Genomic DNA, 72,089 nt, shown 5'->3' with positions numbered 1-72,089 from the left:
CCATATCTTACTTCTCTAGTACCTAAAATCAAAGAAAGAGAACTAAATCAAATATCAAAAGTAACAACAAACAAAGAAAACAACACTAAGTTAGAAACTAAAACGAAAACAACTAAACCAAAAAAAAAAAAAAAAAAAAAGAAAAGAACCAAGGGATTAGCAAAGTTGCTAATCCCCGGCAACGGCGCCAAAATTTGATGCGAGTTTTATACGCGCACAAATTAAACCCTCTTTTTGTCAAATTGTAGTATAGGTGCAAGTAGGGATCGTTCTGGACCGGGGATTATGAGGGATTGTTAATCTCTTGGAAACTGACTTAAAAACGTAAAAACAATATAAAACACTAAACTAGACTCAAGGAATTCAAAAATACTTTAAAACATAAACTAAACATATTCTAACAAGTTCAAAAGACTCAAAACTCTTAAAAACACAAACTAAATTGATTTCTAACTAATTTGACATTAAAGTAAAGGGGGATTTAGGTTTTGACAAAATTAAACTAAATGAACAAATTGCAATTAAAACAGAATGTAAATATGAATGTGAATAAAATATGGATGATGGAATAGCCAAGGGGTTCTTCTCCACACATGTTACACTTGCATACAAGATTGATTCTCAGTTGGTCTTTCGATAAATTATGAAACTCAACGCCCCGGGTTAATTAGGTCCGCTTAAATTAACCGTCAAGTTTTCCTTAAGTTAATGAATTGGATGGGTTAGCGCAACGCAATTCACCACATTCTCCAAAAGTCCTTTACGTGAACAGCACAATAAAGATACAATCAAAGATCATTAAGCATTATGAAAACTATAAGTGTTGACGAGGCATTCGTTACTATGATGAGCATGAAACTCGTGCCAAGAATTCATTTAACGCGATTGTTTATAAGCAACCTCCACTACTTGTGAATATAAGTTCATAACGATTAGGTGAAATTCACTTATATTCTAGCGTCATATTTATGCATGAAAATTAAGCGCGCATTCTTAATAAACATTCATAAATAAGTTATCAAACAAACGGTTAAACAAATTGAATCCACAACTTATGAAATTCCAACGAAAGTTAATCAATTCATATTGCAAATATAAACATAGTTTCGAATCACCCCCTAGCTAAAGGGGGTTTAGTTCCTCATAACTTTGAAATCAAAGAAACACCTAAACATTCCAACAACTCAAACTTGAATTGTATGAACGTTTAGGCACTCTTCTCTTCCATTCCTCATACGTACAAAACAAAGAGAATTAAATTTAAACTTTGAAATCAAAGAAACACCTAAACATTCCAACAACTCACACTTGAATTGTATGAACGTTTAGGCCCTCTTATCTTCCTCGTTGTTGTAGCACAAGGTCTAAGGTGAGGTTTGGGGGATTATGGAAATGGATGAGGAGTGGTGTTTGGATTATAAGGGAATGGATGGGAAGCTCACGGCTAGGGAAGGGAGAATGTGTTTGTAATGTGTTGTGTATGAAATGAGATGTTTTTGAATGAATGAATGCAAGGGTATTTATAGGAGTAGTGGAGGGAACATATGGCTATGTCATTTGTAGGTGAAGTAGGTGGATGTTGTAGGTGAAGTAGGTGGATGTTGTAGGTGAAGTAGGTGTAGGTGGATGTTGTAGGTGAAGTAGGTGGATGTTGTAGGTGAAGTAGGTGTAGGTTGTAGGTGAAGTAGGTGGATGTTGTAGGTGAAGTACATGTGTTTAAATGGTTGAAATGTGTAGATGATTATGAGTGATAAGTGATAAGTGTATGATATGTTAAGTGATAAGTGAATGATTATGATAAGTGATAAATGAATGTATGATATGATAAGTGGTGAATGATATGTGGTAGTGTTTAAGTATTTAAAATAGGGAACAAAGCCCTTCCTTGCATGGCAAGGAAGGGAGACACAAGGAAACACACGACAATGTCCTAAGGTTGCTAGGAATGTTGTTTTTGTGTTCTAAAATGCGTAGGAGTTTTCAATGATGCTCAAACATGAGGTCTTTTTAGGATTTAACTTTCCTACTTCAAGTCTTCAATTTCGTCCATCCTTTTGGCTCCAAGCATATGATATCCATTCCAATCTCTAATTTGCTCCAAAAGGCTCCAAAAGGCATCCTTTTGCATACTTTGCCCTTAGAACCTGAAAACACACAAAAGAAGCATAAAGAACTAAAATAACTAAAGAAACATAACGTAAATGTACGAGAACAAGCCATTTAGGTATGCCATTCCATCGGGGACAGTGTGAAGCGTGTCAAGGAAGGGATCAATCGTGAGCCATGTAGTAGGGCTCAGAGAACCATCAAGTTTCACCTTCACTACTTTGTGTTGGGATTTACTTTTCCCACACCGCGTTTCTTCGAAGAAGTGCTTTGCTCCATGAAGTGTGCCTCCGCACAATGTTCTCCTCATGCGGCCCATGAGATGGTGGGATTCCTCAATCTTAGCCAATTCTTCAACTTGGATTTGACCGTCAATGAATTTTGGTACTTTTTTTACATAGGCCATATTGAAGGAGTCGGGCAACTGCAATCTCATCATAGGCTCTTCGATCATTTGAGCAAGGGAGATCTTGATTGGGCCAAAAAGACTTTGGAGATAAGCGGAGAGTGAGAGGCTGATTGTTCCCCTAAGTTGTGTGTTCCAACGACTTTCATCACTGGTAAGTAGATTGCTTAGTCTCTAGGCTGCTTTGTACTTTTTCTTATCTACTCTCTAATTTATTGATTGTTCTCTTCTGCTTATGTAGATTTAGAATTTGGCTCAACTCCCAAGACTTATCCAGATACGAAGAAGGTGCATGTTGCACTAGGCATCCCTTTTGAGTACCATGAGTGACGTTGGTTGCTTAGTCATTTTCACTGGGAGAAAGGTGGGTTGGCCCCGAGAGAAGAGATAAAACAAATTAAGACGGAGGCATTGGCTCGTCCGATTTCCATCGTTGAACAAAGGTTGAAAAAAGAGATCTTCCCCACCTGCTCAAGAGATGCCAGCTGAGAAAAAAAATGAAAACTTCCTCCGCTGCTCGTGAGAGTCTGCCTGCCACTAATAAGCTTGTGATTGACGTAACTTATTCCAAGGGGAAGAAAGATGAGGCTGCTAGATCTGAGCCCATGACACCTGTTCTGCCAAAGGTGGCTAGTACGATTACTAATAGGATCGCACAATGTAGAGGTTCCATCGTGCCTTTAGTACCAAAATTTGTGCCAAAACGTCTATTGGGGGTTAAATCTGGTTCACTTTTGGAGAGACTTGCTACTATGAAGAGCAATAAGGTGGACTCTGCTGCTAAAGTAGTGCTAAAACCCATTCCCCTCGCTGTTGAGATTGATTCTTCTGTTGAGAAAGAGAAGAATGCTTGCATGGGCAATTGTGAGAAATCCACCAAACCTGTTTCTAGGGAAGAGAGGCTGTTGAGATTTATGCGCTCTTGAAACCGGATCTTCTTGAAGACATGGATGCGTGTGCGAAGTTTGTTAATGACGTTAAAGGGATTGTCAGCCCGAGTTCCTTTGCGAAACATACGACTGAATATAGGAAGACTGCTCTGGTTGCTATGATGTAGAAAATGACAATTCTGGCAGCTGAGTCTATGCTTCTTGACCAAGAGGATATCAAGGCTACCAAGAGGGTGGCAAAGACTATAACAGCTGAAGCTTATTCCTTAGCCGAGAAGATCAAGAGATCAAGAGGTTGGAATCTGAGCTTGTTGCTTTGAAAGGGTCTAATATTTCTGCCCCGATATCTCTGTTGAGTTGAAGACTAGGCTTGACATGATCCAAGTTAAGTACGAAAATGCAGAGAAAGAGATTGGTTGTTACATACCTCAGATTCAAGATCTTGAGCGTGCCGTCTTAGAATTTCGTTCTACTGCTTATGCAAAGGATGAAGTGTTGATTGCTGCTTATAATCAAGTGATCCACTTCAAGACGATCGTCGGTAGGCTAGATACCCAAGTGTTGAAACTCTAAGGCGCATTGAAGATCAACGAAAGTCTGAAGAAAAAAGTGGATAAGCTACATCGCATCTGTGTTGGTCTGCTCGAGGAGAATGAGCAGGTGAAGGGTGAGAAAGTTGGATTCGAGACTTCACTTGCTTAGAGTCAGGTCGATTTCTACAAGCTGGGTTATGTAAATCATCTATTTGGTAGGCTATCTGATTTCGAGTTTGCTGGAAAAGACTTCGAGACCTTCTTTATTTCTCCAGAAGATTTTCCTGCCTTTACGTTCAAGGCTTTCATTGGTGAAGTAGTCGGAGAAGTTTGTGCTTAGGCTAGGGCAGTCGAGGGTGAAGTGTCGGATAATGTCGCTACTGGAAGCGTTGCGGCTGCTGAAGGCGTGGCGACCGAGTAGTCGTGGGATGTCCAAGCTGCTGAAGAGTGGTCTTCTAGGTAGCCTTTAAGATTTTCTTTGTTTTACTTGTTGCTTTTTGCTTTGCTTGAACTCTTTCGGCCTTTGCTAGTTGTTTATCAATTTTGCTAGAAAATTTAATAAACTTGTTTTCTTCGTTTTTTTTCATCTTCATTTCTTTTATTTACGCCCAACCTTGCTGTGTGGCCTACATCACAATATACTAAAGATTTTTGGGTGATGAAATTTGCTAACCTTTCGTATCAAAAGTACACAATTGTATGGAATTTCATAAGCAAAGGTCTAGGAGAACTCATTGCTTTTTATGTAACCAATTATGTGGGTTGCGTAGTAAGTATCACAACACTTTAGGAATTAGTGTAGATCAAAACGATCATTCCTCGCATTGGTAGAAGTGAAGCTTATCGACTACATAACATGTTGGCAATGGATAAAACTTCGTATATGCACGCCAACTTGTTTAACCTTTCACAAAAATATGCGGTTGTATAAGTTTAGCGTAGCTTATTGCTCTAATGGCAAGCTGTAGACAGTATTTTAGAAACCGTAGGCTACCTTAGTGCACTTGATAACAGCTTTAGGGTTCCAGGGTAGCCGTCCATATGGCGTATTGCGTAATGTGCATCCTCTATTTCTGAGGCCTGGTTCCCCATGGATTAGGCCAAGAGACCCAAAATCCTTCAGTTAGCTAAGCCTTGAAAAAGACCATTGTGGCTACTTCTAGGAATCCCGACGTAAGCCATCGTGCACCTAGTTATACTAGGGCACCCAGACTTATCCACGTCTGGATATTCAGAACGTATAGTTTATCCTCCCACATTGAAGAGTAAACCCATATGGGTTGGGGAATTGGTTTACCCTCTCGCACTGGAGAGCATGGTTGGTCCCTAAGGGGGCATAATTCCTACATTAAGTCCCTAAGAAGAGCGCAGTCTTCTTTTAAAGTGCAGGAATAGTCAGTTGTTGTAAGCATACGGTCGAGCCAAGTTATAAATTACTTATGAATTCCTCATTGAAAAACGAGTGAAACGAACGAAAACTTAGCTGTAAAGTAGGAACTACATAACAATTGGATAATCCTCACCTTTGCGAGGTGGTGCCCGTCGACCTGCTTGAGTCTTCAAGCTTTAATGTAGCGAGAGGTCACGTATGGTACTTGTTCAGATTGTAATCATTCCACTGATTTTTTATCTCTTTGTCATTCATGGTGGCGAGGGTGTAACTACCCTTGCCGCCTACTCAACTAATATTGTACGGACCTTCCCAAATGGGATCCAATTTTTTGGAGCTTTCTCTACGGGTAGTAATGAAGGTTTTTCTTAGAACTAGATCTTCAGGTTGGAACTGTCGGATCTTGGCCCTTTTGTTATAGCTGGAGAGGAGCAGCTGCTGGTAGGTTATGATACGAGTGATGACCTTCTCGTGTTTCTTTTCTACTAGATTTAGATTTCTAACCATCTCTTTTTTATTCTGCTCGATGCTTGGCAGTAGAGTGTTGATACTTGGCACGATGCTATTAGGAGGAATGATTGCTTCTGAACCAAATGCCAAAGGGAAAGAAGTCTCACCGATTGCTCGTCGTTTGGTTATGTGATACGCCCATAGACATCCAAGGAGTTCGTCTGGCCATTTTCCCATCTTGTCAAAGAGGGATTTCTTGAAGCAGTCGAGAATCGTCTTGTTGAATGCTTCAGCCTGCCCATTGCCTTAGGGATACCTTAGAGTGGACATGTGCTGCTTGATGGTATATTTTTTAAAGAACTTTGCCAAATCTGTGCTTACGAATTACAGGCCGTTATCCATGACGATGGATTGAGGGATGCCAAATCGGCAAATGATGTTCCTCCATATGAAGCGTTTTATGTCCATCTGTGTTATGGTTGTCATGGGCTCTACTTCCACCCACTTGGTGAAGTAGTCAGTCGCCACGATCATCATGCCTCTACCCCCAGTAGAGAGCAGCATTGGTCATACCAAGTCGATTACCCACTGTATGAACGGCCAAAAACTTGTCTACGGATGTAGTTCGCTGGCAGGCAGTGTTGGTATCGGCTTATATCGTTGGTAGCTATCGCACTTTTGTACTAATTCCTTAATGTCTTAATGCATAGTAGGCCAGTAATAGCCTACGATAAGAGCCTTCTATGCTAAGGATCGGCCTCCGGAGTGATTTCCACAAACACCTTTGTGGATTGAACTAAAAAGCTTTAGGTCGTCTGGAAACGCTAGGCAGCGGAGATGTGGTCCAGTGTAGGATCTTTGGATGAAAATGTCGTTCCACATTTATTATCGTGATGCATTTGTTTAGAGCTTTCTAGACTACAATCTTTCCATAGGAAGTGTGTCATTGACCAGGTAGTCTATAATGGAATCTTGCCAGTTTGGAGTTGTACTAACCTGTGACATCTCTTCTGCTGGCTCTACCTCTATGCTTGGCTTGTCTAGATAATCCATCGGAATAGAGCGTTTGAATTGATGGTTGAGGGCGGAGCCTAGGCCAGCTAGCATGTCCGTGTGGGCGTTGTCTGCCCGCAGAACTTGAATGAGGGTGTAAGTCTGAAAGGTCTCAAGTTGTTTTCGTACCTTGTCTAGGTATTGCGCCATCTTCAGATGTTTTGTAGTGTACTCCTCAGTAGTCTGGCTAGTGATTAGCTGCGAATCAGAATGAATTGCAAGCTTTTTTACCGCCAACTTTTTTGCCATTCGGAGGCTTTCTATTAGGGCTTTGTACTCTGCTTCATTGTTGTATGCCTTGAAGCTTAGAATGATCGCTTTCTCGAGCATTGAACCGTCTAGGGTGACAAGGACCACGCCTGTTCCCAAGCCGTTGTAGTTAGATGCGCCGTCGACATGCAAATTCCAAAAGTCTCCATCGAGTAGAGCAAGCACGGCTAGGGTGTGCTTGGCTGCCTCTGGGCTGTCGTTTGGCCGTTCCACTACGTTGCCTAGGCTAAGCGTGAATTCTATTATGAAGTCTGCCAAAGCTTAAGCCTTTATCACTGTACGGGGTCAAAAAACTAGGCCATATTGGCCAAGTTCCAACGCCCATTTCACTACTCGCTGAGAAGCATCTAGACCATGTAGGATTGATCATAGAGGATATTAAGTCATAACGATGACTATATGAGCTTAAAAATATAGTCTGAGCTTTTGAGTCGCAACAACTAGCCCCAAAAATAATTTCTCGATCTTCGGATATCTAGTTTCTGCATCAAGAAGAACTTTAGAAGTGTAGAATACTGGCAGTTAGGCCTTCAGCTTTTCTTGTATAAGGGTAGAGCTCACTACTACTTCCGAGACTGCCAAGTAAATGTATAACTCCTCTACTGCTTTTGGCTTGGATAGTAAAGAAGGTAATGTGAGATACTTCTTCAAGTCTTGGAAAGCTCTTTTGCACTCATCATCCCATTTGTCTCGTTGTGCCCTCTTGATAGCCTTTGAAAAAGGCTTGCATCGATTGATAGACCGCGAGAGAAAGCGGTTGAGTGTGGTTGCTCGTCCGGTCAAGCTTTGGATCTCCTTCAAGAAAGTTGGAGATTTCATTTCTAGGATTGCTCAGATCTGTTTGTGATGTACTTCAATTCCTCATTGGGTTACTAGGTACCCTAAGAATCTGCCTGAAGATACTCCAAATGTGCACTTGGTGGGATTGAGCTTCATCTTGTACTTTCTAATGATGTCAAAAGTTTTCGTCAAGTTGCCGATGTGATCTAATCGTTGTTTGCCCTTTACCATGATGTTGTGGACGTAGACCTCTATGGTTACTCCAATTTGCTTCTTAAACATCATGTTTACCAATCATTGGTAAATGGCTCCTGCGTTCTTAAGGCCAAAAGGCATGACCTTGTAGTAGTAAGTGCCTCGCTCAATCATGAACGCGGTTTTCTCCTTGTTGGGCTCGTGCATGGCTATTTGGTTATAGCCGGAGTATACGTTAAAAAAACGAAGTAGCTAGTTCCTAGAAGTTAAATCTACTAGTATATCTATTCGGGGAACTGGATAAGGATCTTTTGGGCATGCTTTGTTGAGGTCGGTGTAGTATACGCAAACCCTCTATTTGCCTTTTTCTTTCTTCATTACTAGGACGATGTTGGCAAGCCGTGCTGAGTATGTTACCTCTTTTATGAATCCGACCTCCAATAACTTGTTGATTTTCACTTCAATGATCGCCACTCGTTCAGGTGCGAAATGTCTTCTTTTTTGGATTATTACTTTGACAGCGGGTCGACGTGCAGCTTGTGGCAAGCTATCTTAGGGTCAATGCTGGGCATGTCAGAAGGTGACCATACGAAGACGTCACGATTTTTCTTAAGGAAAACCGTGAGCTCCTCATTTTCCTTTAAGCTCAAAAGTGAGCCAAGTCTAGCAGTCTTCTCCGGCTACTAGGGATCAAAGATGATGTGTTCGGTGTCCTCTTCGGTTTCCATCCTGTCTCATTTGCTACCGCGTTGATTTGGACACCGTCTTCTTGATTCGTCTGCTGTGATTGCAATTTGGTAGCTTCGTCGTCCCTTTGGACCTCGATAGCCTTTTTGGGGGTAAAGGTCTTCTTTTTTTACTCCTTCAATATTTGCACAGTGCATTGTCGAGATGCAACCTAGTTAGATTTGATTTCTCTAACTCCTCATCCCAGGATGTAAAATCAGATTTTTTTGATACTTGACAGAGGTTACGGCGTCAAGCTTTATCAGCCAAGGTCGCCTTAGAATCTCGTTGTAGGAAGAAGGGTTGTTTACTATCATGAACGTCTACTTTGAAACAACTGGCAGTGTTCTCACATCAAGTGTGATGTTGCCGATGGCAGTCGAGGTGTGTCCGTTGAATCCGGTGAGTACCTCTGCTCGGCGTATGATTGTGCTTTATAGGCTTATCTTTTGAATTACTAAGAGCTGAAGTAGGTTGACCACACTTCCGTTGTCAACCATCATTTTGTTGACTATGGCATGAGCTAGTTGGATGGATACCACTAGTATGTCGTCGTGTGGGAAATCGACACCTTTGGCATCCTGCTTGATAAAGCCAACGATAGGTCCAGGTTGGGTGTTGACTGCCTGGACTTGTGCGACTAGTAGAGCCTGCTGGATCGTACTCTTCTTAGAATTGTTGGGCCCCCAAGTGCTCAGATTCAACAAAGATGCCATTAATCTGAATCATCTTAGTTGGCGGCTCTTCGTCGGAGTCTGCATTCCTTCTAGGCTGTGCAACTGGCTTGTCCAAGTATCTTTCAACCTTGCCTTCTTTCACGAGCTTCTCTAGGTAGTTCTTCCGAGTGTAGCAATCATCAGTTGTGTGACCGGGACCTCAATGGAATGCGTAGTACTTGGTGTGGTCCAACTTGGAAGTATCTCCTTTTGATTGTTTCGGCAGCTTGAACTATGGTCCGCTTTTGATGTCGTGAAGAATTTGGTGGATCAGGATTGAGAACTTAGAGTAGTTATTGGGTGTTGGGCCACCTTTAGTCAGGGATCAATCCCTACGCTTGGCCTCCTGCTTGCCTTTATTGTTGTATTGCATACACCCTTCTCTTTGTTACAAAAGATGACGAGCATCAAAATAGAGTTTCATTAAGAATATTAGTGTTTTGCATCACTTTATATCTATAGAAATTCATGTAGTACATGTATTGTTCCCTTCCTCTTCAGGGTTGGCTATAAGATTTTAGGGGCATGTGCAAAAGATAGGCCCTCCATAAAAAATAAAAATAAAAAAAATAAATAAAAAAATCCTTATATAACAAAGCTAGTTTATATGTCTATAGTTGTATTAATAATGAATCTAAATAGAGCATTAGTACTTGTGAGTTTTAGTTCAAATCAACAATAATCATAAAAACAAAATAAAAAACACAATTTAGAGTAAAGCCAGCACAACAAAACTAAGACACATAAAAGTGATTCCTTATATATGAAGGTCATTATTTCTCTTAGTCATACTCAAATTTTGTAAAATTTTTCTTAAGATGAAGTCCTTTTACATAAACCAAGTTGGTATATGTATATAGATGATATCATTTTTTAGGGCCCCTTAAGATTGGAGATCCTGTGCAAGGTTACCTACTTGCACATTCCAAAAGCTGCCGCTGTTTCTCCTTTTTCTTCCGTACAATATAAGGACCGTTAAACACGGCTTATTGCCAAATTTTTATAATATTACATTTCTCTACCAGACCCAGACGAACATCAGATATATAGGAAGATCACAAAAGGGGACTCATTAATAGAGGCAAGGATCAATTGCGATTTTCGACTGACGAAAAAACAATATATATTACAGGTCATGGATCACCAGGTATGGGAATGGGGGCCATGTTAGCCGGGGGTGCTGCTGCCGCAGCTGCTGGCTACGGAGTTCACCATCTTGTGCATGGGAGCCACCACGGTGGAAGACATGGTCACGGCGGCTATGGGGCCTTTTCAGACATGGGAAACATGGAAAATTTAAGCTCGGTAAAATTGGCAAGCTTGGTAAGTTCAAGAAATGGAAGTAAGAGTTCATCTATTGGATGGTGATTAAAAATTCCAACTTTATATAAGAGTTCACTTTTTTTTTTTTTTTTTTTTTGTTTTAACTCCAACTTTGTATTAGAGTGTTATTATTGGCACTCTAAAATTTTTTTCAAACTTCTATATTTAGAAAGAAAAATACACTTATGATGAGTGTATTGAGTTTTTACCCTTGTTTTTTTTATTGTATCTTCTCTTTCTATTATTTTAGATTTTATTCTTGAAAGCACAATAAACATTAATCTAATATTTTACTGAACCTAGACTTTAATATTGTTTTTGCGTTTTTCATTTTCATAAAACAATTTGATAAACGCATTTTGCGCCTGTTTTTGTATATGCAAAACTAAAAACTGTTTTGGAATTACCGAACGGATCCTAAAATAATATGCAATAGTTTTTTGTTTTTTATTTTTAGTTTTGATTTATTGCGTCAACATTTCTTCTATATCTCTTCCACCATCTTTCCTCCGAGCTTTCCCCCACCCGCCCTACCCAAAAAAAAAAAAAAAATCTTCTTTATATCTAACACAAAAATAAAATAAAACAAAATATGCATCAAACTAGTCCTTAATATACTATAGCTCATTTTAGTCGGACCCGTTTCAGAATAATATAACTATATGAATCGTATAAATCTAGTTAAGCTCTTATTATTTAAATAGTACGCCAGTACTCAGCAGCCAAAGTCTTGGTTGTTGAATGACTTATGCAAATCTTTTTCCTACAAGAAAAAGATCACAAAAATAATTTATCAACAAAATATACAAATAAAAACCAACTCAAGCAGTCAAAGTCAAGAATCAACCACCGTTTGATCACCCACTCTCCAACAGGTTTTGCATGGTTCCTGGTCCCTTGCTAGGTTCTTGTTGCTAGTTTTAATATAATTTTATTTCATTTTTCTTGTTTTCCTTTTAAGTTATCCAAAAGAATGGAAAGCAAACTTGCGCAACTTTTGGGCTTGCAATTTGCATGTTCCTGGGGATTGAGTGGTTTAGATGAGGGTCCACATGCTCCTGCTCTCACATGCACTACAGATGTCCTTACGTGCATGTCCTTTTAAACGATTAAGTGTCGCTTTGTTTTGTTGACTACTTGTGGTATTTGGTGACAATGGCCAGATTATAATGCATCTTTGCTTGTTTACAACGCAGTTAATTAGAGCAGTGTGTTTGTTTATTTGCTTTAGTCTATTCTATATAAGATGTCGCGTTTGCTTGCTTGCATTCATCTACCCTACAATATGATGAGTTTACTTGCTTTCGTCCTTCTAATCATTAAAATAATGCAATTTGTTAGAACAATGTGTTTGCTTCTTTGCCTTAATCTACTCTATTAGATGATGTATTTGCTCGCTTGCATGCATTTGTCTCCTCTTTACAGAGTAGTAGAGTAATTTAAAATGTTATTTTATATCAAGAAAAAAAAAAAAAAAAAAAGGGGCAAGTGATTGGTTTCTACGAATTTCTAGAAGCCATACTGCTATATATGTAATGACATTTTCCTTTAGGAAATGAAAACTTACTTTGGGTTCTTCGAAAATGAATGAGAATTAGAAGGGAGCATGATATCATAGTTAGAACTTAGAATGGAAAGGTTGATCAAGTCAAAGGCGATGCTCGAATGGGTTTTCCTAATTGTCACTGCAGTACCTAATTTTTAGCGCACTTTTGGACTTTAGGTCAAATAATACATCAAAGTAGAGTCGATGACTCTAAAAAATGCATTTGTAAGACTTCGAAATCAAATTAGGAGCTTGAGGCCTTTGTTTGTTTTCTACTAGACCAACCTCTTGGGTTAATTTTGAATCATTTAAAATGCATCTGTCATGCATGCTAATTAAATATTAAGAATGTTTGTTCTAATTTCGAATCTTTTAACAACTTATTAAGTTGTATAAATATGTCGAGTATTTTCTGATAAGACGGGGCAAGTGGACTTGTGGTTTGGGCGAGGAAGATGCATGTTAGCTTGCTGCTGATAATGTGAAGCAGTCACTCTCTTCATTTCTTATTTGTGGGAACCAGTCACTTTCAGCAAGTAGTCAACTGTCTTGCGTTTCCATTGCTGAAAACAATTGGGTTAAATTAGTAATCAACATGATTATAAGCTAAGTTTTATCATTATTAAATTAGATATATACGTCATTATAAGGTATATCATGCATCATCTAGTTATCATTAAAGGAAAATTTTAGGAAATGTACTAAATTTGGGGTGAGCGTAATCCAGTTTGGGTCGATTTCAAAGACAGAAACATATTATAATTTGATAACTATTTTTGTTTTCAAGTTTTAGTTTTTTAATTTTTAGCTTTTTGTTTTTATTTTTTTAACTAAAAGCTTATTTGGCAACTAGATTCAATTTTTAGTTTTGGAAAAATTAAAAACAAAAAATTAAAAGTCGTAGTTTTTGAAAACTAAAAGAGTAGATTTAGATTGAGATTTTCAGCTTTTCTTTTTTTCTCATTCAATATTAAAAGTAGTTATCAAACGAGTTTTCAGTTTTTTATTTAAAAAAATATATATGAAAACAAAAACTACAAACTGGCAAGTGGTGAATTGTTATAGTGGTTAGGACATTCCTCGTTAACCCACTGCGTTATTCGTCCAAATCTTCTCGCCTCCCCTTCGTGTAGTTTAGAGTAAGAATATTGCTTATACTAAAAAAAATTGCAAATTGAAAACGATGGTTAACAAAGGATCTATTAGCAATACACCCTGAATTATACATCTTGACCTACTTTACTGTATGAACCTTGAATTTGGTTATGAGCTTTCCTAAATTTCAAATCGTGTATATTCCTACCGTCGTCTGTACTATAAAAGCATTACGATTATGTACCATCCTATACACTTTATGGTGTCATTTTGCGTTGGAACTTTATGTGAGCTACTTCTTCAAACTCTCTTTTAAAGATTTTGCTTTGCCTATTGGCTCTATTCTTTTCAAAAGACAACAGAAAAGTGGCTTTTTTTCCCATCCCCATTCCCCACCATTGCTTCACCCACGGTGGCTGTCTGCACTCCCTGCCAAATGAAAACGAATATTAATTTTGTTTAGTCCTTAACGATACATGTGCGTACAATTGTTTGTTGATAATCAATACACGTACGTACGATTAAATTTCAAAATACGACGTCAAATCTTCTATTTACCTTCATGAGATTTTGGAAGTGTAATGGTCACAAAAGGAAGAAATCGTTAGAAGTTTTTGTATCTTGTCATATTTTCGAGTCGTATTATTAATTTTACGTATTGTAATATGATCGTATTACATTATCATGTATCATGGCTCAAGATATATATATATATATATATATATATATATATATATATATATATAGTACTAATAAACGAATACATATGTTACCACGATCACATTGAGGAAATTTTAAATGCTTATGAAGGAGGGGGGATGCTTAGCTATCTAAATAAAAGACTCAAAATTTTTTTTTTTCTACGAGGAAGATAAATTGATAGAGAGCTACATGGCTACTAAAGATTTTGGAGGAAGTATCCATCAAAACAATTTTGATGTTGATTTACAAAATTTTCTACTTATGATCGGAACCGTATATATTATAAATTATTAATTTTTTATTAGCGGTTTGTGTGGTTGGATGGATTGTTGAAGACTTGAAGTATAATCTTTTATGAAATCCCAGTCAATGATATAACATGACACTTCCGACATATTCTTCAGATTAAATTAAAGGATCTATAAACGTATGTAGTATATATGACTATTTTTTTCCCATAAATTATTCAGAACATGTGTTACCCATTTTACTAATAGTAATGCAAACTAATCAATAAAAGAACCACTACAGGGTGATCCAATAGTCGGGGATGAATTCTAGGTCCGATCTCAACACATTCTAAGTTTGATTCTTGATACTAGTGAATCACACGATGGTAATCAAGAAGAAGTTGAAATACCCCTGTAAGTGTTCCTGGCCCCAAAAAGGTGGAATGCCGTAGCAAAGTTACCAAATGATCCCCTGTTGAAAAAAAAAAAAAAAAAAAACAAAACAAAACAAAACTAATCAATAAAAGGGAAAGATTAATAGTACATTAAGTTTCATCAACTAGATAGTGTGGATTTAAGGTTAAGAATACAATGGTAGTGTGGCTAGAACGATTCAAGTTTGACTCGTGTTTTGCTTGTTCAAACTCGGTTCATAACTAAAATGAGCTGAGCTTGAACAAAATATTTGGCTCTTAACGCTTGTGAGCAGCTCATATCTATTTGTGTTGAACATGCAATCATTTCAAAACATTTACCTTATCTTTTTGGCATTTGCTCTTTAGGGTTGGCCATGAGAGTAGTTCATGTAGGCGCCTAGCCCCCCCATTTTGGAGAGGCTCCCAAAATTTTTTTATATCCTGTAATTAATATACAAATGCAGAAAAAGTAGGAAATATCATAATCCATTTGTTGGTGTAGTGGAAATGTTCGGCTTCCTTTTTCTTTTGTGTTTTGAGTTTGAAACTTGGAGCTGCCTTTTTAATCACTAGTTTTTTCTTGTTTTTCAAATTTAATCCCAATCCATTTTGTCCAAATGCATATAAAGTTATAAAACTCAAGTCTCTTTGAAAATTTTTTTTTCTTTCAACTTCCCAATCTCTCCATTTCAATTGAATGTTTAAATTAACTATCACATGGTCTTGAATATTGTACTTTAAGGTAATTAAAACTTTGAATTTATATTTTGCTTTTCAATAATTTATTATTCAATGGATTATTTTAATATTTGATTTGTTAGTGTGATATTGATTCAAGAAAAGAAAAAAAAACCAATTGCCGCTGTTAAATTTATTATACTCGTCAATCAAGTTTTATTGTTCTTTACTCTCTTGATCATCAAGTTTGATTGTTCTTCACTCTTAATCTTAGACTCTTGACTACAAATATTTAGTACATTTGCGTCTAAAACGTGAGACGTATAATATTTAAGTAATGTTTGTCTATCTATCTTCTTTTGATATTCATTTTTAATGATGTTCAATGTGAAATAATTTTTTTATGTATTTAACGATTTTTTTTTTATACATATCAATGTACAAAGAACCGAAAATCAGAAAACTTTAAATTTCCATGCAAAAACTTGTCTAGTACCGCAAACTGCTACTTTTTTTTAACTCAATGCATCTCAATTTCAACTCTTCCATTTTTTTTAGTCCAATTTATTAGTACTAGGGCCGCAAACCTGTGCTACTTTTTTAACTCAATGCATCTCAATTTCAACTCTTTCATTTTTTTAGTCTAACTTATTAGTGAGAGTAATAATACGAAATCTGAAAAAAAAAATGAGAAGAGGAGATGAAGTCAGAGTTGTCAAAGAAAATTAGAATCGGGAAGGGACAGATTGGAGGGAGGGAATTCAACTGCTAAGCAAACAAGTGTTGGTTACAGCTGTATTCACGACCACCGCTATCCCTCTCATCTGCTCATCTCTTACTTTTATTTCTTTAATTCTTTAGATAATAATCCATGTATTAATAATGATAACACAATAATCATCTCCGTTCTCGTGGTCACTGTTCACCAAAAAATAAAGTTATCTTTTTTGGCAAAAAAAAAAAAAAAAGAGTAAAATATGCGGCATTGGATTTGATATTAAACGTCAAAATTAAAGTGCATTTTTAAATTACTAAATAATTAAGAGAACGTTTAATTTTATATATTTATTTTCACAGGATGTCAGCCCATTTTTATTTATGAATTTTTGTTGAGAGATTGTTACTTTTTTTTAAGCAATATTTTATATTAAGAAAAAAAATGTATGAACTCGAAATACAATTAATTGAAATGAAATGTTTTAACTACCAAAACAATCACCACTTGCACTATTTATCTTCATTGTGCGTTAAGTATATTTTTGCTTTGGAATATCTTATAAGATAATGGTTGCCGGGGTCACAATTTACGTTCAAGGAGTGGTTTCCACCCATTTCAATTCACTATATCGTTTCTTTTCTAAACTATTCAATCTAAACTGCTAAAATAAATAAGAAAATGCAGGAGGTGAAAAGATGAGTGCAAAAATGACTCTCGGTTAAACTGATGTGGCCCTTTTACTGTTGTGACAACTTTTGTTATTTTTTGGTTGAACGTTATTTCTTGGTTCCAAGCATCTGACAATATAAGAGTGACAAAATATTGCCATATGGACGAAAATTTTTTTAGTGTATCGGAAATAAGGTACAGTAAAAACAAGTGTAATATTAAAGTGGGTTGGAAACTTGAAAAAACAATTACAATCAATTATATTATGACACTTTGTGTATCAAGTCGTGTTATCGGCACATTATAATTTTATTTTTCATATATACGAAGAGGAGGTTATTTTCATTTAATTTGTTTATGAATTAAATAAAGAAAACACAGTGGGAATTAAAATGAAAGTAAAATACGTTATATAGTGATGACTGATGCAGGTTGGAGCTGAGCCAGAGTGGGAAAGGAAGAGAAGAAAATGACGATGGTATTTTTGGTTTGTTTACGGTGAGAAGGCAGAGGGGAGGGGAGGTAAAAGAGTGGTGCTCTGGTGTGCTGTGTGTCCTTTTGATCCCCCCACAGCCTACTACGTGAAATCCAAAGCCGACTCACAGTACAGAAAGACACCCAACAGCAGCAGTTCCCACTTCCCATCTCTTTCTCCCTCTGTTTCTCTCTCTCTCTCTCTCTCTCTCTAGAGTTGCTGCTGAAGTTCACATCAATCATTTACTCATATATTTATTGCACCCACATTCGGTTCCTTCCCTTTCCCTAAAAGAAGGTAAGAGATTTGTCCTATTGGATAATCCAGTTTTTGGCGTTTCTTTCTCTCTCTGTCTCTCTATCTTGTCCTTGTTCTTGTTCTTGTTTTCTTGGGACTTCTGGTTCTCTGCTGCTCAATCAGTGGTTTTATTTCAGCTGCGCAATATTTAGGTACTCCCGCAATTCTCATCTCTTTTTCTCTTTTGTTTTTGTTCTGTCGTGATGCTTGCAAATTAACTTTGTTTGTGTGACTCTTGACTCTGCTTTTTTATCTGTACTCTCAATGTTTCTGATATTTTGGGGGTTCTATCGTGCTGAATTGTGTACTTTGTATGGAAAAATTTTGTGGGTTGAGCTTAGTTTGATGAAATTTGAATTTGGCTGAGCTTAGTGTGTTGACATTTGAACTGTGTTGGTTGGCTTGTTTTAGCTTCAATGGTCTGTTGGATGCAAGAGTTTTGTTGTTTAGTATGTTGGTTACTAATTAGTAATCATCCACTTGCCCACTAATTCAACTTCTGATTAAGGGAGGGTTCTGAAATTTATTGGTTTGATTAGTCTTGGATTTCTATGCAACTGATTCTTAGAAGCCTAATCTTTGCTGTTCTGATGGGAAACTGCACAAGACGATACGAGTAATGGAAATTTTTAAATTCAGGTCAATCCGCACAAAAAGCTTCATAATTTGAACACAGCCAAGACAATCTGCTTAGGTGAAGCATTGTTGACCTCATTGATTTGTTACTTTCTTAGATTTTGTAAGTGCATCTTCTTTTTCTGTTTATCTGTATAGAGTGGACTGTGGGTGGCTTGAATTTAAAGGAATGCGAAGTTGGTTTTAGGTTAATGTAATTTGACCAGAGATTACTAAATTAGTGTGAAATTGAGTCGAAGACTTGTCACATGAGGTAAAGAGTGCAAGTCAATTGCGTCCTATGAACAACCCTTACAAATGACACGAGATGTTTTACCTTGAATGGAAACTTATCTGTTGTTAAGTTGGCTTGAATGTTCATTTATTTAAATGGAAACCCTGCTTCACTTACTGGCTGAGGTTTGATAAAACGCCAAATGGGCCTTATATTCATTACTTAACATCGCTCTTTGTATAAATGCATAACTAATTGTATGTATGAGATACAACGCGTGTTATGCTGCTGTGGTGTATATTGAATCCACCCGTATAATAACGCTTGTACAATCATTAATACAGTATGATGGGTTAAAGTTCAACATTTAGGACTTATGTATTAATGATTCTACACTCATTATTATATGGGTGGATTTGATGCACAGCGTCAGCATGCTACATGGTGCATTTGATAGCACAGTAACTTCTTGTATAAATGAACTGAAACACTGTGAAAGTACCTTATATTAAGAACATATAGATGCACTGCGCCAGCTTTCTTTCTCTTGGTAGTTTTATGTTTATTCTAAGAAGAAAGTATGATCCTATCTTTTGTTAGTATCTTTCTTATATATGGGAAATCTATCAGAAAACTAATCATGTGTTTAACAACTATTTTGAGCTACAATTCTCAAGGCCTGAAGCCGAATTCCATGATTTGTAAACTTGGGTTTGTGATACATAATCCAAGTCCACTGAGGTAATTGTATGTTATTCTTTCTGTATAACATCATTGAATAATTGGTTAGAAAGTCGTTAAGTTCATTAGGAACATTACATTACGTTAGTTGATTTGTAGCGGGACTGTTTGATAATGAATGTTCTGCGATATTGCGTGAATTGTCAGATAAAATCCTGAATATGATTTGGCATTAGTTCGACATTAAATTGATCAATTAGAGCTCTGCAGCTGTGCAAGTTAAAGACTTTGTGTAGCTTTGAAGTTAAAGACTTTGTGTAGCTTTGAAGCCGGGTTCTTGCATACAATCAAAGCTTCTTCTTGCTGAAACCGACCATGGGTTGTTATTTGGTGTTCTCCTTTGATTTATTCCACCCAATTGATTTATCTGCTTCTATGACTTGTAATGAAATATTGAGGAATCTCTTCTTGGCGTGCAAAGCTTTGATATTTTTCTCACTGTAGCCCCCTTATATGGCAGGTAGTTGGTTCTGAGAATTCGCTAAAAACTGAAAAGCAAAAATCAGATAATGTTTTTTTCTTATGTTTCAATTTTGGAGGTGAGCTATGCCAAAATTGTAATGTTACCTGCTTTGGTGAGGTTTAGAGCTATATTAGAGGTTTCAGATCTTCCTGTCATGGTCTTATAGTGTTGTTTCTCGACATTGTTGTCTAAATACGTGTGGTTCTCCACTGAATGTTCATACCGGCTCTGTTGTCACACCATATCAGTTCAGTTTATTAAAGTTGAGAAAATTGGATAGAAATGGTGAAAGTCACAGATCCTGTTTAGATATTCATAACAGTACTCGTTTTTACTTGTTTATTCTTCAAATATTAAATAGTTATTGCCATGTGTATTGTTAGGCGTCTACTTGGGCGCAAATGATCAAGGGATTTGAATTTTTCAACAATTGTTAAGACCTCTGAGTACATAAGGAACGGTCACTGTGGGTGAGTATACCTAAAACCTTTTGTTTCTCATCTTGCCAAAAGCCTTCGGCGGCCTTTCAGATAGTGTTTACGTTTTTCTAATGCTGTCATTTTGAGCACTATAACAGCGTTTTTTTTAGATAATAATAGAAGTAATATTTATTATTCAATTTTGTCTACTTACTATGTGATGCTATTGTCTTTATGCTTTCCTTTTATCTTAGAAATAGGACCCTAGAAAGAGAAACTCTTAGTCCCCCACATAACACTTTAACACCCTCTGACATTGATATGCCATCGAATTTCATTACTTAATTTTTTGTGATCTAATTGTCGCTATTCTGTTGATGCACAGGCCGTCCAAGATCGTGGCTTTAGATATAATGTGGAAATTTTTGTGACCAGAATGGATCCTCAGGCTTTTATTAGGTTGTCAATAGGCTCACTTGGACTAAGGATTCCTGGAACACCTTTAAACTCTGAAAAATCTGGTATTCATGCATTCTCTTCCCCATATTCATGTGAAATTCGCCTTCGAGGATTCCCTATGCAGACAGCATCAATTCCCTTAGTATCTTCTCCTGAAGCTGCTACACGTGATTCTCATAGCACTGCCTCCAGTTTTTATCTTGAAGAATCTGATATTAAAGCACTGCTGGAACCTGGCTGTTTCTACAATCCTCATTCATGTCTGGAGATCGCTATTTTCACTGGGAAGAAGGGATCCCACTGTGGTGTAGGGACCAAAAGGCAGCAAATTGGGACATATAAGCTTGAGGTTGGTCCTGAATGGGGGGAAAGAAAGTCAGTGGTTCTTTTCAGTGGGTGGATAGCAATTGGCAAAAACAAGCAGGAGAACGGAAAATTGAGTGCGGAGCTTCATTTGAGAGTAAGACTAGATCCTGATCCGAGATATGTTTTCCAGTTTGATGATGCAACAAAACTTAGTCCTCAGATAGTTCAGCTTCAAGGCTCCATTAAACAGCCTATTTTCAGCTGCAAGTTCATCCGAGACAGGTGATGTGACTTATTTTAACTTTATAATTTACAATACTTGTTTAAGATTTTTGAGGATGCTACAGTTTTAAGATTTCAGAACTTTTGTTTGTCAAATGTTTATACTGGTTCTAGATTCTTGTTCGATGAACAAGGATTGCTGAGTTGTATGGTTTTGACTGCATTAGTTTCAAGAGGCAATTTGTCGTTTTAAATTTGCAGATTGCAGTGTAAGAAACAACTTGGGGGTGCCTAAAAAAAGTTTGTTGATTATCTTGCCACATCATTGTCATACGGTCTTTTGTATTAAAAAACTCACTGTACTTGTCTTGTGTCATTTTCCCAAGTCCCCTTGTTTGCCTCATCACAAAACAGCTTCTTTCTTATTTTCTATTTGATTTTCAACGTGTGCCTTGTCAGGAATCAACGTGACCTACAATGTTACATAATAAATTTCGGATTGATCAGAACCTTTTTGTTTTATTAATGAATATCCAGGAAGTGTTCGATACAGTATCCAACGCTCCAAATTTCCTCTCTTGCTATGAACAGTTTGGTTTTCTAATTTGAATTCACAATTGTGTCGATGTAGTTTTGATGGTTTAATGAATTTACAGGGTTCCCCAGGTGGATCCATTGAGCACATACTGGTCAGGTGCTGCTAACAATCCTGATCTGGATACAGAGAGAAGAGAGAGAAAGGGATGGAAGGTGACAATACATGATCTCTCTGGCTCGGCTATTGCAGCAGCCTTTATAACAACCCCATTTGTTCCAGCAACAGGTTGTGATTGGGTTGCAAGGTCCAACCCAGGAGCTTGGTTGATTGTTAGTCCTGATGCTTACAGGCCTGATAGCTGGCAGCCATGGGGAAAGCTTGAGGCATGGCGTGAGCGTGGCATCAGAGACTCCGTTTTCTGTCGATTTCGCCTTCTGTCAGAATGCCAGGAGGCCGTGGATCTCTTCATGTCTGAAATCCGCATCAATGCTGAAAAGGGTGGAGACTTTTCCATAGACACAGACAAACAGATGCAGGCAGCAGCGGCAACAGCAGCCGCCAGTCCGATACCAAGCCCACAAACCAGTGGAGACTTTGCAGGTTTGTATCCAGATGTTGGTGGTTTCGTCATGAGCTGTAGTGTGCAAGGGGAAGGAAAAGCCAGCAAGCCATTGGTACAACTAGCAATGAGGCATGTGACTTGTGTGGAGGATGCCGCCATCTTCATGGCTCTTGCAGCTGCAGTTGATCTCAGCATTGATGCATGTAGGCCCTTCCGGAAGTTCAGGAAACCCTCCTGCCCTTCTATATGATTCCGTGCACATAAAACAGCTATAGTTTTTATTGATTGATGTAACATCTGGCTTGTGTACAGGAAAACTCTTATTTAGAACTCTTAAAGATTGTTTAAGTACTCATTCATGGTAGCAGTAAGCCAACACGGCGTCGTTTTACATCTAGTTGGTGGCAGTATACTATTTTATCATGGGAGGATAGGCTTTGGGAAAACATATAACTTTTTTCTTGTAAATCGAACTGAAAACTTGGTGAATTTCTTCATTTCCTCGGAGAAAAACCCTAGAAGCCTAGGAAATTCTAGAGTCGTTGGCCCTTACGCGGAATTAGGTGCCCGAAATTCGTTTAGGCCAATACAGTTGGATGCCTTGATAAGCAAGAAAACTTATGTATCACCGGTTGTGGGTTGTATGCAATCGGATACACGTACAATTTTCTGTTAAGCAAATATTCAACGAGGAGTACACGGTAAAACCAAGATGTCACTTAAAAGAAAGGGAAGAAGAAACAATTAGGTTGGTTCTTTTGATTCCATGTCGTTCTCACGCGTTATGGACTTATTCGGGAACAGATGGATCCAGCAGGAAGGAAAGGGAAAGAATAGAAGAATAACTAGTATCAAATCTTTCGTTTCTTCATTCAATAGCATAGTTGCAAACAAACTGAAATTCAAAGATTGTCGAGGGAACGGAAAATATCAATACATGCAAGAGAATAAGGATCCATAGAAAACCATCGTATGAAACAGAACAAAAGACGATGGAGATCCAAGACCACGCGATGTTAGCAATGTTACAACAACCATGACATTAGGCTTCTGTTGTCTGAAACAGTGTATCAACTTCTCCAATAATGGTTCGAGCTTCTTCAATTTCAGGACCTTCCTTCTGGTTCAACTCTTCTTCTACTTCAGCCTGAAAGTAATTATGTTGCTTAACAAATTGGGGTTATCGGAGTCGTTAATTGAAATTAAGGTTAACCAAGACTGTACATACCAAAATTCCTTTCAGGTCAGCTAATGAGGCCTCCAAGCGTTTCCGGCAATCGGGAATCATCATCCTAGATTCAGCCAGCACATTTTCCTGTAAGGAAACCAAGAAGACATGAATTTTATTTGGAAGGGATATGCATCTATCCATTTAACTTTTCATTTCTTCAGTTTACTTCTCAATGAAGTAGCTTAACAAAGGAAATAGGAGAACTTCAAGCAATCAGAAGTAAGATTGATTCAATGGCCTTCAGTTTGAACATTAGGTGATGGGAAAAACTACTATAACCTATTTAGAACTAATGGGTATCCAAAAAATAAAAAAAACATAGAACAGTCAATCAACTAATTTATGCATTTTAAACCTTCATTCTTCTGTCAAAAGCTTGTAAATTACCACAAGTTTTACACACAAGCAAGCAAACAAATAAGTTATCAGCCAACAGGAATTTGGTTCGAAAAGTTTACTACTAGAATTAGTGAAAAATAAGAAACAAAAATTTAGGAATTATTTTTCTACTACTGCGGTACAGGCTTGGCAAGTGACTTTCCACATTTATTCATGGGTGCAAAGTACATCTTACCCATTTCTGAACATTATTAGGTTACAATAACGATATAATGTTAAGCAAACAAGTAGAACAAGTTGATTGATGCCGAAAATATTCAAAAGAAAAACGGCAACCTAATTTGAGAAATCTTAACAAAGCTGTATACTTAGCAATCCAGTAATATATAGCCACTACAAGGAATGAAATATACCTAAAAGGCTAGAACACATAAAATCCAAAAACAGTTGATAACTGACTCGCATATGACAAACAGAATATATGACAGGTTGCCGCAATCAAAACAGCTAAGCAACATAGAGAGAAGTTCAGGAACTTATAAGTTTAGAAAACCCAGAAACCATGTTATTCCTAATTGTACAAGGGTGGTGCTATCCACACACCCATTTTTACCTCTCACACACCCCTTTCAATTTCCAGAGCCATCGGAACGAATGAATTGAAGAAGATCAATGGACAAATTAACAAGGTTGTGTGAGAGGTAAAATGGGATGTGTGAAAAGCACTATCCATTGTACAAATTTTGACTGAACAAATAAAAATCTTGAATTACCACATAACAAATTTGTGGGTTTCAACTAATCAAATGTCTGCGACAACAATAGTTTTATGAGGAGAAGAACTGCAAGATTATATTAATTAAAAGAAGATGACAACTTAATGATTCTACATGGTGTCTGATGCATGTCATGACTCGTGATTCATGACCAAACCTGTTGCTTCAGATCATAAGGATCAGCTCCTTTCTCTTTCATGTCTGCTGTTTTTGCAGCTTCTCTCTCAACCTCTTTCTCATATGAATGAAGCTCCTTAACGATGCGTTTGCAAGTACCAGTCTTGATTTTCAGATTTCTTAGGGTTGCCATGGTAACCTATCAAAAGAATCACTTTCTTGAGCATGTACAAAATATGGGACCATAATAAATATTCAATCTGAGCTTTCTTTTCATCAACACATGCTATTTCAATGGATTTAAACGAAAGATACGATTCACGTTGTCCTCATTCACGTCAACAACTGGCGGAGTGGCGGAGCCAAGAATTTATCGTAATGGGTGCAAAAATAATAATAACAATAGCAGTATCAACAGAAAAAAGACTTAGATTAACAACATTTCATTCCTACTAGAGCATATATTACTACACAAACGTGCACCCGTTGCCGCGCTACACTGGAGTTGTACAATGGATAGAACAGATCATGGTATAGTGTTTCAAGAAGAAAACCCCATCAATGGTAAACATCTCAAAAGGGAAAATACAATCTACCCAATGTCTGATTGTTAACTTTAGCACATAAACAAGCATAAAATAAGCAAAATGCAGACTCAGAGGCACAAAATTTTGAGTTTTAAAAGGGTAAAGTAAACAGATCCATCAGTGGCCGAAAGATTCAGGATTAAGATAGCATTTGGGGAATTTCTTTCAGGCATTTGGTCGAACACATAAGAGGGTTGGGGGCAAAGTCCAAAACCCTTGAAAGAAATATATGAAAAACGTGCCCAGTGAGGGCAGTGATCTAACATTCAACAATCTAGATGAGAGAGAGAGAGAGAGAGAGAGAGAGAGAGAGAGAGAGAGAGAGAGAGTACCTGTTGTAAATATAGGAGCTTTTGGGTGGGATGCTGCTCTTACAAGTGAGGGAGAGCAGTACAATGATGGCAGCAAACTGGAGACGAAGATGAAGTGGACAAAACCCGATTCCGTATTCTTTCGCCTTTTCCTCTCTTTCGGGTGTGTTCTGCTGTGTCCAATCCTCTGTGCCAACCCTGTGACTAGTCTAGTTGTTTGACATCTGTCCCTTGAATTAACACCCACATAACAGAGGATAATATCACAAACACCCCGAGGATTTTCTTGTTTTCATTTTCACAAAACTCCTTTAGGTTCTAGAAATTACACTAAGGATTGGTTTGGGATTGTTGTGTTTAAAAACTGCTTCTGCTGTACTTTTTAAAAAAATGCTTCTACTATATTTTTTTTTGGTTATGCTGTGTTTTAAGAATAATCAACTGTAAAGTAAAACAGATAAGCGTTTAGTTGATTGTGTTTTAAACGTGTTGTGATTTTGAAAAGTAATATAAAATTGTTTGGTAAATTTTAATAAAAAATTAATATGATTGTATATAATGACAAAATGGACATAGTAGTAGGAGCGGGGGCAACGACAGCAGTGGCGGGTTGGTGGTGGTGATGGTAGTAGCAATGATGGAGGTATGGTGGTGGTGCTAATAGTGGGATGTGATGGTTCAGTTTTAGAGGTAACAATGGTGGTAGGGAGGATGTAGCACCGGTGGCAGCGTTGTGGTGATGGTTGTGGTGCTAATAGTGGGATGTGATGGTTCAGTTGTAGAGGTAACAATGGTGGTAGGGAGGTTGTAGCACCGGTGGCAGCGTTGTGGTGATGGTGGTAGTGCTGGCGGCAATGGTGGCGATGATGGTGGTGACTATGTCGGTAGTGACGGTTCTGATTGTGGTGGCGGTTGCGGTTATGGTGATGGTGTTGGCGATGGTGGTTGCAACAGTGGTGGTAATGATGGTGGTGACAATGGTGGTGGAGGTGGTTGTGGTTGTGGACACAGTGACGGAGGTTGTGGTTATGGTGGTGGTGGTGGCAACCTTAATGGTGGTGGTAGGAAATAACAGTCACTTTATTCTCTAAGAGATAAAATGTGTGTGGAATGCTAAAAATGTCATTTTCAAAAAATTAATGAAGTTATTACAGCAATTGAAAATGTTCATTAAAGGCTCAAGTCAGCCTTTTATTAAAGTAGCTTCTAAAAGTTGCTGTTTTGGCCATTTAGCATTACGATCTAATCATATTCCTCTTCACTTGTAAGTGAGAGGTCTTAGATTAATTCTTGCTAAAGACGAATTTGAATCACATTATTGCTAGCCCATTGTGAGGCTTAGCCTACTTCCTCATCCCTTAGTGTAGATAATATCGTTTATTCAATATATATATATATATATATATATATATATATATATATTTATATTATCCAACTATTTGCCCTATTTTGCAATATGTTCTCAAAACTGGGGAGGCGTTACCCCTATTGTATATCAGGGGGTTTATATATTTGCTCCTTCAATTGTTCCTCTTTTTTACTAGTTCTATTATATATACATACGTTCACTCATACGCTCTGCATATTTCTTGTATAACTTATTAAGATGTGGCTGCTGCTTTCTTTCAGATTTTTAATGTTAAAATCATCCATCTTGTTTCAGGATGTAGCAAGATTGATGAGCAAGATAAGCTTATTTAGGTCACTTAGTAAGTTAATAAAACTAAAATGAAAATAAAAAATACATACATACATTCCATTCAAAAATTCATAAGAGCTCTGAAATCCTAACTGGTCAATTAGTAAGTTAATACAACAATGTATTTGAATTCACTCCACTAGTTGCTACAAATATTTTATAGCTAGCATCGCGTGCAATACTAGTTTTCTCCATTATGACTGGAGACTTTGTTAGAGAAGCACTTCCTTACAAACTGCAGCTTTTCTCGAACCAGATTCCGACATTTGCATTTCTCCAGGACATGCCATTTTTCATTGAGTGAGAAAATAGTGAATAAGGAAAGAGCAAAAGCTGAAGCAACCCCACTAACGAGGAATAAACCGCGAAAGGTGCTGAAGTTCAGAGCATTCGGACCATTAGTATTCGAGTCGTCAAATGTAAGAGGTGTTTTACTAAACCAAGTTTGTTCCATCTCTAGTAGCTTTCCTTCTTCTCTTAGAATTTCAATTTGCCTTGACATGTCATGGGCCAATTGCGAACCTTTCGGGAAAACCTGATACAAAACATGAACACGGATTAAGCAGCTTATAATAAATTTCTGCTATTTATTGAAAGTTTGTTGTATAGTTTATTAAAATTCTGATTGAACGTTAATTATCGAGTAGAAATACATCTTCAAGCTAAAAAATATATCATGCTTCTTCGCTAATTTTAGTGCGTTTTAAATTAATGCATGTCAATTAGGGAGCGAGGTTACTAACAAAGCCGAAACCATTGGTTATAGACTCGGTCTTAATCATTGAGTAGTCAGCGGAATACTTTGCGAGGAAGGCCTTGATGTATGGAACCTCGTCAACGATAGCAGAAACACCACCATGCTTACTTCCTCTTGATAAAGCATCAGCATATTCTTCAATTGTACCATATACTCTAATGCTTTTGAACCTCGAGGAGTTCTCTATAACTTTGGTGAATGATTGGTAACCTATATAGTTCCCCGAGTTTAACTGTATTTGTTTGACAGTCATCATTGATGCTAATGTTGCAGTGTAACTGGAAGTCAGTATAAGCACAACAAACACCCATATGATCACTACAAACTTTGCCAAGTTGCTTAGTATCTTCTCCCCTGTATGAATTAACAAATAAAGATCTTAAAATATATATTTTTGAGTTGAGCATTTCTTCATTAGTTGAAGTAAAAGTTGTATAACATTAACTGGATAAGTGATGAGATTATAGAGCACTTACTATGAGCAAACACAAGGGTTGAGAAGGAGAACCAAAATATTGTTCCAATTTGCTGCAATGGCGTGCCTTGGAATTCTTGGTTGACTGGACGCTCGATTACCCACACAACCAAACCGGTTAAGATAAAAAAACAGGCACTTGCTATCCAAAGGTCTCCTGAAAGCGGTTTCAAAAAAATCCACATGTTTGTCTTTCCCTTTTTTATTAGCATTCCCACTCCTAAGTCAGTGTACGGTATTGTAAAATCAACATACTGAGATCTGTTCGCTGTGATTGTCGTATCTCCCACAACAGCATCGTAATTCTGGTGTACCAGTCCACACAGCCCCAAACCACAAAGACAAAATAATTTAATTAGAAATTTCGTAAGTAATCAAAAGTAAAAAGACTAAATAGTTCTCGACCAAAAGAAGAAAAGATATACCAAATAATTAATAAATTAAACATAGATCTTTTCCGTTACCAACCACACAGATTTTGAAGAAAGTGTTTTGAGTAATGTTATTTGCATCACATTTACTCGTCACTTTGCACGTGGAATCCAAATAGCATCACTCATCCAAAAATTGAATAGATTTTTTAGATTATGTTTTTCCAAGTAAGCATATACCTGAAGATAAACCTGGTAGACAAGATCACTGTATGTCCAGTATCTACTGGCATTTGGAAATGAAATAAACTCATAGTGTACTTTATATGGCAATCCTCTAACTGCAGCTTCAAATACGTCTATACAGAACCCTGAGAAATATGTTCTATTGGTTTGAAAATCATGGTCCACACGCACAAACTCCTTGAACCCAGTTTTTAGTGGAACACCAACTCTTAGTTTTATTTCAGTACTCAATTGCAGCTTGGAACCATTCACGAAAGTTGATGACCCTCCAGGCCATATGATTGTCTTCAGATCGTTAGCAGAAAGTAAATTTCTTCTGTTATTAATTTGGTGGAATGTCTTGTAACAAGGCCAAAATCCAACCCTTCTCTCCCCTTTTCCTATCACATTTACAATCTCAAATGCACTTGAAATTAGCTTCCCATTTGGATATTGAATTTCTCCACCTAAACCTGTAAACCTAGTATGCAATATCTCCCGAAGAAGAATAAGGCCCTGTTTGGTAATATTATTCGAATCCATTAGGCTCAATAGTCTTGTGGAATATTTTGTCCTCGTCCTCTCTACTGCTTCTGCTAGAGCCCAAGTTGCATCATATGCCCAAATTTCATCTGGACTTAACTCACCTACTTCCATATTTTGATCTTCCGTGTAAAACTTCCTCCTCAATCTTGAAGTAAGATTGTGGAGGCGGGTTGATGCTGGAATATAAGACTTTAAACCCAATACCCCTTCCATTGACTCAACCACAGATGAGTCCGTGGAGGAATGCAAGAAACTAAGGCTAGTTGATGTCATAATCCAAGCATACGCTTCACTCATCATTCCTAACTCTTTCACAGTTAGGAGAAAGCGAGGAACGAGCAAGTGTGACATATGCACCACAAATACCGTAGTCCTCAACTTCATGATGTTGCGGAGCTCCTCGCTGATCTGTTCGTTTGTCGAGGAGGCAGAAATGCAACTTTTATATGCAACATTAACATTTGCCTCTTGTAAGGAATGGATCAAAGATGGAATGATGTCCCTCCCATAATTTAAGTTCTCATATAAAAGGATAACATCCCTCCATCTGAAAGCTTCAATGAGGGCACTTATTCCCGCAGCTTGAAATGTTTCATCCTGTGTGATCTCGACGAAGAAGGGATATTTTCTAGGTGGAGAATGACTCGGTCCAGAAAGAGACATTATGGGGACTTTAACTTCTTCTGCTAATTCTGCCAGTAGGCTTGCTTCGATTCTTGTTTGTGCACCAATTATTGCTTCCACTTTGATGTTATCCAAAAGATTAAGAGCTGCAATTGTTGAGGATCGTGAGCAGAGTTATATAAAAAAAAAAAAAAAAAAAAAAAAAAAAAAAATTTAATGATAAATAATTGTACCTACTGCGTACTAATTCAAATACCTGGCAAGATAACCTCTTAAGATAGCTGTTTGTTAGCTCATGTAATTACTGTAATTGGTTGTCTTAGGTTATTTGTTCTATACGCAAATCAAGATTTTTTTCTGTGTACACCTGAACACCGCCTGTGGTGGTACTAAAGTTCTAAATTTAGATTGGTAATTTCCTAGACAATTATGTTAAAACTACAACACCAGCCCAAAGATTAAGGTCCAGTCCATTATGAAGGTCTTGGTATTCTAGAAGAATCATGCATGGGATTTTGCTAGAGAACTCTAGCAAGCATGTCGGTGGGCAGCTTCAAATAAACTAGATTTTTCTAGTTCAAATCTGCATGTTAAGTAGGTGATTAAGCTAGAAAGTTCTAGCAGCTTGTAATATTGTGTGGCTATTATGCAAAGCCTAGGTCGTTAAGTTCACCTATAAACTGGTGAAGTGCTATGCTAAACAATACAACAAGCAAGAAGTAAGAATCAAAAGAGAGCTAAGTGAGAGTGAGAAGTAAGAGTAGTCTTGTGAGGAGTGTGAGTGGTTTAGAGGGTGTCTCTAGAAAAAGTGAGTGTCATAGCTTCTAAAAAGTGTCCTTGAGAGTTTGTGTGTTGTAATCTTTTGTGAGTTAATACAAGTAATTTTGTTTTGTTTTGTCTCTCCAACACTTGTGTTAGAATTGTGTACTCTAGTTTTTCCTCAACAATTGGTATCAGCGCAGTACGATCAGGGACCGTCTCTAGTGAAGCTTTCAAGAATCGTGAGAAGTTTACTACTTCGCAAGACTGTTGGTTAATTTTGTACGGCTTATCAAAGTTCTGTCGACACGATGTTTAATCTTCAGGTTGTTGGAGCAATCAAGAAGTTGAACAACAAAAATTACAACACATGGGCGACATGTATGGAGTCTTACCTACAAGGCCAAGATCTTTGGGATGTCGTCGACGGTAATGAAGTTACACAGCCGAAAGAAGACATTAGCGGCACTTTGCGGAATTGGAAGATCAAGGAAGGTAAAGCCATGTTTGCCTTAAAAACCATAGTTGAAGAGGACTTGTTAGAGCACATAAGGAAAGTTAAAACACTGAAAGAAACGTGGGACACCTTCGCCACACTCTTTTCAAAGAGGAATGATACAAGACTGCAGCTTCTCGAGAATGAGTTATTATCGGTGGCCCAACGAGACATGACGATTACCGAATATTTCCACAAGGTAAAGTCTATTTGTCGTGAAATTTCTAAGTTAGATCCTAGTGCTGCCATTGTAGAATCAAGGATAAAAAAATAAAAAAATAAAAAAATAAATATCCATGGGTTGATACCTAAATATCAAGGCTTCGTTGCTACTGTACAAGGATGACCGACCCAACCATCATTTGTTGAGTTTGAGAATTTGTTTGCCGATCAACAAGCTTTGGCAAAGCAAATGGGAGGGGTCTCATTAAAAGGTAAGGAAGAAACGCTCTACACCAATAGATATAAAGGCAGCTTTAAGTAGCATGTTGGTGAAGGATTGAAAAGAAATGGTGACAAGGAGAAAGGTCATTAGAATGAGGGGAGTTCTCGGCAAGGGGGAGCTCCAACATATCACGACAACTATGGTCAATCCCAAAATAATAAAAGATTTGAGGAAAATGCTACAATTGTGGAAAGAAGGGGCTACATGGCGAATGATTGCTAGTTCAAAAAGCCCATATAGAGTAAAGTCACCAACTCGGAGAAGAAAAGTGAAGATAACTGGGACGCCGTAGTGTCTCTAGCCTTGGAAGAAGAATGAAACCCAAAAGCATCATCTTGTTGGTGCTCAGAAAATGAGGTGTTGCCTGACTTGAAAGAGATTGAAGATACATTGCAGGAGAAAATGGGAGACCAAGCTACCCATATCCAATCAAGTCCAGTTGAGCTCGAGGAATTGCTTGATGGTGACAATGTCAAGCAAGAAGTACCTAAGAGTCCTTGGCAAACTGGTGTGTATCAACAACCAGGAGAAGTTAGACCTAGTGAAGTGGAAGTACCAACTCCATAATCACAACTAAGGAAGTCAACAAGAATACGAAAGCCAAATCCTAAATATGCCAATGCTGTCATAGCTGATGGAGCAGCAAAAGAACCTGAGATGTTTGAAGAGGCATCACATAGTTCTGAATAGGTAAGAGTTATAGAAGAAAAAATCACTGCGCTTAAGGAAAATCAAAACTTGGGATTTGGTGCCAAATGCAAGGGATGTGAAACCCATATCCTGCAAATGGGTGTACAAGATAAAGCATCGTCTTGATGGTTCAGTTGAAATGTCCAAGGCTCGGTTGGTGGCTCGAGGCTTCTCTTAGTAATATGGACCAAACTATGATGAAACGTTTAGTCCAGTAGCAAAGCTTACGACCATACGAGTCCTACTTGCACTTGCAACTAATAAAGATTGGAATTTATAGTGAATAATGCTTTCTTGCATGGAGAGTTAGATCGGGAGATCTACATGATGCATGCAATGGGCTTTTGAAAGCAAAGCTCATCTTGAGTACATGTGCAAGTTAAGGAAAACACTCTACGGTTCGAAACAAGCACCAAGGGCGTGGTACGGTAAGATTCCAGAATTTCTAACACAAAGTGGTTACTCAGCGGGCATGCAGATTCCTACCTATTCATTAAAGCTAATGGAGGAAAGTTACTTGTCGTGCTGGTGTACGTGGATGACCTAATCATCATTGGCGATGATGAGGCAGAAATTCGTTGAACAAAGGAGAATTTGTCAGTTCGGTTCAAGATGAAAGAATTTGGACAACTCAAGCACTTTCTTGGATTATAGGTTGATCGCACACAAGAAGGGGTATTTTGTGTCAACAAAAGTATGCAAATGATTTGTTGCAGAAGTTTGGAATGCTTGAATGCAAACCAATCTCGACACCAATGGAACATAATGCCAAGATGTGTGCACATGAAGGCAAGGACTTGGAAGATGCAACAATGTATCGACAATTGGTAGGTAGTCTGATCTACTTGACTCTAACTCAACCTGACATTCCTTATGCAGTTGGTGTGATGAGTCGATACATGCAAAATCCAAATAAGGCTCATCTAGAAGCGGTTCGACGAATATTGAGATATGTAAAAAGTATATTGACTATGGTTTCTTGTACAAGAAAGGTGAATACGGTAAGTTGGTTGGCTATTGTGACGCAGATTTTGCAGGAGATCATGACACCAGGAGATTGACCACTGGGTATGTCTTTAGAATTGGCTCTGGAGTAGTTTCGTAGTGCAGCAAGAAACAACCAATAGTGTCCTTGTCAACCACGAAAGCAGAATATAGAGCAGTAACAATGGTAGCTCAAGAGAATGCATGGCTGGTATAGTTGATAAGTGATCTACATCAATTAGTAGATTATGATGTACCATGGTACTGTGACAACTAATCGGCAATTCGCTTGGCGGAAAATCCAGTCTTTCATGCAAGAACTAAACATGTGGAGGTACAATATCATTTCATTAAAGAGAAGGTCTTGCAAGAAGAGATTGAGATGAGGCAAATCAATATAGATGAACAAGTTGCGGACTTGTTCACTAAAGGTTTGAGTACCAGCAAGTTTGAAAAGCTTCATTATCAACTCGGTATGGAGAAAAGAATAAGCTGGTATTAAGGGGGAGTGTTAAAAGTACAACACCATCCCAAATATTAAGGTCCAGCCCATTATGAAGGTCTTGGTATTCTAGAAGAATCATGCATGGGATTTTACTAGAGAACTCTAGCAAGCATATTGGTGGGCAGCTGCAAATGAACTAGATTTTTCTAGTTCAAATATGCATGTTAAGTAGGTGATTAAGCTAGAAAGTTCTAGTAGCTTGTAATATTGTGTGGCTATTATGCAAAGTCTAGGTCGTTAAGCTCACCTATAAATAGGTGAAGTGCTATGCTAAACAATACAACAAGCAAGAAGTAAGAATCAAGAGAGAGCTAAGTGAGAGTGAGAAGTAAGAGTAGTCTTGTGAGGAGTGTGTGTGGTTTAGAGTGTGTCTCTAGAAAGAGTGAGTGATAGCTTCTAAAGAGTGTCCCTGAGAATTTGTGTATTGTAATCTTTTGTGAGTTAATACAAGTAATTTGTTTACTTGTTTTGTCTCTCCAACACTTGTGTTAGAATTGTGTACTCCAAGTTTTCCTCAACAAATTAGACAAGAGTTGAGTTGTAATGTTCGTTTATTAGCCTAATTGGATTTTAGAAATAGGAAGTAAAGACATTATTGATCTCTTGCTCTGCAAGTTGGAAAGGTTTGGACTTGTGTTGGTCATAAAAATTATATAGCCTACATGGCTCGGAGGTCGAAGTACTAAGAGCTAATTACGTCTTTTGGTGCTTTGAATATACTAATGCAAGTGTGCCAATTCCCTACCCAGCTTGACGGGGCAAATAATCTTGATTGGTGATGCGATGAAATGTGTTGTTGAATTCTGAATTAAGAGACTTCGACCGAGGAAAGAGCATTTTCAGCTTTGTGTTCTAGAACCTCAACACAATGCAAATCGCTATGAAGTTTTTAAACTTTTGCATTAGGTTCGGCAGCCTCAACTATATTTGTTAAATATAAGTCCGTCAAATTGGTATCAAACTATACGGACAAAGATACTCGAAAAAGATGAGTGTCTTAATCGTAAAAGTGGTTTGGCTGTCAATGTGCCGTACTCTAAATGTAACGTAGGAGTAACCAATTATAGGACATTTCACTTCGTCAAAAAGGCTTGAGACATACCTCTTTCGACGAAAGAATCAAAGACCCTTCGCTACCTGAGACTTGAGATAATAGTCAGTCATAGACTTGGGAGAATCCCTGTCTATCTAGTCGGTTGAGACTCATCAGGAAAATGGACTCTACGACTTCAGTCTTGTCTATTTAGTTGGTGGTCTTCACTAGTTACTTTAGGAAAATCCCATCTATTTGGTTTGTCATCGTCCGTCAACTGCCAACCCAAACTCGTTTATCCACTCAAAATCTGAGCAAACAGTTAGTGAAACAGTTAGTTTTTACAAAAAGGTGTGAAAAAGGCTTTAAGTACTCCGTCACTATCAAGTCTCACCCTCTTCAACTCGATCTAGAATTCTAAACCTAGTCTTAGTATGTGGTCAATTCATACTTTATCTAGAAATTCATCTTGATCCTCAAACAATTAATTCAAATCTTATTAGAAACCAATCATGATCCTCAAATAGTCCTACTTCATCTAGGACTCGACTACTCTATCAATACTATACTACCATGCCGAAATTCAAAGCCTTCTTTCTCGGCCACACCACCAAAAATGTTTTACCGGGCCGAGACTGATAGCCCCATTTCTAGGCTGTCAACCAACTTGGTAATTCATTCAACAATCTGGATTACACGAGGGCTATGGTGTAATATTAGGTCTAAACAATTTGATAAGGTAAGTACATGATTGCATTTTCGTATATGAATCTAAAACACTTTGCATATCAAATTCCCTATCACGTAGCTTTCCATGCCAAACTCAACATTTATGCAACATTTCATCGATTCAACATGCACTTCCTACTATGTTTCCATGTATGTATAAGTCTCCATGTGAGGCCAATCCTTTTCTAGCCCAACATTTCCATGGTCTAATAATCAGCTTGTCACTTCCTCTGAAATCTTGTTATCCTTTACGAGCCCACAAACCAACCCATGCCAAATGTGGCAGGCCATATGCCTTCTCTAGCTTCGGCCAGTTCGTGCCCTTTTCTGCATGCCTCACATAGTTGAACCTAACCAAATTTCCTCAAGTTGCACATGCACCTGTTTATTATATCCAATATGTGCCTTCCACCTCAGCATCTTTTGCCTAGCGTATTGCCTTATGCTCATGCCAGTCAGCCTTCTGCATAATCTACCACGGCCTCCATTCATCTAATGGTCACCAGGCCTCAAGATGGCATCTCCAAACCAAGGACATGCACTAATGGAACATTACAGTATCCTCTCCCCCATGCTCTTTAAGTTTCTCTTGCGATTGATGAACCTATCTTTTTTTTCTCATGCTTTTAAGAATCCTCTATGGCATTTATATGGGCTGTGAACGAGGATTTAATGCTCTTTTCCGCAATAATATATATGGTCCATTGTTCCTTCTCACCCTAATCAAAACGCAGGTTCTTGCAAATAGGTTTTTTGCATCAAGCACAAACCTGATGGCTTTGTTGAATGTTAAAAAGCATACTTGATGGCAAAGGGTTTCTTCAGCCTTTGGCAACAACTGCACTGAAAGCTTGAGCCATGTGGCAAATTGACGGCAATTCACATTGTTTTGAGCTTAGCAATTTGTTGTGGCTAGCCTCTTTGTCAACTAAAAGTCAAAAAATGCCTTATACATGAGTTCCTCCAAACATATACATGGCTCAACCTCTAGTGTTCTTTAATCTCGTACACCCAAACTATGTATGTCGCCTCTATATGTGAAATCTCACCCTCAGATTTTCACAATTTAAATTTTTGTATTTTGTATTTACGCGAATTTATTTTTCTTTCAATAAATTTTAGAATTTTTGTTAGTAATAAAGTTCGATTTTTCGTAATTAGCTATAAAAGAAATTCATAGACCTTTTGGGATCATTTGTGGACTTTACTGATAGGGCTTATGCACATGTATGATAAAATCGTTCGTGGAACTGAGTTTTAACGAAGGAGATATAAACGACCAAAGGGAAGGGGAAAATAGTAAATTAGACACTACAAATAGCAATCCAAAACCAGCCTTACTATTTTAGGGAAAGATAACCCACAAGTTGACCAGTTGCGCCACCCCCCCCCCCCCCCCCCCCCCCCCCGCGGGACCCTACGACTGGCTCGTTTTCGTGCAAACTTTCTGAGGTCGATTTCGATGTTTTCTCGGCAAATCAACCTCGACCTCCACTTGGGTTTAACTACCCTCATCCCAAGGATCATTTGTCACCCAATATTTTCTTCGTTTAGCAACCGTTCTCGACATATCAAGGCTCGACTTTTCTGACGCAAGAGATCTACCTCCTTCGTTCACCTCAATGCCAACCACAACCACTAAGACTCATCGTGACCTCATTACAAACAGAGCTTTGGTTTGGATGTTCGAGCACCGATGAGTCCACGGTAAGGGTGCACCCATTCTCGGATCTAACAACTTCCTGGCTAATTTTGACTCATTTTGGCCAGATTCGCACTCCAACAAAGGTAAGAAAATTGATGTACTCTTCACGAGCTTCATTTAACACATTATGAGTCAACTTTGGTATTGGTTGTATTCCAACAAGTCGTTGCCACAAGCCACCATGTTTAGCAGTGCGGCGGTGGCGGCGCGTGAGCCCGATAAACCACTTTTTTCCAGTTAGCTAATTTTGATGCCCTGATTTTTTTTATTTTTTATTTTTGGCACACATCCATTTGGTGAAATTCGATCTTGTAAACCTAGTTTCGCAATTGACATCCACTTGACTTTTGTAGGTGGCGAAGATCTGAAAGTTGGATCATTATGGAATTGAAGTATGTTATTGTGGAAGTATTATGTTGACCTTGGGAACTTGTGGATCAAAAATCGAATAGGCAGATATTTTGGGTTGGATTACGTAGGGTTGTTGACCTTACCGTTGGTCACATTAACCTAAGGTTAACTTTTGGTCAAAATGTCTTGGTTCTTAAATATTCAAATTATCATTATTACTGACCCAATAAATCCTAGTTGGCACTTTGATTAGTACACCATCCTGAGTGATATACATCTTGGTTTGCGTGTAAGTGAAACCTTATTAGGATTCACGTTTATTGGGCTTCTATATGTGGGTGACTTTAATATATGTGGTATGGTTATTATCTGAAAATTCTCATGCTATTATACTTAGCAGATATGACATGGATTATAAAACGTGTTTTCTACTAAATTGTTTCTTTTAAATTCAGTCATCAATTTATTTTATGAAATGTGTTTAGGTATGCATATTTGATATATTTGTTAAACGATAGGCTAGGTATGATCGTTAACTCATTGCTATGGGGAGTTGTGACACCAAATTCGTATCATATCCAATTCTCTTGATTTGTTTTATACTAGGATCCTAGAATTCTGTTCGGTTTCGTTGAGTATTTTGGAACCATGCATTCCGTCTGGGTTTTGTTAATTGGTTTGGAACCCCTATCTTTGTTGGATTTTGTTGTGTAGTCTGGAATCCTTTTCCTTATCATTTCCATTAAGTGGTCTGAAACCCTATCTTCATTGGATTCCGTTGAGTGGTCTTGGAATCCCTCTCTTCTCGGTTCTATTGAGTGGTCAAAATTTATTTCCCTATGGATTTCATTGAGTGTCTGAAATCCCTTTCTTTATCAATTATGTTGAGTGTTCTAAAATCCTGTCTTCGTTAGATTCCATCAGAATCCTTCTCCCTGTCAGTTCTGTTAAGCGCATGGTTGCAGCGGCCGATGGGTGGGCACGATTACCCACTTTTTCCATTTGGCTAATTTCGATGTCTGAATTCGTTTTTGATATCTGCTTGACGAGATTCAATCTTGTAAACCTAGTTCCATTATTAATTGCCACTCAACTTTTGGAGCTGGCAAAGATTTGACCATTGGATCATTATGGAATTGAAGTATGTTATTGTGAAGTATTGTGCTAACCTTAGGAACTTGTGGATCGAAAATCAAATTTGTGGATCTTCTTGAGGGGATTACGTAAGGTTGTTGACCCAACTGTTGACCACGTTGAACAAGGGTTGACTTTTGGTTAAATTGTCTTGAATTGTTCTTAAATACCAAAATTAGCATTACTGAAGACCTGATAGAGCCTACTAGGCCTACTTTGATAAGTAAGCCATCATGGGGATGTGCACCTCAGTTTGCGTGTAAGTGACGGCTTACCAGAATTCACGTGGTTATTAGGCTTCTATATGTATATTAGTGACTTTAGTATATGTGGTATGGTTATTACCCTGAAAATTTTCATGCTAGTATACTTAGTGGACATGACATGAATTTATAAAATATGTTTTCTGCTAGATTGTTGCTTTTGAATTTAGTCATCGATCTATTTTATGAAATGTGTTTTGCTATGTATATTTAAAATGTTTGGGAAATGAGAGGGCTAGTAGAGGACCATTAACCAATTATTATGGGAAATTGTGACACCAAACTCGAATCATGTCTAATTCCCTTGAGTTGTTCTAAAACAGGTTCCTATAATTCTGTTCGGTTCTGTTGAGTGGTTTGGAAATCGTGCTCTGTCTGGGTTCCATTAAGTTGGTCCAGAATCGTATCTTCGTTGAATTTCGTTAAGTGTTCCAGAATCCCTTTCCCTATCAGTTTCGTTGAGTGGTCTTGAACCCTGCCTTCATTGGATTTCATGGAGAGGTCCAAAATCTCTTTCCCTATCGATTTTGTTATGTCGTCTAAAACCCTATATTCCTTGGATTCCACTGAGTGGTCTGGAATCCTTATCGATTTGGTCTGGAACCCTATCTTCATTGAATTCTGTTAAGTGGTTCAAAATCGCTTTTATCTATCAATTCCGTGTAGTGATTTGGAACCCTATCTCTATCTGGTTTCCATTGAGTTGGTCTGAAACTCTGCTCTATTTGGATTATATTTAGTTGGTCTGAAATCTCACTTTCTATTGGTTCTGTTGAGTTGGTCTGAAACCCTAGAACTCATTGTGAGGTATGTGAAGATGGAATGACGTATTGGTGCATCACTTACGTCAGTTGTCTAGAACCTTATATTTTTTATGCTAGGAATGTCATGAGAATGTATTTTATTTTCGTTAAATTTTATAAATTTAGTTAGTTACAAAGTTTAATTTTTTGTAATTAGCCATTAAAAATTCGTAAACTTTTTTTTTTGGGTCAATCGTGGACTTTCAAGATAGGCTCTATTCCATGAATGTGTAGATGAATAATGTTCACGAAATGGAATTTTAACGAAGAAGATATACGTGAGCAAAGGAACCGGCCAGAACCGGACTTACTACTATTGGGGAAGCCAAGCCACGTGCAGTCTGGAGATCACCTTGCAGATGGATCAACTTTGAAGAGTGTTAAGACTTGAATCCTTCTCCTAAGACTTATGAGAGCTGTTAATTAGGCTATTTAATTGGAGTTGACTATCGTTGTAAACAATTCCTTTGGATTTTCTTTCTGTTGCATAAAAATTGGAACTCTTTTATGTAATTCGAATGTCCCAAATATAATCTTCTACATATTCTGTCCTAAATCTCCAATTACAATCCCAAGATTACTTGGTACAAATAGCATAACGTTTTGTTACCCGCAGCCCTGCTTGTATGATCCCCTTGTTGACTAAGGGGAACAAATATTCTACTGGTTTTTTCTTTTTTGGGTCAAAACCTTTTTATTGGTTGCGAATATATCAAGGGGATTAGAGAAACAACATAGATGAGATTTGATGACAGCTTCTTATAATTACTATTTTTTCATAGAACGATGATATTAGTGTGTTAAATGGTTAATTGTTGAGAAAGAAAAAAATTGGTAGAGATCAAACTTGCACCAAGTTACATAATTACTAAGTATAACTGCATGCCACTATATATAAAGCTAATTATTTAATGGTACGTAGCTGCCATAAAAACTTAAAAAGAAAAGATATATGCGACTCACCAGCTGATAGAGCATGTAGAGGTTTTCCTTTGGAATCCTTGGTTCGTAGAAGTAGCCTTGTGGTGTAGTTTTTATGCAGCTGGTAAAAATCAGACAGGGCCGTAGAAATGCAACTGAGAATAATCTGCCCTTCCCTTGACCCCATGTCAAGAATCACACCCACATGAACATCTTCAACAACAATATTTTCGGCAAACAAGAGACCTAGAAGGCTAAACAAGGTTACTACGGACAGACAGATGAAGGCTATTTGCTTCTTTGATCGAAACTCCATGTGCATCACTAACTGAAATTACTCAATTAATCAATACTTCTCTTGTTTGGTTTAGCACCGCAGCATCGTTTCGCTTATATAGGGTTAAGGTTGTTGGAAGTTCAAAGCAAAATAAATGCCGATAGTTACATATTGGTGGAATAGTCAAGGCTGCACATAAATATTCTATATATACTAAAAGTCGGTGGAAAAGTACTGTTTATTAACAGTCCCCTGCCGGTTATGCCCCTAATCTAACGTACAGTTTTTTGGCTTCTTCAAGATGCTACATGAATTGGCAATTTTGCCCATGCCACACGCGTTTTGGGGTTTTTCGCACCTGCTCTCCCCATGTGCGTCGTTTTTGGTGGGGAAGGTGCTAGAAGGCTCTTCCATTTTCTTCATCTCTGTTTCTGTACTTTTCCCTTGGTTTTTTATAATATTTTAGTGTTTGATGTGCCACAAACCATGTGACCTAATTTAACTCCCATTTTTTAAATAATTTGTTTGTCCCGCCATTAATTTTTTAATTATTATTTTTTCTCTCTCTGTCCCACAAATGTTGTTGATTGGCCTCTGATTGTTTTAATTTTTGGTTATACTCTACTTTTTGTGCCTCTATCTTCCACGTGTTGATGATCGTGGGGGGTTCTGTTCAGAGGCTGGCTGTTTTAGTTTTTGGTTTTGCTCTGATTTTTCAGACTGTCGTCCACGTGTTGATCATCGGGAACTATTCTATTCAGAGGCCTTAATGCTTTTTCTTTCGTTTTCATTGCATTCTCTCCTCACTTTTTCCTTTTGTTTTGCCGCTTCTCTCTTTCTCGCTTTTCTCTTTCGTTTTCAGTTTGCTGTGTTCGTCTTCTCACCTTTGCTCCTGCGCTTCGCATGCCGATTTCTTCACGTCTGAAGTCTTGCCGTTTTGTGGTTAGTTCTGGCCCTTCTGGGTTTTTTCGTGTATCAGTTTTTGCTGCATTTGTGGTTATTTTTGTGTTTAGAATTAGGTCATTTTTTTTTTAATTTGGGTTTAGGTTTTTGAGGGTTTAGATTTAATTGTTTCCTCTGGATTTTGTGGGGGTGAGAGTTATAAAATACTGAGTTCTGTTTTTGTGTTGGGATTCTATTGAAGGGGATGAAAACACAATCTGCCAAGAAGGAACCTACTAGGCTCATATTGGATGATAAACGTGAAGGAATCATGCTCACCAAATCGTGAGCATCAAAGATTGATTCTTTTTTTGTTCTTCAGTAATAAAAAAAATTTCAATTTTTTCGATTTTTTAATTTTTTTTTTCTTTCTAATTTTCTGTTCATGGGTTTTTTTTTTCTTCCAGGAATTCAACAATCCTAGGTTGAAAACCACCGAGAAGAAAAGTTCCAGATAGATCTGATGGTGAGCTTCATCAAATTCATTTTTTTTGCCATCATATTTTTCCCTTTTGAAAGGATAAATTACGATAAATTAGTAATATTGGAATTTCCCCTCTACCTCTCATTTGGGTTGCTCATAGTGATTTGGTCTTCTGATTCTTCAGTGCAACCGGGCTCTATACCTTTGCTGATGTCTGTGGCGGGTTGGCCGGGCAGGCTTCCTCCAATGGGGTACGGTTTTGTTATTTTGTTATATGTTCTTTTGCCATTCATTCACTCAAAATTCCAAAAATCGAAAATAGTAAAATCGTAGGTCAAATTCATTAATGTTATCTTAACAACTGTTTAATAGATTTATATTGTTGCATGTTTGATTTTTTTTTTTTTTTTTGCATGTTTGATTTTATGAATTTTTACTGTTTGTTTTGTTAATTGCAGATTTACAGTGTTTGATTGATTTCGGTGAAGGTGAGTTGTTAAGTTTTCCTTTATTTATTCATGATGTTTTATGAATGATTGCATGTTCTATATCTAATTTCACTAACTCTGTGGGTGTGTTTTTCACAGTGGTTGTTCATCTGTTTTTTCTGTTATCAGTGCTTACCACCTGTTTGAGAAAAGGTATTAAATTGGCCTTTTTTTTTAGATTATTGATATGTTTTGAATCTTTTTTGGTTTGTCATGTGTGTAAGAATGTGAAATAAACTATTTAAGGTAGTCAATTTCAATATAGCAGTGGCAGCTGCAGGAACTACAACAGTAGCAGCTGCTGGGATTCTAGATGGATGAAGAGGAGTGGGGTTATATTGAAGTCAGACCCGTAAGCAATTTACTCATATATACTGTATATATTGTATGGAATAAGAGATGTTAATTTTCATAGAATTTTTGGTCATTTTTTGTTTTGTTATTGTATTTACACAGAAGCGCATATGTTCTGCTGTTCAAGCCATATGGCCAACCACTCTCTAGCATCAAAGTGGACCAGTGAGTATTACCAAACCATATCAAATTAAATAATATGAACAACTCATCTTCTTTTCAACATATTTTTCTGACATTTATCTCATGTATCAATGATTATTTTTCCAAAATTTGAACCCAAGAAACTAAATGTGTTACAAAAACAGATCTGTTATGTGTTGTAAGTTAAAAAAAAACTTCAAACTCAGTTTTCTCTTTTGGGGTTTTATTAATTTTTATGAATTTAAATTTCTTTTGATCTTTTATTTGCAGTCGCTCTCAAACTTTTAGCTCTAAAAGCCATTAAATAAGGAAAACTAAAAATAGGACTTAAGAGGTAATTATAATTAAACTACCCAATTTTTAATCAATAAGTAATTTGTCTAATGAAAAATACCACTATGCATATTTTGGTTATAGAGGCTCTTTTTTATTTATTTTTTATTTCGTGGATTGTAAACACTAGAAAGCTAAGCCTCTGACAACAGCTTCCCTGAGACACGATTTTGAGAAGGTAAAAAAAGAGCGATACTTTAAGTTCTGTTTCTTTTATGTGTTCTTTTAAAATTGAAGGTTGTGTGAATTGCAAATGTTTAATCATGCGGAATCAGGAAGCATTGCTCATCTAATTGTGGAATTTAGAATCTAATCTTGAGGTTGTAATTATGACAGTTAAAATGAAACAAATGTGGTCCAACATTGATCCAAAACATGACTTGCTGGTTTACCACCTTTGTAATTTCAATAATCTTGCAAAGAATTTCTCTGAGATTTTTATAGTGCTTTCTTTTTTTGGTGGGTAAGAGAATGGAAGAGTATTTTCTGTGTTACCAACAGTTCAACATAGTAACTAATACTATGCATATATTCGTCAGTGAAAATACTTTCCATTTTTAACTTCTCATTTGGTAGGAAATTTTGATGAATTTATGTTTTTTTCCTCCACTTCTCATTGTTTTCAGGCGATTGGAGCTGAATATCGAAAAGGTTTTGAGAGTTTTGGACATGTTGGACCTCTCAAGGTTGACGTGGTGTAATTTATGGAGTTATATGTATGGTAGTGATTGTTTTATATGCTCTATCGAAATTATTTTACTGATTATGCTATAACTTGCTACTGTGAGTAGGATTTTTTGGAAGACAAGTTGCAATAAGATTTTCTTAAACGAATACGATATGTCGTCAAACTGGATGAAGTTTATGGTCTTATATTCTCTTTTGACAATGTTGTGGTAAGTTTCTATTAGTTATGTGTTTCAAGTTCTGATGGCTAGAAATCAGAATGTAATGAACTGTGGAACATTGTATTTATGACATCTTACCGATCAAGTAAAAGATTTAAATGTGCAATTATTAAAAGAGATCTAATTGCGTAACAGTTACTTTTTCCGGCAAGGGTTTTCTATTTTTCCGACGACTATTCTCAATTTTTTTTTTTGAGATGCATGTAATAATTTATGGTCAATGTGATCCCATATCTATTTAATTAATTATATTCTTAAATCATGTAGGAAGACTAGCAAGTAGCAATGATACTGCTTTCTAAATAGTTACTGTTCTTATCGCAGACCAAACCATTGAGATAATAACACTGCATGTAACATTCTTTCGAAGAAATCCATATGTCGATATTGGTAAGTATCGTTTTTCTATTTGTTCTTTATAATATCTTTGTTCACATTGTGGTATTTTGACCAACATTTTGTTATTATAAAGGAAGTAGCTTCATTTTTCACAACCTGATATTTTCAATTTGGTGGATGTACATTATTAACACATTTGAACACAGTTGACCATCTATGCACAGTTTTCAAATTATAGTTTCTGTTTTGGGATTTCTTTATCAAACCCCTTGGGACTTCGTGTGTAAAATTTAGTGTTCCTCCCTTTTGGCTGATAGAATTAGGTTCAAGCTTTATTGTCTTCAGATTATATTTAGTCATGTTAGAAGTTAAATTGCAAAGACATGATTCTGTAATTAATATTTTGTTTGTTTTCTTTGGTTTAGGTTTGAACTAAAAGCAACTAAGAAATGAATGATGCATATTCGCAATGATATAGAATGCTTACATTGCAACTTCAGCTATACAACTTTTGCCACCCCAATTGATCGACGGGTATATAACCTTCTATTTACACCCTACCAAACAGTGTGTTCTCTTACTTTTCATCTAGCTTTTATCTAATATACATTTGTCATTTTCAATCTTTGTTATAGTGAGACAAAACTAATCAAAGGCAAACGCACAAAAGTTGATGAGGTGCTATAAAATTGCTAAAAAAGGTAACCATACTATATTCTTATTTTCTTTACAGTATAATTCCATTGTCATATAAATTTATTTCATGTGTTACAATATTTTCTTTCCTTACCTAGGGTGCTTTCTTATCAATCAACAGTATTGGAGAAAAACTTTGTGCGTTGCAGTAAACAACATTTGTCGTATTGTCATTCTAGATTAAGTAATAAAACTTACTACAATTTTTGGTGTCTGTTGGATAGATTTTCATATGTAAATAGTATAAATCTTTTATGGCATAGACTTTACATCTTTGAAACATAAGCTTTATTACAATTTTTATTAATCCCGCAGCAACGCGCGGGTAGAACTTTCTAGTTACTCCCAAACAATAAAAAAAATAAAATAAAAAGAATATTTGTCTTGTAAGTATTGTATACTCCAAAATCTCTTTCCCTATCGATTTTGTTATGTCGTCTGAAACCCTATATTCCTTGGATTCCACTGAGTGGTCTGGAATCCTTATCCTTATCGATTTCGTTGAGTGGTCTGGAACCCTGTCTTCATTGAATTCTGTTAAATGGTTCAGAATCGCTTTTATCTATCAATTCCGTTCAGTGATTTGGAACCCTATCTCCATCTGGTTTCCATTGAGTTGGTCTGAAACTCTGCTTTATTTGGATTATATTTAGTTGGTCTGAAATCTCACTTTCTATTGGTTCTGTTGAGTTGGTCTGAAACCCTAGAACTCATTGTGAGGTATGTGAAGATGGAATGACGTATTGGTGCATCACTTACGTCAGTTGTCTAGAACCTTATATTTTTTATGCTAGGAATGTCATGAGAATGTATTTTATTTTCGTTAAATTTTATAAATTTAGTTAGTTACAAAGTTTAATTTTTTGTAATTAGCCATTAAAAATTCGTTAACTTTTTTTTTTGGGTCAATCGTGGACTTTCAAGATAGGCTCTATTCCATGAATGTGTAGATGAATAATGTTCACGAAATGGAATTTTAACGAAGAAGATATACGTGAGCAAAGGAACCGGCCAGAACCGGACTTACTACTATGGGGGAAGCCAAGCCACGTGCAGTCTGGAGATCACCTTGCAGATGGATCAACTTTGAAGAGTGTTAAGACTTGAATCCTTCTCCTAAGACTTATGAGAGCTGTTAATTAGGCTATTTAATTGGAGTTGACTATCGTTGTAAACAATTCCTTTGGATTTTCTTTCTGTTGCATAAAAATTGGAACTCTTTTATGTAATTCGAATGTCCCAAATATAATCTTCTACATATTCTGTCCTAAATCTCCAATTACAATCCCAAGATTACTTGGTACAAATAGCATAACGTTTTGTTACCCGCAGCCCTGCTTGTATGATCCCCTTATTGACTAAGGGGAACAAATATTCTACTGGTTTTTTCTTTTTTGGGTCAAAACCTTTTTATTGGTTTCGAATATATCAAGGGGATTAGAGAAACAACATAGATGAGATTTGATGACAGCTTCTTATAATTACTATTTTTTCATAGAACGATGATATTAGTGTGTTAAATGGTTAATTGTTGAGAAAGAAAAAAATTGGTAGAGATCAAACTTGCACCAAGTTACATAATTACTAAGTATAACTGCATGCCACTATATATAAAGCTAATTATTTAATGGTACGTAGCTGCCATAAAAACTTAAAAAGAAAAGATATATGCGACTCACCAGCTGATAGAGCATGTAGAGGTTTTCCTTTGGAATCCTTGGTTCGTAGAAGTAGCCTTGTGGTGTAGTTTTTATGCAGCTGGTAAAAATCAGACAGGGCCGTAGAAATGCAACTGAGAATAATCTGCCCTTCCCTTGACCCCATGTCAAGAATCACACCTACATGAACATCTTCAACAACAATATTTTCGGCAAACAAGAGACCTAGAAGGCTAAACAAGGTTACTACGGACAGACAGATGAAGGCTATTTGCTTCTTTGATCGAAACTCCATGTGCATCACTAACTTAAATTACTCAATTAATCAATACTTCTCTTGTTTGGTTTAGCACCGCAGCATCGTTTCGCTTATATAGGGTTAAGGTTTTGGAAGTTCAAAGCAAAATGAATGCCGATAGTTACATATTGGTGGAATAGTCAAGGCTGCACATAAATATTACTCCCAAACAATAAAAAAAATAAAATAAAAAGAACATTTGTCTTGTAAGTATTGTATACTCCAAAGTAAGAGCCTAATGAAAAATCATTAGTACTTTACTATAAAATATCAAATGTTCAAGAATATGCAAAATGAAAAGAGTTGTGTTTCAAGATTGAGGAACCTTGCACGTTTATATATGCTTTAATGTTTTTTTAGACTTGTACATTAATGATTATGAATTGTATTTATTTTGAACTCCCTTAAAAATACTATTTATGAGGATTTGTATGGTTTTAAAATTCACACAACGATGTACCCGTACTCATAGCGTAGAGGATGTTGATCACGAGCCTTTGTATATTTTTTTTTCATTTTTCGCACTTGTAAATTAATTATTATGATTTTTAATGTGTTTGGTATTTTTAAATTACTTGATACTTTTATTTTATGTGTTTTATAATTTTTTAATCTCACTCTTTGCCTATATAGTATACTATATATAAAACTTAAATTTTTTTTAATTCATATAGAATAATAATACAATAATACAATAATATATATTTAATATACAATATATACATATACACTACGGCTATTGTATTTATAGTAAGTTTTTTTAGTAGTTTAAAAAATTAAAATCATCAAAATAATTTTTTCTTAATGTGTCGGAATAGGTTACCCGTGTGTTACTTTCGTGTAAACCTGTTAAGGACCCGTTATTAACGGGTTCTTATTGTGTGACCTGATAACGACCCGATTGGTTATTGTGTTGACCTAAAACTCGTTACTTTCGTGTCATTTACATATCGTGTTAACGAGTTGTGTAAGAAATTGCCAGGTCTATGTAAATTGATCCTTTGGTAGTGCTCTAGTAATGATATCTGCCAATTGTTCTTCAATTTTGCAGTAGACTAGTTCAATCACATTTTCTTGCAGAGCTTGCCTTATGAAGTGATACCTTCAATTAATATGCTTTGTCTTTTGATGACATACAAGGTTCTTAGTGATGGCAATTGCAAACTTAAGGAGAGGAGTGGCATCAATTGAATTTCAACAAAATCTTCCAAGACAAATATGATCCATATAGTTTTTGAGCCCAAATATTTCTAGAGGGGTCTGACCATACTTCCTTTGGAGAATGAAGATGCTCTTCTCAGTTTGGATTACCCTAATATCAAGGAAATGGTGTAGTAGACCTAGATCAAACATTTCATAATTTGCCATCATATGAGTTTTGAAATCACTCAATATTTTCTCATAATTCCCAGTGTATACCACATCATCAACATATAATCAAACTATGAGTTCAAAGTCATCTTCAATTTTGATGTAGAATGTTGCCTCATTTGTGCTTCTTGAAAACCCATTTGCAGTGAAATAAGAAAAGATTTCTTGGTATCAAGCTCCAAGAGCTTGTTTTAGACCATAGAGAGCCTTTTTTCAATCGATAGACCCTATCTTCTTCTCCTTTGATAATGAATCACTCAGATTAATCCACATAAACCTCCCCCTCTATCACTAGATTAAGGAATGCATTTGACATCAAGTTGGTACTATTTCCATTCTTTATACGCCACAAGTGCAATCAATGTCCTTATGGTGACCAACTTTGCCACTGGTGCAAATGTTTCATTGAAATCCCCTAAGTTTCTTTGAATACCTTTTTGCAACAAGCCTTCCTTGTTGTTCTGAATTGAACCATCCAGGTTAAGTTTGGTCTTGTATACCCACTTAACATCTATCATTGGCTTCTTTGTGGGGTTCTCCACTAAATCCCTAGAGCCATTTTTCACAATCATGAAGAGTTCATCCTCCATTGCTTTCTACCATGCACCATCTTGTGCTGTTTTGAAATTGGTACCAGGAGGAATATCCTACAAAATAAACAACTCAATTTTGCATAGTAGACTAACCAAATAAGCTAGTCAACTAGTTACAAGTTAGTCAGTGACAAAAAGTGCAATTTCAAGTACAGATCCTGATTGACCAGTACATCTAACAAATCAAAGTCTGCCCAGATCAGTTTCACAACACCAAATCCTAAACTCACATTTACATATCAGTTCATTATACAAACAGCAATGACAAAGTAATTATGAATTAATGTATGTTGGATTGACTTGTCAAGCTTATTAGTCAACTAAGTACAGATTCGTTAGCTAACCAAACGCAAATCTACAAATCAAACTTAGTTCACAACAAGTTATTCTAGTCAATAACAATTTAGTTCATAGCTCATAACTGTAGACATGTAAATTTCGTTGCATACAAATGATGCATCACGAAGCTCCACGTGGCATATGACTCGTCACAAATGGACAAGTCATCAATGACATGTGGCACAAGTCAAGCAAAGGAAGTATAAAACTTCCCCAAAATTTGGCAATAAGGGAGAATCCCCCTTAAATTCGGCTAGGGAATCCAAATTGATCCTAAAACTGGAAAGGAAGCTAAAGTATCTTCATAAAACAAGTAAGAATTGAAGATTGCTCACAAAATGCCAAGGGAGTAAAGTGGCTGAAATTAAGACACAAAACATGCCTAAAATCATCCCAAAGGCAAGCCTTGAGAAGCCTATAAATACAAAGTCCTCCCACAAGCATTGGGGTCAAAAAATCTCTACACAGAAGAAACTCTGCCAAACCTTTGAAGAATAATACGCTGCCAAAGCTCTATTTGAAGAATATTCAACCAAAGCCGAAGTTTTCTCTCGACCAAAGCCGAAGCACTTCCTTGAAGAATCAACAAGCGCTAGTGCTGATTCCTTCAAGACTTTGTTACAAGCTTATAAACTTGTAGCAACGTTCGTTTCAAGATCAAGTCACCAAGACCCTTGAAGCAACACAATCCCACATCCACACCATCTTTGCTGCACCTTGAGGTGAAGACCATCCCCACGTTTGTTTTAAGCTCAAAACTTGAAGCAATCGTTCAACTGTTTGTCCGAAATCAAGTCATTACAACCCTTGGATCAATGGTCAGGCATCTACATCAAATTTGAAGACTTAATCAGAGGAAAAGTTGTAAACAGAGATTGTAACCTACAAATTCATCAATACAAATTTACTTTGTACACGTGTTTTCATTTCATTCGATACAAGAATTTTCGTGTTTACAATAACATGCAATGTAAACTTAGTCACAAACACATATCAAGTAACAACTCAAGATGCATGAAACATATACCAGTAAATAAGATATGTGAACAAGTTTAAGAGAAAAAAAAACGCAATAAGTTTTTGGCCAGAAATACCCATCTCTGGGTTAAAAAGCCAGGTACTTTCCATTGAGTCAAATCCACTAGTGTAAACAAGATTCATACAAAGTATCCACACAAGCTCAATTCCTAGATCCTAATATATGGAGAAACTTATACCTTTATGCAACCTTGCCTTACATAAGATGAAGATTCATTCGGTCTTCACGAAGTAGCAACTCCTCCTGAGCTCTTCACCTTGTGGCACCGAAATGGAGTCGTCTCTAATCTTCACAAGATGGCAGCTCTTCCTTAATTCTTCATCTTGCAACATTTCTTATAACATTATTTAATCATGGCGTCAAAGATTATAAGCATACATGTGCATGCCGTAGGATTTATGATAACTTCATAATTTTCCGTTATTTCACTAATTCTTATAAACTTTAGTCAAATCTAGGCGTACGTAAGGAATTCTTTTTCAAAGGCATAAATGGAAACTATCAATCAATCACACACACATACACACACACACACACTTTAAAAAGGAAAAGACCCACTAATCTGGAATCCGCGCTACAACTCCTTAGCATGAATATCGAGGCATCATGACTGATCATTGCCTAGAATAATTATCAAATCACGTGTCAGAATTCTTAACGATAGAACACGTGACTTGCATAAAACACATCCCAAAGAATGTTCTAGAATGATTTGAAACCCACTGACCAAAAATCAACCATTGGTTAAAGGTTGACGGTATGGTCCACAATCCTACATAACTCGATCCGGAAGATCTGTGCTTCGGATTTCCGATTCGTAACTTCCCAACAGTTTCAATAAGCTTCTAGAATAACATCTAAGGTTTCGAAGCGATCCAACGGTCGGATATCCGCCAATCGCTAAAATTAAGTAGCGGTCAACGTTTTATTTTACGAACTTACAAATCCAATTTGGAAAAATCCGTATGTCGAATTCTCGATCCATAAGTTTCTATGGTCCATAACTATTACGTACTATTACATATTAAAAGTTTGGTGACGATCCAACGGTCGAATCGTCGATTGCTATAATGTTCAAGTGGCTGACCTTAACGAAAGTATGCTCAAATGACGGAATTTCATCAATCGGGTGTCAAATATGGAATTGGGGTATCCAAATTAGTTTAGGAAGGGCAGGTGGGGTCTTGGCCCATGCACCGCAACAACTCATCAGAAAAATTTAACTATTTCTAAACATACTCAAATTTTATTAGAATGAAGATCTCAATGAGTAGAGCAAGTTTTATACATGCGGACAAGTCCAATTTGGCCGGGAAAAGCCTTAAATCGCCACGAACCTGCCAGAACCCTAGAAATGGGTGCACTTCAATTCACCTTCTCTGGTGCTCCACCACCCCCAAGGTTATTTGGGCTTTGTTCCTGGGTTCAAGGAGAGTGTAATGGTGGTGGAGATCGAAAGAAATTGTTTCACCAATGGTGGTTCAAAGCCGAGAACCACCTGGACCCGTAAGTGGGTTTTCTCGCACATCGGGGTTAAAATTCGTCGGGTCTAGCTAGACTTAGGTGCTGGGATATTGTGATGAGGGTTGGTGGTGATGAAAGGTTGAAGGAAGCTAGAAAATTGGATGGGAAGCTGTCGAAAATCGGCACGGGGTCGGATTGCAAAATGGGTCAAGGAGGATCTGGTGTATCTCATTTCCCTCCTTTCCCCTCCTTGCTCTCTTCTATGGTTAGTCACTCTCTCCTTCTCTTCTTTCTGATTGGGCAGCAACCCTCTCCTTTTCTCTCATCTAATTGGGCAGCAGCCCCCTCATTCTTCTCGTTTCTCCCTTCTTTCCTCTGTTTCTTTCTTCTCTTTTCCCTCATTTCTCACAATGTAATTTAAAATTATAATATAATAAATAGTAACCTTTACAAAAAAAATACTTTTTGAAGTTGTAGTTCCATAAAACCTTCGTCGTAGTTCCGATCTCAGTTCTGCTTATGTCTACGCGTTTGCACCGTCGAGTACTTCTGGAATACAGTAAAGTAATAGTTCATATTCATCATGAACTAACGGTCAATGAAAGTCAATACCCTTGCCTCTAGGGCATTTTCGTAAATTCACATTTTAAAAATTTATAAAATCGTAGAACTAGGGATGGGTTGTCACAAAGTCCTCAGTTCTTTAGGCATAAAAAGTATTTTACCGATCAACATTTCATTCGGTGTTCAATAGTTTGGTTAAAAAGTCAAATCTCATGCAAAATCATTATACAAATGCGATATGTTGACAGCCTCTAACTATAGCACTCATGTAATCATCATTTCTCTTGGCATTGTGCAAAATAAACATTGGGTCAAATCATGTGAGGATATAGTTTGACTCTGTATGATTTTAGCACCAATAATCTGAAACATATTCTTTTATTTCTACAACACTTATTACGTTATTAATGTTATAATACTCTTTGGGCGACTAATGTTTTAAAGATATAACTAGATGAAATGACAAATTTCCTCATGGAGTCCAATAATGCGATAGACACAACAAGATATAACTAGATGAAACGACAAATTTCCTCATGGGGTTCAATCAGAGAAAAACTTACATGAAATGAGTTTATGTAACTCATCAAAGTTCTCTTTGAGCCAAGTTTGCTTATTTGACTCATCAAATTTAAATGCTTAGGCATTTGCCTAGTTGTTTAAAGATGCTCTTAGGTAAGTGGCTCTATTATTTGCCTTATCACTAAACCAATAGCTAATTTGTAATTTAACTCATGATATCAATGTGAATTATTGCTTCTCTTTTTTTTTTTTCTTTTTTTTTGTTTCTTTCTAGAAATTCATTAAAAATTCATCATTCCAACTCAACCAACTTGTAAGGTTACTCTCAACAAAAAAAGGAGGTCTATTCACTAAAATCAACAAGGTTAAATCCTTTGTTTTTTTTTGTTTGTTTGTTCCTAGAGTGCCATTTGAAAACATCGTAATCTCAAAATTTTATATTTATAAATTTGATTACTTCATTTATTATTGGATTTTTATTACAAATGGTTCCTGAAATTGACTCTCACCATCAAGATGGTCCATGAAATTGAAAATTAATAAATGTAGTCCCAGAAAATAGGTGTCGCAAATCAATGTGATCATTCCATCACAATTCTGTTAAAAAATCTATTAAGTGCTGATGTGACACATAAATGGGTCCACAAGATTTACGGGCTTTTATCACAAATGGTCCCTGAAATTGACCCACGCCATTAAGATGGTCCATAAAATCGCTGAATATAGTCCTTGAAAATAGTTGTTGCAAATCAATATGATTCTTCTGTCACAATTACGTAAAAAAAAATTTGTTATGTGCTGATGTGGGTTTGATAATTTAAAAAAATTATCAATTAAATTTTTGCACAATGGAATTTTTTTTTCTTATAATAGGACCTACTCGGAAGAGAAATCTCTTCCATAAATTCTCAAAGGTACAAGGCTTAACCAAAGCCTAAGACGGGGTTTGGAAATAGTTTTCAAAAAATAATAGACATATCTTGGTTATAACCTCATTATCTCAAGGCAAACGTCGCCATTCTTCGAGTCACTAGACCACCAAGGAAGCGTCAAACAGGCTCTCTAAGATTAAGGTTGTGAGGATGTTGATTGTCTAAATGTTAACGGTGATGTCTCAGAAATCGTGGCCAATCAGCCAAGCCGTCACCAAAAGTGATCTCGATCCAGGTTCAATTCGGTGAAGGTTGTTGAAGTGTGTAAAGGTGGGTGTATTGAGATTTTTTTTATTTTATTTTATATATATACATATATATATATATATATATAGAGAGAGAGAGAAAGAGAGAGAGAGAGAGAGAGAATAGATAGCGATGGAGGTAGAAGAATATGGACTAAGATCAGAGGTGATTGCAAGATTGAGTTTTTGGGTTGATAACTTTTTATTAACTATTAAATTATTAAACCTTTTTGTCGTTTTTTTTTAAAATTTAATTAGACTTGTGTGATCCATTTATGTGTCATATCATCACATAATAGAATTTTTTGTAGAATTGTGATAGAATGACTACATTGATTTGAGATACTTACTTGTAGGATTACATTGATCGCTTTTCAATTTTATGGACTACTTTGATGTCTGGGTCAATTTCAGGAACCATTTTGATGTCATGAGTCAATTTCAATGACCATTTGTGAGAAAAAAATGACTTATGAGACCCATTTATGTGCCACATCAGCACTTAATAGAATTTTTAACAGAATTGTGACGGAAAGACCAGATTGATTTGCAACACCTATTTTCAGGGACTACATTTATTAATTTTCAATTTCAAGGACTATCTTGATGATGAAGGTCAATTTCATGGACTATTTGTGATAAAAACCATTTATTATTTATTCAAGTATCGTAACAAAGCTAGTTATGAACTATCTTGTAAACACTTCGAGTAAATATTTTTGCAGAATTGCCCATCAACCGCTTAGCGATTTTTAGAACATTAAAATTGACAATTCACCTTTTATACATTTATCATCCAAACTAAAAGAATTACATTAACTACCCATACATAAAGCATTTCTACAATATATGCCATCTACATTCAGTTTCCATTCACGTTAATGTCAAGCGTGATAACGTAACATCCATAACCCAACTACAGTAGAACTTTGACAAATTAATAATCTCGGTTAAATATTATTTTTAGATAGTGTGATATAAATCTCACATAATATATAAATTAATAATTTCATGTTACTATAGTCTTTGTTTATCTAAATAGAGCTTTTGATTTTTAAATGTTTATAAAATAGAATAATGTACTTGATTGAACAATGTACAATATAGTTTTAGCAAAAATAAGTGGAGTGTGCTATCCACAAATTTTTTTTTTACTTCATACACACCTTCTTAGTTTGCAGCCGTTTGAACGATTGAACTCAACCAACGAACAAATTAGAAAGCATCCCAAAATTTCATCATCCCAACTCGACCAACTTGCAAGGTCACTCTCCACTCTCAACAAAAATGAGGTTTATTCACTAAAATCAAGAAGGTTAAATCCTTCGTTTTTTATTTTTTTTTTTTTTTTTTTTTTTTTTTTATGTTTGTCTATTCCTGGAGTGCCACTTGAAAACATCTCTTTGACAGTAATCTCAAAATTTTATATTTATAAAATCAATTACTTCATTTATTATTTATTCAAGGATCGTAACGAAGCTAGTTATGAACTTACGTAACTAGTTATGAACTATTTTGTAAACACTTCGAGTAAATATTTTTGCATAATTGATGCATATAGCCAGCCATTGGTTTCAAACTTTCGAGTGAGGCAGTCTAACATACTTCGAATACACTTACGTAATCATACAACATAAACCTCCAGCGGTCGAGCACATGATGGTAGACAGGGAAAACAAAACCACAGCCAACTTTTTTAAAGATGTGTGCTATCCACACATTTCATTTTACTTTTTATACATCTCTTGATAATTTATGTTTGTTGATATTCTTCAATTCATTCGATCCGACAGCTGAAAATTAAAATATACTTCGAATACACTTACGTAATCATACAACATAAACCTCCAGCGGTCGAGCACATGATGGTAGACAGGGAAAACAAAACCACAGCCAACTTTTTTAAAGATGTGTGCTATCCACAAATTTCATTTTACTTTTTATACATCTCTTGATAATTTATGTTTGTTGATATTCTTCAATTCATCCGATCCGACAGCTGAAAATTAAAAAGGTGCGTGAGAAGTAAAATGGGATGTATGGATACCACATCCCTTCTAAAAATGTGAAAACAAGGCCGAACAATGGTATTGACTCATAAAATATTATAAACCAATGTAAAATGCTCTAACATTTACACATGTACTTAATTAATATTAAAAAAACCACATAGGCCTTGCCAAGGCCTCTAGGCGCTAGGCGTTAGGTCTCTTCTCACTGTCCGACAACCGCTTAACAATTTTTAAAACATTAAAATTGACAATCACTCGGTAGAACAGTCTGATAGTATTCTTCTTTACTTGGAAATGAAAGGTCTTAGGTTCGAATCTCGTGGATGACGAATTCAATATCAAATTAAGCTGCATATTGTGTGACTTAGTTGAACTACCCCTCCTTCTAGTGTAAAAACATCGATTTACTTAAAAGTCAAATTGACACTTCACCCTTTATGCATTTATCCTGCATTAACTACCCATACATAAAACATTTCGACAATACATGCCACCTACATTCAGTTTCCATTCACGTTAATGTTAAGTTTGATAACCTAACATCCATAAACCAACTACAATAGAACTTCGACAAATTAATAATCTCGGTAAAATAATAATTTTAGGCAGTCATAAAAATCTTAGGTAATATATAAATTAATAAATTTCATGTTACTATAGTCTTTGTTTATTTTAAATAGAGCTTTTGATTGGTTAAATGTTTATAAAATAGAATAATTAATGTACTATGTTGAACAATGTACAATCTAGTTTTAGCAAAAAATAAGTGGAATGTGTTATCCACACTTTCCTTTTTACTTCATACATACCCTCTTAATTTACGATCGTCGAATTGATTGAATTAGAGAAGATAAAAAGATAGAAATTATCAAAAGATGTGTGAGAATTTAAAAATAAATAAATAAATAAATTTGTTTGAATAACACATTTCAAAATAAGTACATAAAATTTTCACACTTAAACAAATGTTTGCAAAACGAAAAATTGAATACAATGTACAATATCTAAGACAATAAAGAATACATTAATAAATTAATAAGCCATTTTCTAAACACTATTTAATTTATGGAGGGTTTGATTGTATTTGAGGTCAATTGTTTAATTCATTGCGGCTCTAACATTTTCTTAAGCAGTCAAGCTTTGTTTTTATTATATTTGCAAATGAGAAATTTTATATTCGATTGTTCAAAAAAATTCTCAATTCATTCCAATTGCAGATTTTTGTGGCTGATCCTTTTGTTTTAATAATTTGTTTAACTAGATCATTTGTTTTCTTACAAAGTGTAGAGTATCCTTGGGAATCAGCCCGTTGCATAAACCTATGTGGCCTGTATGATGGCCTAGCGATTCTGCTTGAATAGTACAAATTGCACCACATGTCCCTTTCACTTGATGTGGTAGACTATGATATTGTTGCATCTATCACGAAATTTTAACCACAAACGCTAGAGTAGAATGCATTTTTTTTTTTAAAATAGAGATGTATGCATGTAATATTATTTACGGTTACTTTTATGTATGAGCCATGCTATAATGAGTTTTCTCTGGTACATGTCCATATATGAGATAAAATTGTTATGTATGAGCTCATATAATACTGCGAATGTTAGTCATATGAAACAATATGAATCATAATCTAAACCCAATAGTTTGGGATAGTTAGACGTGCGTGGGTGTTTGGTGAATCAAGAAACTTTATGGATCTGGGATACCCAATGGTCAACACGCATACAATATAAGTTGATTTTTTGGCATCCGGAGGATTATTCGTCCATAGAAATTTCCAAAGATAAGAAAGTTGAACTAATCAAATTTCAACAAGTTTGAAAAATCAATTATTTATATATATGAGGATCCTGATTGATGTGTTACGTTGATTTGAAGAACGGTCTTGAAGTTATCGAAGGAGACATTCATTTAAAATTAGCAAAAAAAATGTAACAAAAGGGTTGTCCAAATGGTGGGGTACTCATTGACACATGACCTTAAACAGAGGAAAAATCATACAGTTTACTTTTTAAGTCTTTAAGGAACAAGAGTGGCAAGTTCTAAGTTGGAATAATGCAATTTTCACACAATTAGGACAAAGGTAGAAGTCTTACTTTGTAAACGATAAGAAATTCTTGCGTATGACTTACGACACCCCACACTTTTTTCTACTAGAGTGTGGGCCTTGGCGATACAAAATTACAAGGGGGATTTGTGTAAGTGGCCGATCTAGAGGTCATACACCAGATTAAGATTTCCTCCGTTACGTAATTCCATGCGTCCCATAAATTCATATTGATTTGAACCAATTCAATGACACTTCAACGTCTAAGTGGCCGATCTAGAGGTCATACACCAGATTAAGATTTCCTCCATTACGTAATTCCATGCGTCCCATAAATTCATATTGATTTGAACCAATTCAATGACACTTCAACGTCTAACTAATGTTGTAAGAGGTTTGGGGGGACAACCTAATATCACCATAGTATGAGATAACTTAAACACAGAGGAAAGAAAATTTTCATATTTAAACAAATACAACCATTTCACACAAAAGGAATTTGTGTCGATTGAAACGACTTTTTGGCTACAAATGATATTTCATTTTTATAAAAACTGATATTTTTTAAAATTACAGGTCGATTTTTGTAAGCAAGTATTTATCAAATATAGCAAAAAATCTACCCATAAGTTTAAAAAATATCAGTTTTTATAAATAAAAATAAATAAATAAATCATATGTAGCCAAAAAGTCATTTTAATCGACACAAATGCCTTTTAGTATAAAAGCAATGTTTTGGTTATATATGAGTCTTCGGTTGTTTCATTAATATTTGGGTATTTTTACACAAATAGAATAGTTTGATTTCTCGTTGTTTTGACATACATTTTGTCACACTAGTAAAAAAGTAAAATAAAATACGAGACAAGCAAACAAAAAACAGCAAGGGAATAGCAGGTTACTTTTAATCCTATATGTTGTAAACAACTTATTAATTTAAGGAGTCATATTTCTACATGCAGTATGAATTCTACAACCAAACTATATTTGTAAGAACGTAACCCGCAACCACAATCGGGTTACTAGTGAGAAGGTCTATACTTATCATCGAGGTTTCCTGTAATCTGATCTTAAAATGTCACTATTGAGGTAAATGGCGTCCATTAGGGAAAGCTACATTTTTCTCTGCATCTAGTTGCTTATTTATGAATGGGTTCAATCACCAAAAAAAAAATAGTAAAAAGAAAGATAGATTGCAGCTCTTTCAACAAGCGCTTTCGATAACTTCAAATTGGTTGCTTCATGGAGGGTTTGATTGTATTTGAGGTCAATTGTTTAATTCATTGCGGCTCTAACATTTTCTTAAGCAGTCAAGCTTTGTTTTTATTATATTTGCAAATGAGAAATTTTATATTCGATTGTTCAAAAAAATTCTCAATTCATTCCAATTGCAGATTTTTGTGGCTGATCCTTTTGTTTTAATAATTTGTTTAACTAGATCATTTGTTTTCTTACAAGGTGTAGAGTATCCTTGGGAATCAGCCCTTTGCATAAACCTATGTGGCCTATATGATGGCCTCAAGATTCTGCTTGAATACTAACAAATTGCACCACATGTCCTTTTCACTTGATGTGGTAGAATACTTTGTTGTTGCATCTATCACGAAATTTTAACTGCAAACGCTAAAGTACAATGCATTTGTTTTTTTAAATAGAGATGTATGCATGTAATATTATTTACGGTTACTTTTATGTATGAGCCATGCTATAATGAGTTTTCTCTAGTATATGTCTGTATATGAGATAAAACTGTTATGTATGAGCTCATATAATACTTCGAATGTTAGTCAGATGAAACAATATGAATCATAATCAAAACACAATAGTTTGGGATGTAGTTGGACGTGCATGGGTGCTTGGTGAATCAAGAAACTTCTTGGATCTGGGATACCCAATGGTCAACACGCATACAATATAAGTTGATTTTTTGGCATCCGGAGGATTATTCTTCCATAGAAATTTCCAAAGATGAGAAAGTTGAACTAATCAAATTTCAACAAGTTTGAAAAATCAACTATTTATATTTGTGGGGATCCTGATTGATGTGTTACGTTGATTTGAAGAACGTTTTGAAGTTATGGAGTAAGACATTCATTTAAAATTAGCAAAAAAATGTAACAATTAGAAAAAGGTTTGTCTAAATGTTGGGGGTACTCATTGACACATGACCTTAAATAGAGGAAAAATCATACAATTTACTTTTTAAGTCTTTAAGGAACAAGAGTGGAAAGTTTTAAATTGGAATAATGCAATTTTCACACAATTAGGACAAAGAGAGAAGTCTTACTTTGTAAGCGATAGAGATTCTTGCGTATGACTTACGACACCTCACACTTTTTTTCTACTAGAGTGGGCCTTGGTTAAGATTTAGAGGTCATACACCAGATTAAGATTTCCTCTGTTACGTAACTCCATGCGTCCCATAAATTCATATTGGTTTGAAACAATTCAATGACACTTCAACGTCTGACTAATGTTGTAAGAGGTTTGGGGGGATAGCCAAATATCACCATAGTCTGAAATAACTTAAACACAGATGAAAGAAAATTTTCATATTTAAACAAATACAACCATTTCACACAAAAGGAATTTGTGTCGATTGAAACGACTTTTTGGCTACATATGATATTTTATTTTTATAAAAACTGATATTTATAAAATTACGGGTCGATTTGTGTACGCAAGTATTTATCAAAATAGCAAAAAATCTACCTGTAAATTAAAAAAAAATATTAGTTTTTATAAATAAAAAAAAATCATATTGGTTTAAGATATGAAAGAAAATTTTCATATTTAAACAAATACAACCATTTCACACAAAAGGAATTTGTGTCGATTGAAACGACTTTTTGGCTACATATGATATTTTATTTTTATAAAAACTGATATTTATAAAATTACGGGTCGATTTGTGTACGCAAGTATTTATCAAAATAGCAAAAAATCTACCTGTAAATTAAAAAAAATATCAGTTTTTATAAAAAAAAAAAAAAAAAATCATATTGGTTTAAAATATCAGTTCTAGAGGTCATACACCAGATTAAGATTTCATCTGTTACGTAACTCCATGCGTCCCATAAATTCATATTGGTTTGAAACAATTCAATGACACTTCAACGTCTGACTAATGTTGTAAGAGGTTTGGGGGGATAGCCAAATATCACCATAGTCTGAAATAACTTAAACACAGATGAAAGAAAATTTTCGTATTTAAACAAATACAACCATTTCACACAAAAGGAATTTGTGTCGATTGAAACGACTTTTTGGCTACATATGATATTTTATTTTTTAAAAAACTGATATTTATAAAATTACAGGTCGATTTGTGTACGCAAGTATTTATCAAAATAGCAAAAAATCTACCTGTAAATTAAAAAAAAATATCAGTTTTTATAAAAAAAAAAAAAAAAAAAAAAAAATCATATGTAGCCAAAAAGTCATTTCAATCGACACAAATACCTTGTAGTATAAAAGCAATGTTTTAGTTATATATGAGTCTTCGGTTGTTTCATTGATATTTGGGTATTTTTACAGAAATAGAATAGTTTGATTTCTCGTTATTTTGACATACATTTTGTCACACTAGTAAAAAAGTAAAATAAAATACGAGACAAGCAAACAAAAAACAGTAAGTGAAAAGCAGGTTACTTTTAACCCTATATGTTGTAAACAACTGATTAATTTAAGGAATCATATTTCTACATGTGGTATGAATTCTACAACCAAACTATATTTGTAAGAACGTAACCCGCAACCACAATCGGGTTACATTTAACTCTATATACCGTCTCGTACTCTTTTGCAGAGTGAGGACTGATATTGAAAAACATTTCCTTTGTTTAGTAATCATGAATAATGATACTGTACATAATTTTTGTTTGAATCGCTTTGCTTAGATTATTGGTGTTCTTCATGACATGTTCTTTTAGACACTGATGGATAAATTTGAATTCCATTTAGTCTGTCTGAATGTGCGTCATTTTTGGACAAGGATTGTCTGCCTTCCACTTCCAGTGTCCTCCCCATGTCCTCCTGTTTGTGTGGTCACGGTTAAACCACGTCAATATTTTTTATTACTATTCATTTTTTGTCTTATTATCTTTATAAAAAAAAACAATATAAAATATTGATGTGACTTAACAGGGATCACACAAAACAAGAGTGCACGGAAAAAGCATCGGAAGTGGAGGGTAGACAATCCTTGTCCGTCATTTTTTGCTCATATCATGTATGTGCTGCCTTTTTTCACTGATCATTAATTTCCATATTTATGATTGAAGCTTTTATAGGTAAACGTGTGAAAAACTCAAATAGGATCTCAACCAAATTGCTTCTTGTAGATCCGTTCTTGCAACGCACAGCGCGGTTCTTATTGATTTATTGCTATGGTTTTGGTTTGCTTATTTGCTACTGGGAATCATATCGACGAATGCCCTACTTGTCTTGTATACAATAAAGGATTTAGCATGATACGCAGTATTGTCTATTTCCTTTGTTCCGGGTGTTTGTGCAGCTGGTAGGAGTGACTTTGTGTGAAATTGTTGTATTTGTTTAAATATGAAAATTTTCTTTCATTTGTGTTTAATTAAGTTATCTCAGACTATGGTGATATTTGGCTGTCGCCCCAAACCTCTTACAACATTGTCAGATGTTGAAGTGTCATTGAACTGGTTCAAACCAATATGAATTTATGGGACTCATGGAGTTACATAACTGAGGAAATCTTAAACTAGTGTATGACCTCTAGATCGGCCACACACACAAATCCCCCTTGTAATTTTATATCACCAAGGCCCACTCACGTAGAAAAAGTGTGGGGTGTCGTAAGTCATATGCTAGAATCTCTATCGCTTACAAAGTAAGACTTCCTTCTTTGTTCTAATTGTGTGAAAAATTCATTATTCCAACTTGGAACCTGTCACTCTTGTTCCTTAAAGACTTAAAAAGTAAACCATATGATTTTTCCTCTATTTTAGGTCATGTGTCAATGACTACCCCACCATTTAGACAACCCTTTTTCTAGTTGTTTTTTGCTAATTTTAAATAAATGTCTCACTCCATAACTTCAAATCAAAGTAACACATCAATCAGGATCCTCTTATATATAAAAATAGTTGATTTTCCAAACTTGTTGAAATTTGATTAGTTCAACTTTTACACCTCATTCTCATCTTTGGAAATTTCAATGAAAGAATAATCCTCCAGATGCCAAAAAATCTTTTGGTATAACCAACTGATACGACAGTCTTCATTCCTAACTTATATTGTGTGCGTGTTGACTGTTGGGTATCCCAGATCCATGAAATTTCTTGATTCATCAAGCACCCACGCACGTCCAACTACATCCCAAACTATTGTGTTTAATTTATGATTCATGTTGTTTCATCTCACTAACATTCGAAGTAAAGTTCGGCCGAATAATTAGTTTTGCTTATGAATGAATTGGCTTTGTTAGGCAAGTTTTGGTATTCCATACTAAATGCGAAGAGAAAACTTGGATGGGGATGACATGCTATACAACAAGATAAGTGATACGTATATATAGTTTCCAGGTAAAAAATAGTGTTACAGAATTCAACCTCACAAAACATGTTATAGTAAAATAGATAAAACCACTCACGCTTGCCAATAATTTCCCTTCTAGTAGTTTATTTATTTCCTCATAAAATTAATGTGTAACCAACATTTTGGTGGAAGTAGGTATTAAACTTGAGATTTATTTCAACATTAAGAGATGTGACTAGATTAATCTTTAGTTGGTAATACACACCGGATTATCTTGGACTGAACTAGTTTCAGGGACTAAGCTGGAATGACTTAGACTATACTAAACTGGACTGACTTAGTGAAACATCAGATTAAGAAACAAAATAATTAATAAATTTTAATATTATATTTGTTTAATTCGTATAAATGATATTATATTATTAATTTATCTTTTTTTTTTTTTTGAAAATCTCATCACCTCTCAAAACTTCTATCATTTTATTCTTCTTCCTTCCCACTCTCTCACTCCCCTCTCCCTCATTTTCTTCCCTTTTTTTATCCAGCTGACCATCTCCCTCCTCTCTCTTTTTCTCCCCCATGCATTTCTCCCTGTTTTCTTCCTCAAAGGAGGATCTGTGCATTTTGCTCCTGATTTGGACCAAAAGACCTTTCTTCTTGTTCCTCAAAGCAGAGAAAGCACTGCAAATTCGAAATCTCATATCAAATTTCTACTATAATTGATGTTTTACAACTCCAAATTTGATTTCGTTTTTTCCTACAAAATTCTGGAGAAGAGCACTGCAACCCAAGGTAATAGATTTCTGGGTTTATCGCAGATTTTGATATTTTCTGTAATTGGGAGTTATAAGCTTTAATCTTTGAATTGAATTGTTGTTTATGGTGGATTAAACTTATTGGAAGCTTAACTGGATGAATTCATCGCTGAAACAAGAGGGGGTTGGGTTTGTGGGACATTGATTGGCGAGTTTCTGATTTGATGACTGGAGAAGGGATTGTAGCTCATGTATGAAGGAGAAGACAAGATTTTATGACTGGGTTTGCAGGATGATGGAGATCGGCATCGCATGCTTACAGACGACGCAAGCACTAGAGACGGGACTAGCAATCCTCTAGTTTTTGGGGATCTCACTAATAACAGTTAGTGAAGCTTTTAGTCGATGCGAGTCGACTTAGTATCATTAAAGGCTATTCTTATTTGCACCAAACACGGGCTAGGACTCTTAGAGGACTCTTATCTAAGGCAGTTCAGTCCAGTGAGATTTAGGATGTGTTTGTTGCATCGAATTATCTTGGAATGAACTAATTTTGGGGACTAAGCTAGATTAGCTTAGACTAGATTAAGTTAAACTAGCTTAGTGAAGTGTTTGATGCAATGTCGGATTAAGAAGCAGGATAACGAAAATCAATAAAAAATAAACCTATTTGAACAATCACAACAAATGAATTCGATAATACGATATCATAAACTGACCAACCTAGATTCTTTATAGAAGGAAAATTGAAATTAACTAAATCCACTTTTCTCTGCCGTTCTAATTCAAACCAAAACCAAACAATTTCTCAGAATTAAAGCATCATAATAAATTTCTCATAAAGCCACCCAATAAAAAAAAAAAAATTTGGGTAAAAAATTGTATTGTATTCTTTTTGTCCATCGTTGTCTGAGGTTCTAAAATGTGAGCCCAGAAATTGTATTGCGCCCCAAATTGAACGACGCCGTCGCTACAACCACAAATCAACAAATCCAATTGATGGCGCTACAGATCCATCTTCGTCACCTTCGTGCAGCCGTGGTCGACCCCAGCCTTTGGGCCGTCGGTCTTTGAACTCAGTCTTCAAACCCAGCCTTCGAAGGTCCCATCGTTCGGGCTGCCGTCCGCGACCCCAGCCCTCAATCGATCGCGATAATCAAATAAACTTTCCCTTTTCTAATTGATCCACAACCCAAGGAGTGTTCTGTCACCTCGGCGAAGAGGAGTGGGTGGTGCCGACATTGATCCGAGTCTGGGTTGTCGGTGCAAAGAGATAGAGGAAGGGAGAGAGAGGATGCGAAGTGCAGGAACAGACGCGAGAAGACGAAGGTCTTAGCATTCCGTGGTTTTGCAGGGGTCTCGCTAAGAACTTCTAGTGAGGCCCTTAGTCGACCCGTATCCGGCTAGTAACATTAAAGCTAATCCGTGTGAGTAACAAACATGGTACTGAACTAATCTTTAATCCTGTTTTGTCCAGTGAAGACTAATGAATGCAAACAAACACATTCTTAAAGAATCCAAACAATCGTGCCCATAACTCATTCTAAAGTGATTTATTGCGTAAAAAAAAATTAAAAAAAATAATAATAATTAATTAATTTAAAAAAAAAAGAAAAAAAAAGAAGGGATTCTTGCTGATATTTCATCATTCCAAATCCACCACATCACGCAATTATCGCTCTCTCAACATTTTAAAATGTTGAATAAAGAAAAATTTGGCAAAACAGATACTTTGAATTGGATCTGAGAACCTAGAAACTTTCAAGGATCATAACTGATAGGAGCATTTTTATGCGACTTAATTGGCTTGTTCTCATGCATTTATGTTGTTTTTCCTTAGTTAGTTTAAGTGTTTAAAGTCATTTTCGTGCAATTTCAGGTTTTAGTGTCAAAGTATGCAAAAAGAAGCAATTTGGAGCATTCTAGAGCATTTTTGGGCCAAGATTGGATAGTGCAAGCATGGAGGCATGAGGATGGACGAATTTGAAGGCTTGAATTCAGTTAGGGAGCTGCAAGGGGGCCTAAAAAACCTTATTTCTAGAAGGCTTTATCTATTCACACATGGTGCCTAATTTCTAGCTTGTCTCCTAGCCGTCCTACCTTGTCTCCTAGCCGTCCTACCTTGTCACTAGCCGTCCTAGCTTGTCTCCTAGCCGTCCTAGCTTGTCACTAGCCGTCCTATCTTGTCTCCTACCTTGTCCAAGCTACACACATATATCCTTTAAGTGTTTCATGTATAGAATTTCTGGTACAAAAAACCTTTTGGTTTCAACTAAGTTCAAAAACCTTTCCAAGCCTTATAAATAAGGCTTTGCATCAAGGCACTTGGGGGATCACTCATTCACCCAATTTTCGTCCATTCATCTAGCCACACCACTCTACACATCCTAAAATCCTAAAAACACAATTCCAGCCAAACACTACACCTTGCCGTGCCTATCCTCCATCCAATTCCATAATCCCTGATCCAAAAACACATCCCAACCATCCCATCCACCTTTGTGCCGTAGCAAGGAGAAAGAAGGAAAGACTCTTGGATGCTCAAGCTTCGTCGTTGGTGCATTCTAGGTGTAATTCGTTTTATGATTTCAATGTTTAATTTATTTTCCTTTCATTTTGCTATGAACATGAGTGGCTAAACCCCTATTGGTTAGGGGTGATTTCGAAGCCATAACTATGTGTGCAAGTTGATTTGATAAATTCCAGTTATGAGTTCTTGAATCGTGAATGCAATTGGCTTAACTGTGCGAGTAATAACGTATTTGTGTTTGTTAATTAGGGGTCGACACTTAATTGGCTTGCATGAATATGATGCTAGAATATAAGTTTGTTTCACATAATTGTCACACACTTATATTCACAAGTAGTGAAGGTTGCTAGTCACAATCGCGTTAAGTTCAATTCCTAGCATAAGTGTCATGATGTCATAGTCACAAGTGCTTTGTCAATGCTTATAGTTTTCATTGAACGTAATGATCTTTGATTGTATCTTTATTATGATGTCATGTAAGGAACTTTTGAAGAATGCTTTGGGTTGTCGTATGATGTCATCCAATTCAATAACACAAGGAAAACTTGAGAATTAACTAGTGATGTCATGGTTAATTTGGGGCATTGTCATTCATAATTCTATGAAGGAATAACTGGAAATCGAGTCATTTGCATACTTGTCATGTGTGGAGAAAGAACCCCTAACTAGTTCTTCATCCATTAAAAACCCCAAAAACGTTTCAAAATCAGTTTTACTTTGCAATCTGTTTTCTCAACTTTAATTTCGTCCAAATCAAATCCCCCTTTACTTTGAAGTCTCAATTTAGTTAGAAATTGTTTTGGTTCATGTTTTTAAGTGTTTTGAGTCAAGTTTTCAACCAATTTCGTCCAAATTAGTGTAGGTGCTCAAAACTGCCCAAAAAGTGGTTTTTAGGCAGTTTTGAGTCTTCTAGTTGCTGTTTTGAGTTTTTGTTTTGTTTTAGTGTTTTAACTTTGGTTTTTCATTCTTTGAGTCCAAATTAGTGTTTTTAACTTTGTTTTGGAGTTCTTAGGTCAGTTTTCAAGAGTTTAGCAATCCCTCCTAATCCCCGGTTTTGAACGATCCTTACTTACATACTTTGCTACAATTGTCAGAAGAGGGTTTAATTTGTGTGCTTAATATATTTCGCATCAATAACTAAGCAAGCATGACAACAATGTCTATGGAAGCTAGATAAGAACTGTTGTGTAAAAACTTGAGTAATGATTTTTGCATCGAAGTTTTGTAGAAAAGTGATGCATTTTGGCCAGCCATTGGTTTCAAGTGAAAAACTAAGCAATCCAACACACCTTGAATGTACTTACATGGTCACACACACCTTGAATGTACTTTAATTAGGTGTACAATGGTTACACTTCTCAATAGTTCTTAGTTACATACGTAAGTGTGTGCACACATAACTATCTATATATCGAAGTAGATATGTTACTCTAATTCAGCAATAGCTTCTAACTGAATGTTTAGATTTCTCGCAGGCGTAGTTGCATTTGTTCGTGTAGGACCTGTAGAAGCAAAAGGATTGGGAGGCATGGTTAAGTTTTCTCCTCCTTCCAACATCTGAACAACCTCGTTCATGGAAGGACGACCCGCTGGGTGCCACTGGATGCACTAGAGACCTACAATTGCAAGTTTCTTTGGAGCTTTACCATCTCCTTCCTCCCCGAGATGGATTTGTAGGTCGTCTCCTACTTCTAGAAGATTATAGATCCATTCTGGATAGTAAATTTCATTTGTGTTTTCGGAGGTTGAATCAATGTTCTTCCTTCCCTCTACCATCTCAAGTAGCAGCATCCCAAAACTGTAGACGTCCGATTTATAGGACACATTTCCAAAGTTCCTGGAGAACACTTCAGGTGCAATGTATCCCATTGTCCCTCTAGCTGTAGTCATGGAGACTATGCTTTGATCCTTAGAACACAACTTGGCCATACCGAAATCAAAAATTTTTGGAGTGAAATTATCGTCTAACAATACATTATGAGGTTTGATGTCGAAATGGAGGATTCGTTGATCACATCCCTGATGAAGATATTGAACTCCCTTGGCTACAGCTAGAGCAATATCTTGCAACTTGTCCCAACCGAGAAAACGATTGTTATTGTCTGTCGATGAAATGAAATCATGCAGTGAACCATTGGCGAAGAACTCATAAACAAGAGCTCTGTTAAATCCATCAGCACAGAAACCAACCAAGCGAACCACTTTGACATGGTGGATACGTCTAGACCTGGCAATTTCTTACACGACCCGTTAACACGACACGTAAGCGACACGTAAATAACGGGTTTAGAATCAACACGATAATTAATCGGGTCATTATTGGGTCACACAATAATAACTCGTTAATAACAGTTCCTTAATAGGTTTACACGAAAGTGACACGCGGGTAACCTGTTTCGACACGATAAGAAAAATGCTATTTTGATGATTTTAATTTTTTTAAACTACTAAAAAAAACATACTATAAAATGCAATAGATATAATGAATATGTATATATTGTTTATTAATTATTATTCTATTATTATTCTATATAAATTTTAAAATTTAAGTTTTATTTATTTATTTATTTTTATAGTATATTATAGGCAAAGATTGAGGTTAAAAATCATAAAGCACATTAAAAATAAAAATATCAAGTAGTTTAAAAATACCAAACACATAAAAAAAAATTATAATAATTAATTTCCCGCCTAATATTTCAAGAGTTTCATCCATTTCCCGCCTAATATTTAAACCAAAGAAACTCTTTAAGTGTTAGTTAATGTATCGTTTTGATGGGATAGGCATCTTATGAAACTAATTTCAATGATCCAACCGTCAAACTAGTTTATATATGTTTCGAGATCGCATACGCCAAAATTTGCAAAAAACAAACATTCAAAGATCAAGTAACGAGACAAAACTTTTTGACGGTTATAAACGAAAAATCACGGTTTAACGGTTATTTTAACTCTGATTTTGATGATTTTTTATAGCTACACTCCTTGACCCTATATGAATACAATGAATGAATTCGATCTTCAATTTAAAATATTTACACTAGTGGATACCACAAAATCTTATGTTATACTTGATGAAAGTTTAAATAAACTCTTAAGTGTTAGTGAATCTATCGTTTTGATAGGATACGCATCCTACGAAACTAATTTCAACGATCCAACCGTCAAACTAGTTTATATATGCTTCGGAATCGCATACGCCAAATTGCAAAAAACAAACATTTAGAGATCAAGTAATGAGACAAAACTTTTCGACGGTTATAAACGAAAAATCACTATTTAACGGTTATTTTAACTCCGATTTTGATGATTTTTTACAGCTACACTCCTTGACCTTATATGAATACAATGAATGAATTTAATCTTCAATTTAAAATATTTACACCAGTGGATACCACAAAATCTTATGTTATACTTATGAAAGTATAAATAAACTATAAGTGTTAGTTAATGTATCGTTTTGATGGGATATGCATCCTATGAAACTAATTTCAATGATCCAACTGTCAAACTTGTTTATATATGCTTCGAGATCGCATACACCAAAAATTGCAAAAAACAAACATTCAGAGATCAAGTAACAAGACAAAACTTTTCGACGGTTATAAACGAAAAATCACGATTTAACAGTTATTTTAACTCTGATTTTGATGATGATTTTATACAGCTACACTCCTTGATCCTATATGAATACAATGAACTAAATTGATCGTCAATTTAAAATATTTACAGAAGTGGATACCACAAAATCTTATGTCATGATGATCTATGAAAATTGAGGATTTTGTAAAAGGAATAACATGTAAGCTTTGAGTTCCATTGGCAAGGTTACATGGTCGTTTAGATTTTTAAAACCCTCCAAATCTCATGAACAATGTTATTTATTTGAGTGAAAAATTAATAAAATTAATAAAAATTATTGTAGAAGTGTGAAAAATATAATCACTTGTAATGAAAAGCTTTACAACTTTTATTAAGGGGTCAACTCCGAAATTTAGTATTATGTTTAACATTTTTTTGGATCAAATTATGTTTTTCATTTTCATTTTTATTAATTTAAAATATATTTTTCTTAACGGGTAACAAGTCGGGTCATACTACCTGAAAATATTAACGGGTTGATTTCGGGTTGGGTCACACTCCCCGTTAACTGTAACGGGTATTACACGGCACGACCCATTAAGCTATTGGGCATGACATG

General features: G+C 36.0%; 3 protein-coding genes and 1 pseudogene across 10 annotated transcripts; 1 reads left to right on the top strand and 3 right to left on the bottom strand.

Moving 5' to 3' along the window:
• The first annotated feature begins 17,318 nt into the window (after positions 1-17,318).
• LOC137734154 (uncharacterized) lies at positions 17,319-22,579 on the top strand. Of its 8 annotated transcripts, none has more exons than XM_068473452.1 (4): positions 17,319-17,664; positions 19,716-19,794; positions 20,523-21,184; positions 21,781-22,579. In XM_068473452.1, the coding sequence occupies exons 2-4, from the start codon at positions 19,765-19,767 to the stop codon at positions 22,472-22,474; spliced, it is 1,386 nt and encodes a 461-aa protein (XP_068329553.1). In that variant the 5' UTR covers positions 17,319-17,664; positions 19,716-19,764; the 3' UTR covers positions 22,475-22,579. The 8 variants fall into 8 exon arrangements, with proteins under 8 accessions (XP_068329553.1, XP_068329552.1, XP_068329557.1 ...); XM_068473451.1 differs by having other exon boundaries at positions 17,319-17,816; XM_068473456.1 differs by lacking the exon at positions 19,716-19,794 and adding an exon at positions 20,102-20,188 and having other exon boundaries at positions 17,320-17,664.
• A 487-nt stretch (positions 22,580-23,066) lies between these two features.
• LOC137735027 (tubulin-folding cofactor A-like) lies at positions 23,067-25,736 on the bottom strand. Its single transcript, XM_068474385.1, has 4 exons — positions 25,607-25,736; positions 24,728-24,886; positions 23,453-23,539; positions 23,067-23,371 (listed from the first exon to the last, which is right to left on the bottom strand). The coding sequence occupies exons 2-4, from the start codon at positions 24,878-24,880 to the stop codon at positions 23,267-23,269; spliced, it is 345 nt and encodes a 114-aa protein (XP_068330486.1). The 5' UTR covers positions 24,881-24,886; positions 25,607-25,736; the 3' UTR covers positions 23,067-23,266.
• A 1,584-nt stretch (positions 25,737-27,320) lies between these two features.
• On the bottom strand, positions 27,321-41,442 carry LOC137733381 (glutamate receptor 1.2-like). Its single transcript, XM_068472532.1, has 5 exons — positions 41,143-41,442; positions 29,128-30,428; positions 28,518-28,821; positions 28,028-28,395; positions 27,321-27,819 (listed from the first exon to the last, which is right to left on the bottom strand). Exons 1-5 carry the CDS (start codon positions 41,420-41,422, stop codon positions 27,466-27,468), a joined length of 2,607 nt encoding a protein of 868 aa, XP_068328633.1. The 5' UTR covers positions 41,423-41,442; the 3' UTR covers positions 27,321-27,465.
• Positions 41,443-69,313: 27,871 nt separating this feature from the next.
• Positions 69,314-72,089, bottom strand: part of LOC137734184 (rust resistance kinase Lr10-like) — an 8,351-nt pseudogene continuing 5,575 nt past the window's right edge.

The sequence above is a fragment of the Pyrus communis genome, chromosome 5 (genome assembly GCF_963583255.1).
Source record: "Pyrus communis chromosome 5, drPyrComm1.1, whole genome shotgun sequence".
Taxonomy (NCBI): domain Eukaryota; kingdom Viridiplantae; phylum Streptophyta; class Magnoliopsida; order Rosales; family Rosaceae; genus Pyrus; species Pyrus communis.
Note: the sequence above shows the minus strand (reverse complement) of the source record. Positions and strands in the feature narration are given on the sequence as shown.

Coding starts and splice junctions, on each gene's coding strand:
- LOC137735027 (XM_068474385.1), bottom strand. CDS start 24,880: ATGGCAACCCTAAGAAATCTGAAAATCAAGACTGGTACTTGCAAACGC. Junction 23,540..24,727: donor CTTATGATCTGAAGCAACAG/GTTTGGTCATGA, acceptor GTTTCCTTACAG/GAAAATGTGCTGGCTGAATC. Junction 23,372..23,452: donor CTGACCTGAAAGGAATTTTG/GTATGTACAGTC, acceptor AATTACTTTCAG/GCTGAAGTAGAAGAAGAGTT.
- LOC137734154 (XM_068473452.1), top strand. CDS start 19,765: ATGTTTTTTTCTTATGTTTCAATTTTGGAG. Junction 19,795..20,522: donor CTTATGTTTCAATTTTGGAG/GTGAGCTATGCC, acceptor GTTGATGCACAG/GCCGTCCAAGATCGTGGCTT. Junction 21,185..21,780: donor TGCAAGTTCATCCGAGACAG/GTGATGTGACTT, acceptor ATGAATTTACAG/GGTTCCCCAGGTGGATCCAT.
- LOC137733381 (XM_068472532.1), bottom strand. CDS start 41,422: ATGCACATGGAGTTTCGATCAAAGAAGCAAATAGCCTTCATCTGTCTG. Junction 28,822..29,127: donor TCTACCAGGTTTATCTTCAG/GTATATGCTTAC, acceptor CTGGTACACCAG/AATTACGATGCTGTTGTGGG. Junction 28,396..28,517: donor AACCCTTGTGTTTGCTCATA/GTAAGTGCTCTA, acceptor TAATTCATACAG/GGGAGAAGATACTAAGCAAC.